General features: G+C 32.6%; 6 protein-coding genes across 6 annotated transcripts; 3 read left to right on the top strand and 3 right to left on the bottom strand.

Annotated features, from left to right (window-relative positions):
- Positions 1-19,076: 19,076 nt before the first annotated feature.
- On the top strand, positions 19,077-20,439 carry LOC105779193 (uncharacterized protein At5g19025). The gene has a single exon (XM_012602955.2). The coding sequence runs from the start codon at positions 19,408-19,410 to the stop codon at positions 20,131-20,133; it is 726 nt and encodes a 241-aa protein (XP_012458409.1). The 5' UTR covers positions 19,077-19,407; the 3' UTR covers positions 20,134-20,439.
- Positions 20,440-22,634: 2,195 nt separating this feature from the next.
- On the bottom strand, positions 22,635-23,279 carry LOC105779198 (E3 ubiquitin-protein ligase MPSR1). The gene has a single exon (XM_012602960.2). The coding sequence runs from the start codon at positions 23,052-23,054 to the stop codon at positions 22,719-22,721; it is 336 nt and encodes a 111-aa protein (XP_012458414.1). The 5' UTR covers positions 23,055-23,279; the 3' UTR covers positions 22,635-22,718.
- Positions 23,280-34,500: 11,221 nt separating this feature from the next.
- LOC105779192 (defective in cullin neddylation protein AAR3) lies at positions 34,501-38,375 on the top strand. Its single transcript, XM_012602952.2, has 9 exons — positions 34,501-34,868; positions 35,411-35,549; positions 36,055-36,106; positions 36,267-36,342; positions 36,486-36,568; positions 37,049-37,145; positions 37,231-37,276; positions 37,622-37,709; positions 37,804-38,375. The coding sequence occupies exons 1-9, from the start codon at positions 34,811-34,813 to the stop codon at positions 37,807-37,809; spliced, it is 645 nt and encodes a 214-aa protein (XP_012458406.2). The 5' UTR covers positions 34,501-34,810; the 3' UTR covers positions 37,810-38,375.
- A 5,961-nt stretch (positions 38,376-44,336) lies between these two features.
- Positions 44,337-45,306, bottom strand: LOC105778921 (probable calcium-binding protein CML46). Its single transcript, XM_052629671.1, is given in 1 exon segment — positions 44,337-45,306. A coding segment is annotated over 1 exon segment (537 nt). The 5' UTR covers positions 44,930-45,306; the 3' UTR covers positions 44,337-44,392.
- Positions 45,307-47,072: 1,766 nt separating this feature from the next.
- Positions 47,073-48,349, top strand: LOC105779194 (uncharacterized protein At5g19025). The gene has a single exon (XM_012602956.2). The coding sequence runs from the start codon at positions 47,400-47,402 to the stop codon at positions 48,123-48,125; it is 726 nt and encodes a 241-aa protein (XP_012458410.1). The 5' UTR covers positions 47,073-47,399; the 3' UTR covers positions 48,126-48,349.
- Positions 48,350-50,640: 2,291 nt separating this feature from the next.
- On the bottom strand, positions 50,641-51,613 carry LOC105779196 (uncharacterized). Its single transcript, XM_052629672.1, has 2 exons — positions 51,210-51,613; positions 50,641-51,003 (listed from the first exon to the last, which is right to left on the bottom strand). Exons 1-2 carry the CDS (start codon positions 51,485-51,487, stop codon positions 50,976-50,978), a joined length of 306 nt encoding a protein of 101 aa, XP_052485632.1. The 5' UTR covers positions 51,488-51,613; the 3' UTR covers positions 50,641-50,975.
- Between the last annotated feature and the right edge of the window lie 13,290 nt (positions 51,614-64,903).

The raw sequence follows: 64,903 nt of genomic DNA, 5'->3' as shown, positions 1-64,903 counted from the left end.
CAAGGGTTTTTTTTGATGCATTTTGAAAGTTCAAGTACTTAATTGGGTGCAAAAAGAAAAAAAAGCAGAGACCTAATTACTGTTCTTGATAAAGTTTAATGATTTTTTTCACTCTTAAGCTCTGTTTTTTTTAAGTTTAAATTGTTTATTGTATGGAAACCATATGCAGCTTTTAATTGCATGGAAACTTTTTAATTAATAAAAAAATCTTTTAAATGTTCAAAAAAAAGTTTTTAAACCATTTAATTAATGCAATTAAACTATTTAAACGTTAAAAAAAATGGATAATTTAAAAGTTAGTTACCATACAATTAAAAAATTGTATATGGTAAAAGTTGTACATGTTTTTAATATAAAAAACAATTTAAATGGTAAAAACTGTATACGGACCACAATTACTGCATGAAAACATGTAAACGAGACAGTAAGAAACTAAGGGGAAAGTATTAATAAACATCTGACTAAGGGTGGGTTTGGATGGGCGGTTGGGTGCGGTGCATTGCGTTTAGCTTACTTTTTGTCTCACGCTACAGTATCTAATCTCACTGCCACCGCTGTTTTTACACTAACCGCATGTAAACGCACCCTAAAACGAGGAATACCAACAACCCTTGCTTAGTTTTTATTGTATGCTATGAGAATGAGAAGACTATTATTTTAATGCACCATAATTTTGCGTTAATTAAAAGATTTTTCATTAATTAAACTTTATCGTAATTACTCATGCAATTTACTTGATGCACCACAAATTAATTAAAGAATTTTGTCTTTAATTTATTAGTTTCCTCTCTTTTTTTACTGGTCCCGATAATCATAACACACCGGTAAAAAAAAGTTTAAAAAATCACATCGGTGTCGACAAAAAGAATGTTGACACAAAAAAAGACATTCTTTAAAAAAAATTTGAATCAATGTTGGTAACGAGAGTGTCTATGCCTATTAAAATATTATTATTATTTTTTTAATCTCGTAGTACTCATATTTTTTAAGTGTATTTGAAAGAAAAATACATATCGATGTCGAGACAAAAAAAAGGTCATTTTTTATGGATTCGGAAATTATGAGACAATGATTACGAGATGATGGAGGGTGAATTTTGTACCTGAATATTTTTGTAAATAATCATTTGAATGGATGAGTTTTGGAAAAAAGCGGTTGGCCTACTTTTGTTTTTTTGTCTTGATGTGCTTCTATTTCTCTGCTTTGTTTCTTAGAACCTGCTGCCTTCCGTCTTGTTTAATTGCAATTTCTGAAGTTGACTTTTTGCTGTTGGGACAATGAAGTTTCTTGGATGTTCATACTTCATAGGCGGCTGTTTTATTTTTTTCCTTGAATTTGATAGTTTTTTAAATTTCATCCTTTAATTTAAATTTTATGTCAGTGTATATAACTCGTGATTGACTCAACTATTTATTTCAAACCCAGTTTAAAATCTTAAAACCTTATATATTGAGAAAATCTTGTGATAGTATATTTACAATACATCTTAACTAAACTTGTTTATAGGTCGAGTTATTTGTTTAGACCTGAAAGTCTATTTGAAATTTGAGAAGTTTATGTAAAAATATTAAGCTTAAAAAATAGATTTGGACAAAAAATTAGGCCCATTTAAGATATGGGTTGGACTCAAGCTTAAACATTCAAAGCTCGAGTTTAGCCCGACTCTTTTTTAGTTTATATTATTTTATATTATGTTATTTTTTATACATTGTATAATTTATAAAACATAATAATAAAATTTATAGTAATATATAATACTACTATAATGTAAATGTAATGGGGCCCAATTGACCCAAGTTCAAACAAATTAACAGCCCAACAAATACAGGCCCGCATAGGCCCAATAGACCAAAAACAAAAACAAAAAGAAAAGAACCCTAGTCCAGCAACTAAAACCCTAAGCAGCCTTGCATATGCGCCGCTCCCACAGCCCCCAACTGCCGCAAGTCTCGGCCTCCACGAGCACGTTTCGGCCTCCCCACGTCGCTCCACGCACGACACCTGCAACCAAAACAAACTCAAAGAGTCCAGCAACGAGAAACAAGCAAAATATTTTATTTTCTTTTCGGCCTATAAAAGGCCATTTAATCTGTAAATAGGGGGGATTAAAAAAAAGATACAGAGAAATACAAGAAGAAAAAAGATTGAAAAATACAAAGATTTCTTTTGAAGGTGAATCGAGTTTCGGACCTTTTTTTTATTTTCTGCTTTTGTTAAAGAAATATATTCAAAAAGGGCTTACCTTCGAAGCCTTGCCGATGAAACCCCTGCTCGCCGCGTCCAAATCGGAAGTCCGGCGGAGGCTTGAGGCTTGAGGCAGTCGCGTGTTGCGACGGTGGCGCGATGACGCTAGAGTACCAAACCCTAGCAGAGCAAAAAGGGGTTCTCTCCTTTTTTTTATTTTTTTCTCTTTAGTCGGTTTCAAATGGTTTTGAAAGATAAAAATTTGGTTTTAAATATCAATCAAAACGGCGCCGTTTAGGTGGCCATGACCCGCGCGGTGACCCGACCCGGAGGGGAGGATCCGCGCGTTGTGACGTCAGGGGGGATATTTGCGGGTCCGGTCCTTCCTCCTTTATTTTAATTTTAAATGCTGTATTTTGCGCGTTTATAATTTTGCCACAAAATTTCGCGCCTGTTTTAATTTGGTCTACCAGCCAGGACTGCAGATGGCGTTGAAACGGCGCCGTGGAATAAATGGGAATATTTCCTTTTTGGCCCTCCATGCTTACGCGCGCATTCGAATGGGCCTTTTTTTTAAATTTTTTATTTTAAATCTGCCCCATTTCTTTGTTTTTCAACTCAATTTAATCCATTTTTAAAACTATTGTAATTTATGGTACTGCTACTTGTTATTATTACTATTATTGTATGTTATTATTAATATTAATCATTATTTTCATGTACATATACTTGTCGTTTTTAATTTCGGATTCATTTTTTTTACTTTTACAAACGTGTAACCCTTCTTTTTTTATATTAGTATATATATATTCTTAAGCTTTAAAGATGCATGCATATGTTTTTGTACGTTTTACACACATTTTATTTTTATTTTATCTTTCTATCCTTTGTTTTTGCCTTATATTTTATATATATGTATTTTACATTTTTCTAAAACATATACACATCTGCATGTTTTATATTTTATTTTATTCCCACGATTTTACATTCATATGTATATGCATACATATTTTAGTTTTATATGCACATATTTCATATTTTTATATATTTTGCTCCCATAGTTTTTATAAATAAATATGTATATGTATATATGTGTATATGCCTGTATTTTCTAATTCATATGCATTTTTTATTTTGAATACATATTTGTTGTTTGTTTTATTGGATATATGCCACTCCTTCTGTTTGCATGTATACTGGTATATGTGTTAGATATATGTAAACACATGCTTGCAGCTTTATTGTTATATTGTATTTGTATATATATTTGTGATTATTGATGTAGATATGCTTTAAATTAAAGGACCTGAATCATATTGTTTATTAACTTTTAACATACTCCTTTGAAAATATATTTTGGTTTTTAGCTGTGCATCAAAGTTATTTTCTTGACTTAAAGGTTTTTTTTGAATAAAAGTATTATTTGAGGTTTGGGATTTTCGAGGGAAGTTGAGCCCTAACGTATTGGGTTCTGATTTTCTTTGTCAATCCTAGATGATCGGGAATATTTTTATTCAAAATGCATAAAAATCATTTTTGGGAACTTAATTTGTTGTGCCCTAACGTATTGGGTGTGGCATGTTACTTTCTCGAAATGAAGATTTTCGTATAAAATAAAAGTGATATTCAAGTTTGGGGAATTATGAGGAATTGTACCCTAACGTATTGGGACTCGATTTCTGTATATGACTTGAACAATTGGATATCCTTTTGCAAATTTCATCATTCAAACTTATTTTAAAATCTTTTTTAACTTTCGACACTAAGACATTAAATAGTCAATTTGGTACCGATTTTTGGGCGTTACGAGGGTGCTAACCCTTCCTCGTGCGTAGCTGACTCCCGAGCCTGATTTCAAAATTCGCAGACCAAAATAATTTTTTGAGGTGGGCCGGTCACACCTTAATAAAGGATCGGTGGCGACTCCAGTTTTACTTTTAAAAGTCGACAACTAAATTTTTGTTTCAAAAAGACGGTTTCGACAGTAAATATTTAAAAATGTTAAGATAATTATATATAAAATTTTAATAAATGAAAAATATAAATATTAAATTAAAATAATCTAAATACAACTTTAATTTGTTTTAAATATGAACGAGTTTAGAAAAAAATTTAGAGTCATATTTCGAGACCGGGCCAAGTTTGAACAAATATAAAGTGTGTTGATATCACACTTAGGCTCAATCTGATTTCGACCTGATCGACTCATGAACACCTCTAATCTTAACTGAGCTTAAGTTTTTTTTTTTCAACATTTCAATATCCCCAACAAGTTTTTAAAAAGAATAGTTGGATAAAGGCAAATGGAAAAGAAAAAGAACAAAAAATAAAATAACAGTCACATAAGACATGAATCCAAACATGATCTCAACTCTTTAGTTGGTACAGTTCAGTACATATGTATCAATGATCATGGCAGTGGCGAAGTTAAGGGGTTGGCAGGGTGCCCTCTTAAATAGAAAATTTTTCTATTTAGGTCTTTTTATAATTTTTAAAATTTTAAAATAGTAATGGTAAAATTATATTTTCGCTCCAAAAATGATAAATTTTGATTTAATCCTTTAATAATTATAAAGATATATACTATTAAAATGATAAAATTTTATTTTTACTATTGTAAAATATACAATTTAATTTTGACCATTTCAAAAAAAATTCTGACTTTGTCCATGGATCATGGATGCTGGAGATCATACTTAAAGGGTTTTTTACTCAAATATATTAAAAAAAATTTAAATACCTAAATAGGTTGTCAGCTAGATTAATTACTGAAATTATACGTTTTCTTTAATCGCGCCTATCTGATAGGCGCGAATCAATTTTTTATATTAAAATATTTTTTTCTCGTTTAATAAAATATTATTATTTTTTTCTCGGATCAGTATATAACCCGGGTATAGATATGAAATACAGGTTGCGGCTATTTGATAGGCGCAACTAGTTGAGCCTATCTGACAGGCGCGACTAGTTGTGCCTAACTCAGAGGCGCGAATGGTGGGGCCCATTGCTGCTTAATTTAAAACAACCTATAAAATTATATAACAACAAATTTAATCAACATTTTAATAAATCAATAAAAATTGTTAAATAAACAAAAAATCAAATAAAATTACATTATATAAAAATTACATTAAAAATCACAAAACACTAAACTAAACACTAACAATTTATATAACCTAATTATAAATTATTAACAAAATAACTATAAAATTATTTTTAAAAATACATTACTAAAAATCACAAAACACATAACTAATATAGATTGAAAAATATTTACACAATCTGTCAAGGTTGATAATGATTTTCTCCCTTAAATTACTTATGCCAACAATATGTTCATGTATAAAATAAATTCATGTACATGCATTTAACTTTGAACATTGATATTTGTGGGTGTTAAATTTTTTAATTAAAATTTTAAATAATTTTAATAAAAGCATTTGTGAATATCTTAATTCATACTTATAGTCAACCCTAAAAGTGTATTAAATGGAATTCGAAGATTCATATCCTACTTGTTATTGAAGATAAAAATATCCATATCTCATATTTTTTCACACACCATTCGCGCCTACCTGCCAGGCTCGATTAGTCGCGCCTATCTGACAGGCGCGATTAGTCACGCCTATCTGACAGGCGCGACCATTTTTTACCCGTATTTTAATCCGTTGACCGTATTTTTACTTGTATATATATTTAAATATTTTTAATAAAAATAAAAAATTAATATTTTATTTAAACAAACAAATAAAATATTTTAATATAAAAATTGATTCGCGCCTGTTAGATAAGCACGATTAAAGAAAACGTACCATTTCGATAATCAATTTAGCTGACAACCTATTTAGGTATTTAATTTTTTTAATATATTTAAGTAAAAAACTCTACTTAAAGCTATGAACTAAATTGGTCTCAACCACTAGAATCTCCTAATAACATGTCTTGTTTACATAGTAGAAAGATATTATGCATAGAATTCATCACACTAAAAGAAAACTCACAACAAAAACAGGAAGAAAGATTAAATAACACAACACTAAGCCCCAAAACCAAATAACGACATTTTCCTTTAACAAATTCGAAGCTTATGCCCATCATATTTGTTGAGACCATTTTTTTTTATAAAACATGGTCAATTTGGGTTAAAAAAAAAACGAAAATGAATATGAAAGTCGCCACTAATCCTTTTTGATGAAGTGTGATCGGGTCACCTCGAAAAGTGGTTGTTTTTAATAAACGATTTGATTTTATTAAAACAATAATTTTAATCTACGAAATTCAGAAAAACGGGTTCGGGAGTCGATTACGTACGAGAAAGGATTAGCACCCTCGTAACGCCCAAAATTGGTACCTAGTTGATTAATTAATGTCTTAATATTGAAGATTGAAAATTTTAAAGAAATTTAAAATACGATCCTTTATTGAAATGTTTAAATTTTTTTGAGAAAATGACATATTTCACGTTAATCAAGAAAGAGAATTATATCCAGTAAGTTAGGACTAGACCTGTCCATGGGCCGAGAGGCCCGGCTCAGCCCGACGGCCCGCCCGAAATATGGGAGGGTTCGGGTAAAAATATAGGCCCGAAATATGGGCTTGGGCAAAAAAACGAGGCCCGTTTAAAAAACGGGCCGGGCCTCGGGCACCACTTTTTTGGCCCGGGCCCGGCCCGGTCCGGCCCAAATATAATAAATATATATTTTTTATTTTTATTTTTTAATTTTAAAATACTTTTAAAATATTTTTATTTTTTATTTTTAAAATGATTTTTTAATGTTTATTAAAAAATGGGCCGGGCGGGGCTAAGGCTTATGATATTTTTCCCGGACCGGGCCTGGGTAAAATTTCAGGCCCATATTTTGGGCCGGGCTCGGGCCTAGGAGGCGGCCAAAAATTTTTTCTGGGCCCGGCCTAGCCCGGCCCATGGACAAATCTACCATCGTTGCTTGACGAAAATATTAAAAAATTAGCTACTTTTTATTATTTTCAAAATAATACATTTAATGGTTAGTGTACATATTAAATCATAAATTTACTCATAATCCATGTCCAATCATATCAGAAAAAAGCTAAAAAGAAAAACGAATGCTACTACTTTGGTGAGAAATATTTTATTTATTTTAAATAATAAGATTTAAGTATATTTTGAATATTCATATAAATAATATAAATTTTTAATGCAAAATAAAATAATCATTTATTTTTATTTAATATAATATAGTTTATTATTTAATTAATTAAAAATATATACATAAATAAAAACCCTAACAATTGTAGGGGGATTAATGCTGGTATAAGTTCAAAACCCGATCAAAACGAAATTAAGAATTATGTAATGGAGAATATTTAGCATATTGTCTATAAGTAAGGTTGGAGGGGTAAAATACAAAAAAATGTTGATTTTCTTTTGAAAATTTATTAGATTAGGTCGGTTTTTTAAAATTTACCGAATTAGGCCGAAAAAACAAAAATTCGTTCAATTGGACGTATTTTCAGTGGATTGGGAGGAAAACACTTCGAGCTAGAAGCGTTTTCCATAATGGCTACTTCCCCAACCCCAACGTCTCTTTTTTTTTTTTTTTCCTATTTAAATCCCTAATTCCAACGTCTCTTTTAAATTTCTCTCAATTCTCTCTTAATTCTCACACCAATTTTTATTAATCTCTCAACTCTTTTTTTTTACTAAAATTGTATTAAGGTTTTTTAAAAACAATTTTGTATTATAATTTATTTTGTATTTATTGAAATTAGTAATGGCAACATCTCTAATTTGTTTGGATGACAAGCACATTTCAATCGGTCAATTGCAAATAGTAAGAATTTTTATTATTATATTTAATTTAATTTAAATATTTTGTTGTTATACTAAAATTTAATATTTTGTATGTTTTTTTATATAGTCGGAAGATTGAATTTTGGAGACATATATTCGTAATCTACCCATTCCTCCATCGTCTTTAATTGAACCATACTTGAGAGGTGCAAGATTTTTGCACGTGACCGTATGGGTAAGGGGTGTAAATTGGACCTTACATTTATAAGCGCGTTGGTGGAAAGATAGAGACTCGAGATGTACACATTCTATCTTTAATGCAACAAGTATACTATCATACTCAAGGACATGCAGTTACAGCTTGGGTTATCGGTGGATAGGTTGGTAGTAATTGGGTCAGTTGTCACTGCCGATTGGAGAGATGTATGCAAGCAACTTTTGGGAGGGTTCTGGACACAATTTATGGAGCCTGGATAGATATGAATTGGTTGAAAAAATAATTTGGTGGGCTTGATGCGGAATCGAGTGAAGTTGAAAGAGAATAACACGTTCCGGCTTACATCCTTATGATCATTGAGGGTCTCCTACTGCCTGATAAATCACGAAATCTTGTCCACTTAAGGTGGTTGCTAAAACTCGTGAACTTTAGAAAAGCAGATAAACTCAGTTAGGGGCCAGTCGTGTTGGCGACGTTGTACCAGGAGATATATCAGGCGATGCAACCATAGAAAATTAAAATCGATGGTTAATAAAAATTTACATTGTTAAACCAAGTTTAATTCAGTCATTTTCTAAGGATAAATATGTACAGTGATCCAGTTTACACGAGAAAAATGGAACAAAGTTGTATATTATATTATTTTCTATAGTATAATTAAAATTTGTATTTACAAATTACAAAAAAATTGAGCATGAATGAAAAAAATCAACAAATAGATTTCAGTTAAAAAAATTAATAAATTGATCAATAAAGTGTTGTCCTTATTGTAACTCATTGATATGGATATAACGACATTTTATACCTTGGGTTCCTACAAAACCCACATAACCTCAGCTAGTTTGTCTTCTCCAGAATGTCAATGTTGTCGCATATCTGAGAAGATTTCGGTTGACCTTTTGGTTTATGACGTAATGAACTATTAGGTAACAACTTGAATGGAGCGCTCGATACTAGCGGCCACATACCTTGATCTAGGACCGGTGGGAATCCATATCTCCACATGTTATACATGTGTTGTAGTTTGTACACTTCGTCCACAAAGCTCATATAATCCAAACGTACATAGAAACATATTGACATTGCATTAGCGCATGGAAAATGAAGTACGTCAAATCTCCCATAGTCCCAGGTCCGTTGTTTCAGGTGTACAGATACACTCCCCTAGCAATACCTTGGTTGGGTCTGTCAAACTTCATAACCCAAAATGATAGGTCTTCGAGTGAGTGTCACATTGAATACATACATTTCGCTCGTGTTATAGCCTCCCTAATTTCTTTCATAATGTCATCGCATCAAATATGATTGCCCTTTATCTGTCTAACATATTTTTTTCGCTCGCTTTAGAAATATTTCTGCCAAATGAAAATATGTTTAATTCACAACCGAGGTTATTAGCAAATGATGTGTTCCATTCAATATAAAATTGATGCATTTCGTCAAGTTTGTCGTCATGTACCTATATCGTAGACCCCCGTCATACGATTGTGTCTACTAATTGAAAGGTATGCTAGAGAGGTAACCCACACCGGCACTGTTAATGGCCCGTAAGTTTTCTAACATTTTATGGAAACAGTGTTTGACTAGTTTGTAGCTTGTCGGGAAAAGTGAATAGTTTATCCATTCATTTCAACATTTGCTGATCGGTTAAATATCAAATAATTGAAATAGTGGCGAATACATACCCATATTAATCACTTGTGAGTGCTAAAATTAAGATTCATGATGTCTGTGGTAGTTTGTCGCAATATGTCTTAAATAATACTTGTGGTGTGTGCGATCCTAAAGGCTTCCCTGTTGTTCAATTACGGCCAATATTTTAGGTCTCTTGTCGGAGATGACACATATATCGTGTTGGGGGACAACATACCTCATCAACCTAGACAATAAGAAATCCTAATCGTCTGCCTTCTCCGACGGCGTTATTGCAAAAACAATTGGCAGGATTTTTTGATTACCATTATGTGCTATAGCCAACAACAATCAATGCATATATCTTCCATACATAAAGATGTCATCGGTTTGTACCAGTGGCTTACAGTATCGAAATACTTGTCGATATTGCTTGAAAGTCCAAAAGAAACTATGGAACACTCAGCATCCATGGATCAACTTGTCATTGTAATACGTAGACATCATTTCCAGATCAGTTACGCAACCTAGAACGTACTGCTCCAGTACTTGACACCACTACCACAAATCATTGTATGACGCATCCCATCCATTATGCATTTTCTTCAATGCCTTCTGTTTTACGATCCACGCCTTGCAGTACGATGTCATGTAATCGTACTGGCTAGGGATATTTGTAATTAAAATTGACATAGCAATTCTGAGACTCATTTTGTAACAGCCCGTTTCTGAGTCTGATCGAAACAATGGTTTTGGGACCACTTAATCGAGTCAAAATATTTATTTTACTATTTTAATAAGTCTTACAACATGGTAGAATGATAGTATAAAAATTTCGTTAAGAAATTTTACTGTTTAAATGTTTAATTTGATAAAAAAGACTTAATCACGTAAAATGCAAAAGTTGCATACTATTTGTTAAAGGGCATTAATTGCTATGAATTTAAATGTGTAAGTCCTTATGTGGTTATTTGACATATGGTTAATAGGATGGACAAAAATAGTCATCCATTAAGTGAATTTTGTGTTATAATATAAGGTTAATATAGTAATTAGTGAAATTAGGGAAATTATATTAAAACAAAACAAAATGATGGCCATTTTATCATTTTTTATGGCCGAATGAAACAAGGAAGAAAGCTAAAAATAGGGTTTTGATATTCGGCAACTTGGTAGCTTGATTAGGTAAGCAATTTTGCTCAGTTTTTGATGATTTCTATGTTTTTGTGATCGTTGCTTTGTGTACTAGCTAGCCCGTGCCTTAATTTTTGAGTTTGTTAGTGATTTTGAAAAATGCCATTGATGAAGCCATGAGTTTTATGATGTTTGATGATGAATTATGCAAGCTAGGTGTTTGATATATATGTTTTGTAAAGAGATTTTTGGCAAAAATGTCAATTAGGAATTTTAATTGAGGAATTTGTAAAATGTTGAAATATTGTGGTTGAAAGTGTGAAATAAATAGAAATATGTGGCTGCTAGTATTGTCATAAAGATTCGGCTATGCATGGGTTATGGCCTAAATGCATAAATTTGCCATTTTGTGTAATAAAGACTAATTTGCAAAGTAGTCAAAAGTATAGGGGAGAATGTGTAAATTGCCAAATATATGAATTGTGGATTAAATTGTATTGAATAGTTACTGAAAGTATCGAATTTGATAATATTTAGATCAAGATAAACAATTACCGGAACTAGATTGGGAGAAACGAAAAGTAGACGAGTAGACGACGGTTTATCAGAACAATACAAGGTAAGTTCGTATAGCTAGAATCAAATTGTTAAATATTTGTAATTGTCCAAAAATAAATGTATATAAGTTGAATGAATAATGTACTTGAAATTTAAATTACCGGTATACGATTATATTACTGTTTATAGGAATGAAAATAAAATGTTACAAATGTTATATATGTTACATGGATTTGGTATAATAATATGCAATGAATATGTAATTTGAGCATTAAATTGTATGTACGTAATTAAATTGAATATATATATGATTTGAGAAATTGAGTTATTGATTATTGAATGCTTAAATGATGAAATTGGACAATATCGAGCCCTGTTCAAGCTTTAGAAAATCGTCGGATACGAGTGACCTATCACTAGGGTTACCGTTTGGTTGAGCTCCTGTATTTGTTGCGGACTCACCACAGCTCGTATGAGCTTACCGTTTTAGCTCTTATGAGCTTACTGTTTCAGCTCTACGGAGCTTACCGTTCAGCTCGATAGAGCTTACCATTTACTGGCTCAAGAGGAGCAAACCGATCATGGCTCGAAAGAGCGTAAATGATGAGGAATTGACTGATTTCTGATAAATACACTCATAGTGTATCACCCGTGTATCCCTCGATGTTCTAATAGGTTCAACTGGCATAATTACTGTTACTGATCATATAAATAAACTATATAATTATATGGATGAAATACTGTTGATATGTATAAGTTAATGTTGATACGGATAAATTTCTGTTATTACTGATGAATTACAGGTTATACGAATAGGAAGGAATTGATATAAATGTTATATGATTTACATGGTTTATAAGTTACATGGATTATTTGTTTTATGAATATATGACTTATAGAGATGACATGAGATATTTAGCTATATGACTTGGATTGATTTTATGATATATGTTTATATGAATTGAGGAATGAATTTGGATGTTAAAAGAATGTTATATGTTTGGTTTCATCTTTATGAATGGATGAATATATGGATGTGAAATGACTAACTTGTGAATGATGATATGAATAGGCTTTGTGGACAAATGAGTTGATTTTAATTGCTTTAATGTTTAATGTTAAATTGGTAAGTTTAGTTCTATATTATACGGCTTACTAAGCTTAATGCTTACTTCGTTCATTTTCTTATGTCCTATAGATTTTGAAAGCTAGCTCGATTTTGGGGTTTGATCAAGCTATGTGATATGGCTTGAGATGGAAATGTTAGGTTTGGTATGAAAGCATTATATGTTATGCTCATTTTGCGGTGAATTTGATAAATGGTATTTTGGCATAAATGAAGTATGATTATGGATATGTTAGTATGAATGGTGATATGTGTTTACTTGTGAGTTCCGTAAGATTTTGACATGGTATAACAAGGTTTTGGTATGTTTTATAATGTATTGAAATAAGATATGTATACATGTTTGGATATGAAATTGATATATGAAATTGACATTGAATTTGGTATGTTTGAAATGGTATTCAGTAAATGTTCAATGTTTTACTGTTCTGAACTGAATTAAAGGTCTTGTAATGCCCGTTACCTATTCTGGCGACGGTTACGGGATAGGGGTGTTACACGTTTTCACCATAGGTAGTATTATGTTCGTGATCATCTTTGAATCCAATTTCGAATGATTCTGTGAAATACCTGCAGCAAAATGAGTACGTTAAAATTAGGAATTCAATACCTTAAATATAAGATAGTCTTGACGCGGTACCCATGACAACACACGCATGTAGAACCTAATATTTCTTTATGGTCCACAACCCCGTCTTTTTTTAACAGAAGCCATGATTTTCTATTCACATCTGATATCTAGCATTATGTATTTCACCTTAAATTTGTCCAATCAAGATTTAACGTGAAAGTTTACCTCTTTCTTTATGTTGTATCGCTTCAGTGTTGTGACAAAACCATCTTTAGAGGAGAACTCATTTTCCGCGTCTAAATCACCCGAATCCAATGAAGAACTCGCATGGCCCGATCTTCTGTGTGAGAGTTTTGCAAACTCCAACCCAACTTTTGCTGAGAGGTTCACATTATGCATATGGGTCGGAGGTGAGTTTTCCCTGAACTGCTGATCTTCTTCGGCATCTTCGCCTAGACCTTCACCGTCTAAACTTCCATCTTTTGGTTCAGTTGGAACTAACTCTAGTTCAGAAATAATACAATTTCTGAACCATTTGCCTTGAGCTCCTGGATTGGATTGATATCGAATTCAGTGCTCTCTTCATTCTCAATCTTACCAACATGTCTAGGGTTGGATATCCCCTAATCAATGGAGTTCGTAGGGAGTACATCATCCATTCTTATATAGTTGTCGAAACAACCAAAATCACCTACTGATTGCCTACCGTTGGAACTTAATTCCATACCCCTATAAGTGTTCCTGACGTTGAACATCGGCTAACCGAAGTTCAAATCAAAACCACTACTTAAGTGTCATGCTGGGGTCAAGTATTCTGGGTTATCGCCAAACCTTGACTACTAGACATTTTGTAACACCCCTAACCCATGTCCGTCGTGAGACTAGGGTTACGAGGCATTACCAAACAAAACACAGTTCAGATCAGACATTCTTTACAATTCATACGCACAGTAATGTAAAAATAAAATTTCCGAAGTAAATTAATAAACCAACTTCCTATTCATACAAGTCAAAATCATTTATTTGAATAACATACCTAATCACACAAATCATGCTTTATTGAACATTCTCTTAAACGGACTATATTTCAATATCTAACCATTTCAATTACATTTGCTAATTCAAAACTTTCAAGCCAAGCCCTCAAATATCAAAACCAACTTGTACATATTTGATAATTACAAAAATTCAAGCCATGTGACCATCGTTTCTAGGAAATTCGAATACTCAATTTATAATCAATCATATTTTATTTTATGTATCGAGCATATATATATATATCGAGACACCTATTTGATTACATCCATTTCATAGCAAATCAACGATCATACCATTTTATAAAACTGAATACTTTCGCATATTACATCTTTCCAACCTATACCATTAACTAAATAACACATGTAATATTTAATAAACATTATACATGCACCTATTAAAATACTTTAGTCATATCTCACAATTCAATAATCATTTACTCGTAAAATGTTAAGTAATTCTATTCATGACCAACTATATTTTAACATCATCAAACCATACAAATAACACCTTAAAACCAAAAACCATTTCTATATTCAATTACCATATCATTTCATTTTAAACATTATATCCAGATATACATTTTACCAAATTAATTTTTAACCATTTTACAATATAAATGCCAAATCATAAATATCTAATTTGCAAGCTAATTAACATATCTAATATGTTATATTCAAATGCAAACATGATTCCCATATCTAATTCGCATGTGAATTATCATACCTCTAATTCATATATATACAACTAATTAACACTTTCAAATATCAATCATCCAAATTAACTTCTATGTCATTTAGATCATATCATTCTTTGTCATTCAAAATCGAGCCTAACTAGTCAAATACCCTAGCCGAATACTAGCTAAATATATGCACTACTCATATTTAACCTTTAATCAAAACACACCATTTACCTATTTAACTCATTGCTAGACACATTATATATATGCCAAAACCTAATCAACCAATCATAACCATAGACAATCATCAAGCAAAAGCATAAATTTCAAGATTTACAAAATGAACAAGCCATTTTCGCATGGCTTATTATATACATGTCCAAAATTAGACCAAATACATGCCATAAATTCGAAATAAAACTTTTAAAGTACCGAAAGTAGACGACAGTGTGAATGGCTTCGTTAACGATCCCCGAGCATGTAATGACCCCCAAAATCTATAAATCAATGACAAATAAAAATACAAAGTAAGCTAACTTAGCTTAGTAAGCCTTTAGCAAATATATATAAATCATATAATTTCATAAGCAATTTATCAAAGTCGAATATACACATATATAAACATTACTAATACATTCATTAATCTCAAGTCATTTTTGTCATAACCATTTGTTTATACACAAGCTTCCAATCATATACCAATAATTAACATATGGTCGAATATACCTATTATATAAACACATATACCTATTATGATAGCAATGTGTATCATTTTTGTTATATAACCAACCAAATTACTTACCTAATTATCAAATAGGTAATTAAACTTCACATACCTGATCATTATAACTTATTAATCCCATTCGATACCACATCGGCATAAAGCCTACTAATCACAAATCCAGATATGATACACCAGCACGAAGCCTGCTAGGCATAAAGCCTGATCTGATACACCAGCATAAAGCCTGCTAGGCACAGAGCCTGAATATCACTGATATAAAGTCGATCTTACACATAATTCATATATAGGAGATCCTGCTTATTCTTTAAGATTCATTCTAAGCTTTTCAAACATTGTATCTTAGTAAAATCGAACTCGTACCCAAAACTTACAAGCATCCATACATTCGACTATTAGTAGGAAAAATTCATACAATTAAATTCAGCATATAAAATTCATATACATTCTAATTTAACAACATTTATTTGCTGATAGACTTACCTCGGACAATGAAAAATCGGAATAGGACGGTTAATCGACGACTTTGGTTTTTCCTCGATCCAACTCCGATTTCTTTGGTTCTTGATCTAAATGTATTAAAAATAAAATAATTTAAATATAATTCCATTCAACTTAGTCCAAAAACACATAAATGGGAAATTACCATTTCCCCCTAATATTTTACACTTTTTGCAATTTAGTCTTTATTGCATAACACACAAAATACACAAAATCTCACAACAACATAGTTAGGTCGAATCTTCCTTGTATTCATACAATTCCATGCATTTCATTTATTTCGCATTTTAGTCCTTCAAAAAATTATTTTCTTAATTTAGCCCTAATTACTCAAATTTACCAAAAATTCAAAGACAAAACATGTTAATCTAACACATATATTTCATATTTCATCAACTAACATCATAAAACTCAAACATTTATCAATGAAACATTTCAAAATCATCATCAATTCACAAAATTAAGCATGAGTTTTGAAGTATTCGAAGCAACGATCTCAAAAATATAAAAATTATCAAAAACCAAGCTAGAACTCACCTTGAATCAAACTAATCAATGGCCAAATACCTAGCTTTGTTTTTTTTGTTTTCTTTAGTTTAGTTTCGGTCAAGAAAGATGGAGAAAATGGAGTTTAATTTGATATAATGTAACATTTATTATCATAATTATTAGTTTACTTATTTAACCTTTGTTTCTAAATATTTAAACCTTATATACAAGGTTGTTCTTGACCAATACCACCCACTAACTATATTTTGGCTTTATTTCATCATAAATCTCCTATTTTATAAAGACAACAACAATTAGGTACTTTTAGATTTAACCCCTAAATTTTTATTTTACGCGATTAAGCCATTTTCTTTAATCGGTCACTCAAACGACAAAAATTAAAACACGAAAATTTCACACAATCAAATTCACACATAATAAACTCATAAAATAATATTAAAATATTTTTTGGACTCGGATTTGTGGTCCCGAAACTACTATTCCGATTAGGGTCAAAATCGGGCTGTTACACGTTCTACATGTCGCGGTTGAAATCTAGGGCTGGGATCGATTAGTGTCTTTCCATTGATGATTCTAGGATATCATAATGGGAACTTTCTAACAAAGCAATGAACCCACCACACAATTGTGTCGTTGGAATCTCAAGTTGCTCTTCCATTCTAGCCTCTCGAATTGAACATATGTCGACCTCTGACCACCTTTATCTGTGTTTGCAAACTCCGCATGTAACTCTAGTATTGGTGATCCACTAACAATATGTGTATGCACCACCCCATCCCCTTTTCACTTTTGATACCGAAAGCGTCATATTTGACTGGGTTGACCGAAATACAAAATTGATATTTCAATAACGATATTCTCATCTAGGTGGATCCAACAATTTTTTGCCTAATTTTAGCACACAGCTCAAACAATTGTATGTTCGAGTTCAAAGTCAATTGCGTTGTGTTCTCCGATGAAAAAACAACTCCATTGTCAATGTCACGGACTTCACCGTCGTAATAAGCAACAACATTAATTCGTCCACTCATTTCAACGAAATAACCTGTTTCACATGTTGGAAACAAAAACATTATGCAGAAAAATAGAATTGTAATTATATATGAACAACAAAAGTCAAACCTTACTTGATGCAATTACGTGTTTGCTCCAAATTATGCCTTATGAAATGGCTTGCAAACTTCCTCTTCTTGTGATTCTTCATGTGATTTAGCTTGCTCGAAATTGCCTTATGGCACTCAATGCTGAAAGCCATCCTTTTATAGAGCAAGGGTGAGTGACAACTGGTTTAGAAAATATTCCCGAGATATCTCACAGGTGAGTGGCAAGTTTGCATGTGTAGAATTTGGTAGAGGAAAAACGCTCTACGTAGGGTGCAATTTTAGTGACATGTCAAAAAATGTCACTGAAAACGCGCCCAGTCGGATGCGTTTTCAGTGCAATGTCAGAAAAATACACTGAAAGCACATCTAGCTAAACACGTTTTCAGCTGATATGGCACAAAAATGCGTCCAGTTGGCGCGCTTTCACTTTTCTGACATTGCACTGAAAACGCACCTTACGTAGAACGTTTTCCCACTACCAAATTCAACTCCTACAAACTTCCCACTCACCCAACAAATATCTTGATATTCCTGGGATAATATTTTCTGAAAAATTCTGATAAACCTCAAGTTGCCGTAAACTATGGGTGATCAAAACTCAGTTCCATTCGAAAAAATACAAACTAAAAGTTAATCGAATTGAGTAATTCAAATTTTAATTTCGAATCAAATTAAATTTTACAATTCAAATAATTCAAATATATGATTGGTGTAAATACGATTGTTGTAAATACAATTTTGCTACTTGTCATTTTTGAAAATTATACCAAATTGGACTCTAAATAATGTCAAAATTTTGAAAAGTATAAAAAACCCTAATCTATTATTTTATAAACCCTAAAACCCTTAATCTTATAAAACCCTAACATTAAGCCTTTAACAAAAAGTTAAACCCTAACCCTAAAATAATAAAATAACCCTAGTTCGTGGAGAGAGAATAAAAACGCTTACAGTTGAAAGCGTTTTCTTGCCAATCCGTTGAAAACGCATTCAACTGAACGCATTTTCATTTTTTCAGCCTAATTCGATAAATTTTGAAAAAACCGACTTAATCCAATAATTTTTCAAAAAAATCGACATTTTTTTTGTATTTTAGCTAGATTGGAGTGATGGGAAATGTTTTCTAAAATAAAATATTTAAAAGAAAAGGAAGACGGACCCATAAAATCATCAACACTGAAAACACAATTTTTTCAAATTAAAAAAAAAAAAAAAAGCAAAGTTGAAGCCCATTCTAATAATCAAAAGCCCAGAAAACAATATCCATTTTTAATTTTTTTTATTTAAACGTGTAAAACAACTATAGTTTTTGTTCCCTTTCTCTCTCTTCCCGTAGCCGGCCTGTCTTAATTTAATTCATTTCCACTTCTTCTTTTGCTCTTTAACAATTCAATCTCAAATCTAAATTTAGGATTGAAAATTTCCCAACTTTTTGGTGTTTTTTTTTCTTTTAAAGGGATATAATCATTTGGATACTAATTGAAGCACCTGATCTTGTTGAGGTGGAAATAATAAAGTTATTTCCCTTTGTTTTTTGAGCTTTTATGAGGTGGGTTTGGTCTGGATTTGGAGTTTAGGGTTGAAGGAAAAATTTATTTATTGGGTTCTTTTGGAGTTAAGTTTCAGGGTTTGATTTGAAATGGTATATTTCCATAGATCAATCTCCGTCTGCAATTCGGTTGACCAGGCTTCTCCAATGGCAAATTCTGGGAATTCAAGTGATCTCATGATGAACCCCAAATCAGCGTCATCAAAGGGCAATTTTTGTAAGAAACAAAAGGTATTCAATCCGCCACAAAAGGTATTCAATCCACCAAGTTGTTTAAAAATCCCCTCTTGTGAAAGATCAAGATCTGCCGCCGTTGATGTTGTAATCTTAATTGCTGTGATTGCTGCTTTTGGAATCTTATTGTTTCCAACTATAAAATGCATATCTTTGAAAGTGATTGAATTCATCGAAGCTGCATATGATTTGGTTAGAGATGAAATGATGATATCTCCAATGATATACGGATCCATAGGACTTGGTTTTTCTTGTTCTGCAATAGCTGCTTGGATTTTGCTTCTTTGTACAACTAGGAAATGTGGGAACCCTCACTGTAAAGGGCTCAATAAGGCCACCGAATTCGATATTCAGTTGGAAACCGAGGAGTGTGTTAAGAACTTGAGCCCTACGGTTAAAGATGGTGTTTCCAAAGGACTTCTCCAATTGCTGCACAATCATCACAAGGAATTGGAAGCCGAGCTAAAGAGGCTGGCACCGGTTAATGGAAGAGCAGTGCTTGTGTTTCGAGCTAAATGTGGATGTTCCGTTGGCAGATTGGAGGTTCCGGGACTGAAGAAGCAAAGAAAGATCAAGAAATAGGGTTTAAGGATACGATTAGATAGATGAATTTTAAAGCAAATACAGAAACTAGCTCGTAATGCTGAGAGGAGTTTGAGTGCCTTCTCAAGCTATGTTGTCTTTAAATAAGCTTCTCATAGCAATAAGTTGTAAGGATTATATACAGTCGGGTTATTAGCGGAGAAAATAATAACCCTTTAGTTTATTTTATAGCTATTTTAGGGAAATTTATGTTGTAAAGCTTATGTGTTTGCGTTCTTAGTTTTGCAATTTATTTTTGTGTAGCTATAAATCATTGAAATTTGAAACCTTTAAGGCATTAGATAATCATGCTTTTGTTGAGCTGTTTGATTGTTGGTGTGTTACGAGAATTATTTGATCGTGATGCGCCTTGTACAAGGAGTCCGATAAGGAGTTCTAAGCTTCCTCAGATCTTATCCTCGATGGATGGGACTTCCACTCCTGCAAGCCATATAGGTGTTACTCCCACCTCTTACTCTGATTTGATGTTTTAACACTTGGGCCGGCAATGAGCATTATCTAATTCCTTACTCTGAGGTTGATCTATGGGTCAATTTCGCAAAGACAGGTTCATGGAACAAGAGCAAGGTCCGAGATAAGCTCTCTCACTCGGGCATACTTTAGGGCTTAGCTACAAGGTCTTTTGAATCTTTGATCTGTTTTACAAGTAATATTTCCTACATTTTCAGCTTCATAGTAGTGTACTGCTGATTACATGAACTTGGTGTAGTGAGAATTATTGCTCATACAGTTCCTGAACCAGATGATTTTGAGAAGGTTATATGTCTTGCAAGTATTCTCTGCTGAATCTTCTACGCTCTATTGTTGTGTACATTTGATAGTAGTATATCTTATCATATTCGATATTAACAAAGCCGGTGGTTATATTTGCTTATGTTTTCTGTCGCCGAAGCGTTACCAGTTGGTACTAAAAGTGCGTTTTTCCTTGTTTCAAGCATATTCCGTTAAAGGAAGAAAAGGCGAGATGAACAGCATGCAGATATATCGCAGAGGTAATTTAGTTCCTTTCCTTTTTATGATTTTAAGCTGTTAGCAGTAAAGAATAAACCGATTTTGCTTTGCATGTCGGTTTAACATTGGTTCAACCTCTTATCTGTGTCTATGTTATGTTGCTCCAACTCTTATATCTTTCATAAAGCATTTATGTAGGGACATGGCATGGGGATATGATGTACATTAAAATCTTTAAAGATGATTTGAACAAACCGGTGTAAAAGGAAGAAAGGATAGAGCATATTTTTGAAGATGTGGTTGGGAAGGGATAAGCACTACTACTTGCATGAATCGGCCATTATTGTTGATATATACAAATCACAGGGTTCTTTTTTAGATAAAAAGATTGTAAAATCCATGACATTGAATCTCGATTAAGTTTGTTTATCAATTTTTATAGTCAAGCTCAAACCCGAGCTCTAGTTCAACTCAATAATTAAGCTTAGGGTTAATAATATATATCAAGGGCTATAATGTAATTTAATAATATGAAAATAATTTTACTCTTTTTCGTATTTTCTTATACAATTAATATTTTAACAATCTAAGTGTCATATTCAGTCGTTAAATAAATATATATCAATACAGATAATATCTATGCATAAAATTTTATATTAACAACGTTATTATGAAAAGCTCGATATGAATCGCAAGCCGTTTGAGTTAAGTACTATTAATATTGGAGTTAGTTCGATCAATATCTCAAACTTGGTTCGATAATTACTTGCTTGAATAGCTTATGAACACGAGTGTCTCATTTTTACCCTTGTAATCTGAGATTTCGATCAAAATTTAAATTTTGGACAAATTTACTCTGTTTTTCTATTATTTTTAATCAAATTTATCTTTTTCTTAAATAAAATTGAAATCTAATTAAAAACAAGGAATAATTACATTACAATAAAGAAAGATTTTACAAATATTAGGATCAAACATTGGATCTCATGCTAATGAGCTTGAAACTCACATTCATTGAGTTTACCATCTTAAACATTAAAGAGTAGATATAATAAATATAATTTATAAATTATGAACTATTATAATTATTGTATATAAATTTGTTTTAAAATTACACTAAAATCATACCTTCCACTCAAACTATATACTTCCCATTTACCATGCTAAAATACTTTTAACTTTTGATTTTTAGCAAAAGGTATTTTTAATGAAATTGCATTTTATCTTTTAGTATATTTTCTACTTTAAAACATATATCATGTTTTATTCTTTCAAAAACATTTTTAACAACAATAATAATTTCATTAAAATTTTCAAAATACTTGTTAAAACAATAATAAAAACTATCAAAATTTTAAATTTACTTGTCAACCTAAAAAAAAAATCATATATTCAATAAATCAAAACACCCCTAAAATCAGAAATCAATATTGACTTCTACCAGTATGGAAGATCATTGTCCTACTCAATACTAGTCCTGTAGAAGGGTATGCTTCAGCATCATCATCATAATTATCTACTCTACTCTCTAAATAAAAATGCAAGAATTTTGATTAGTTTGGTTCACAAAAACTCTTGAAAGTATAGCTTCAGCTAAACACTCCTCACCATCATCATTGTTCCGACCTCAGACCTGAAGCCGTCATTGCTAATGCTATCAAATTAGCCAAGCTAGATACTCTTACAACCGACTGTACAATCTCCTGATTTCCCGATCCCAATATTCCCAAATTACCATTGCCGCCGCCGCTGCTTTCACCCTCCTCATCCGGCATCACAAACCGACAAACCGGGCAGGACCGATTGATGCGCAGCCACTTTTCAACACAATCGGAATGAAACACATGCTTGCATGGCATCTCACTTCCTTCTTCTTCCTCTTTAAACTTTTCCAAACAAATCGAACAATCGTACCCTTCTTCCACTTTTTTCCTCGCAATTGCTTCCATGGCAGCCTTCAAAGCGAGGACACGCCCGCCCCGGTTTATTAAATAAACAAAATCAAAATTCAAAGATTAAAGATTAAAGAAAACAATATTACAGAAAGAAGAAATTTTTAATTATGAATAACCAAAAAAAAAAAAATCAAGGATTATATATAGGATACGGTGGAGGCGTTCCCCCAAAGTTGAAGCAGTTTAGGGCTAGAGTTATGGTATTAAGATTTAGGCTAATGTTCGGAAGTCCTCAAACTATTACATTATGTTCAAACAAGCCCTTTTACTTCTTTGTATTCAAATGAACTTCTAATTTATAATTTTCTTTGCCATTAAAGCACTTAATTACTTTTTTTAAAAATTTTGAAGTGCTTGATTTTAATTAAATGGTTTTTAAATCTTTTTTCTTTTATTTTTACACGTCATACTTTTATTAATTACAAATCCTTAATCTCAATCTTTTATTAAGCCGATTGAATCTTTAACTCGATTGATATGAATATTGTTGTCAACATAATAAGACGTGAGTTTGAGTGTGCTGAAGCGTATTATCCTACTATTTATGAGTTGGGGAGAGATTATGTGTAGTTCTAAATATTGTATAAAAAATTAAATATGATTCGAATCTATGATGAGATTGTTACGATATTTGTCTTTTCTTTCTGCTGTTATTTGGTTGGTTATAGCCGCCATTGCTATTCTATTAGAATATTGTATTGCTTCTGTTATTTTGTTTGTTCTTTTGACTGATGTAATTAGCTGGATATTATATATATATATATATATATATATTATATTAGTCATGCTTTTGACTTTTGAGTAGGCAATTTTCCCTATTTTTTCTCTTCTCAATGTTCTCTTAAATTTTCTATTCCTCGTCTATAGAATCTTTCTTCTCTATTATTTTCTTTTCTTTGTGAAACTTCACCCCTCATCAGTGGTATCAAAGCCTTGACTCTGGCATCATGCTGACAGACGATATTACCACCAGACTCCAGAATCAAGTTTCCCAACAGCAGCAAGATCTGTTGAAAACTTAAGCAAAAATTCAAGCATTAGATAAGAAGAGGGATGAGCGGTTCAATGAACTCTGGTTAGATCTTAAAGTCTTTTTTCGAGTTTATAACAGAGAAAGATACCCCAGACAAATCTGCGGTGTTATTTGGTTCTGCTAGCTCTGCAAAAGGAAAGGAGCCATGGTGGCTCAGCAACCAATTTTCAGGCAACCACAATATATTGAGTTAGGGCTTCAACGAACCTTTAAGCGGGAATGCCCAAAGTTTAACAGTGGCGACTTTAAAGGATGGCTCATGAAGTTAGAACAATAATTCATCGTAGCATCGGTGGTAGCTGAACAGAAAGTCTAGAGGGAAAAGCTTTACAGTGGCACCAATATTACACTCAATACGAAGGAGGGTCTGATAAGTTGGAATGGGGTACTTACAAGGAAGACATGAAGGCCAGATTTGACCTACAAGAGTTTGATGATCCAATGGCTGACTTTGTAAGTCTCGAGTACAATAGTAGCGTAGACTAATATTACGAGGAGTTTTTGGGATGACTAAATTTGTAATGATTTAGTTTTTAGTGGTGTGGAAAAATATGGTTTCAAAATTTTATTTTTGTAAATTGAATCCGTAAATATAAAATAAAAATATTTATGAAGTTAATATAAAATTATATTGAAGTTTGGTTAAGTAATTTAGCCGAGAAAATGATTAATTAAAACTTAAGGACTAAATTCTAATAGTCCAATCACTATTGAGTTTTAATTAAGAAAAGACTTGAAGACCTAAGTAACAATTATTCAAAGGATTAAAATGGATAATAAACCGATTTTAAATAGACGAGGAGTGTGACGATGATTTGCACTTAGAAACGATTTAATTAAAAAATTGATTATGATTAATTAAGATTAATTAGCATATATATTAAAGTTAGTGGAGATGAAACATCTTCTTCATTTAGCTTAGCCGAGCCGTCCCACCCTAGAAAGAAAAAAAGAAAAATCCTCCATTTGTTTCAACATTCGACCATCAAAATCCATAAGGTACTTAATCTATTTTCTTATAATTTTTATAGATTTATAATCATGGGGACTTGATTTAGTTAGCCCATGTATCAAATTGTTCAATTGATGAATTTTTAGTAAGTCATTATTGTTGAGAAATTGATGAATTAGACTTAAATTTAATAGATATTAACATTAGATCATGACAAGGACTAAATTGTAAAACCAATTAATCTTGTTAATTAACTTTATAACATTAGGGACCAAATTGAATAAATTGAAAATCTTTCATGAAATTATTCCATGAATAGGAAGTATGGGGTCCCTAATGAAAGAATGTGGAATTAAATTTTAATCTGAATCTAGATATCGAAAAATATGTTTATCTCGAGTATAGGGACTAAATTGAATAACATGAAAAATATGGTTGGCTTTGTATTTGAATGTGAATTAGATGAAATTTGATACTGTTTATTTATTGAACTATTGTTCGTAACTAAAGATGATGCTGGGCGTCGAGAGGGAAAGGAAAAATGAGAGTCGTCAACAAGTGACAAGAATTCAGTTTGTACTTTTATGATTCGAGATCAATATATTTGTTTCCATATTCATGTTAATTGCATGACTGAGTATCATGATAAGTATATAATGGTTGTATAAATTGATTCATCGTCTCAAATCCTTCAAAATGCATTGCAATCATGAATTTTCTTCGTTATAGTTGGTAAGATTGGGTAATTGTAGAAATTGAAACTCTTAAAATAATCTTTCGATTAATTTAAAAGAATTTTGTAAAAAAAATAATTTTATAAGAGATTCAGTATTATTCCGTTTTAAAATAATTGAATAAGCTAATCAATCGACCATCACTAACCAACTAATGAACTCTTTGAATCACCTCATTCCAAACTCTCGACAGAAAACGCCAAACATATTAACAACATTGTATTTGTTTCTCATAACTTGAACCCAAAATACTCCAACATCACATAAAATTTAAAAATCAAGTTTGAACAAAAAAAAACTTTATTAAGCTTATTCAAATTGTGAAGACCCAAACCATCATTAGCAAGCCACCTACAACAATGATCTCAATTAACAAGGGTCGATTTACAAGAGTCAACAGTTGAGCCTTAAATAAATGCTTGAGTCAACTTCTCAATTTTATTGCAAAAAAAAAAAGGGAATCAACGTTGAGTTCACGAAGTAATTAGGGATAGCTAAAAGCACCGATTTAGCAAGAGTAATTCTTCTCAACATAGAGAGCCTCCTAGCATCCCATCCATTTTGTTTAGCACAAACTTTATTCATCTTTCAACTTAATAGTAGTCATTTTCCAAGTCCATAAGTTGAATTGTTGATTTCGATTTTCAGAGTGTGTAGAATTAAACCATACCCTCCTTCCCATTGGTTTGATAATCATAGTAAGGCTCATAGTTTTCTCAATCAATGAATGCACTCTTTTTAATAAGCAACTAAATAGGATACCATCTATAATTTTCATTATTACATCGCCATCATGTAGCTCCATATCATCATCTTCATGAACCTCTTTCCTAATATTATCTTCTTCTAAGAGCACATCTTTAAACGAGACTCATGACCTCCATTAGATGCACTCATCGAATCACCCGTGTCAATCGTATCATCCCTTTTTCGTCACACCTTCTTGGTCACCCTACTGATCCCCTCATCAACCATCTTCTTCTTGAGGAAAATGACTTTGCTTATGTTATAGTATTAAATATTATTACAGATTTAAATTTTAATAGATATAAATAAAATAATGTAAAATAAAATATCACATGACTTGAAAACAGATTGGACAGAACTCAAGTCGTAAGCTTTGGAGTCCAAATTCAACTTATATTTTAAATAGACCTATTTTTTTGTCGAAACTTATTTTCGAACCTTATATATTTATTCAAACCTCTCCGATATAAATGAAGTTTTAGATATGCATTAATAACTAGACTCTTAAACAATGCAAAACAAATATAAATTTAAGATAAATAAATATAGAAAACAATTATATTTACATTTTATGAATGTAAAGTAGTTGTGGTAGGTTTACAATTATCACAAGTTTTAAAGAGATAACCCCTTGTTGCTTTCAAAATTTAGGTGAGTTAGATTATATAAAATAAATAAGAAATTAATATAATTCAGAATAATTATTAGTTCATAATCAATGATTTTATATTATTAAAACCCCAATATTATTTCTTTTATTTTAAAAAATCAATTTTGTTGGAGCACATCTTAGTTCTTAAAATTTATATAAAACTATTCAATATCAACTATAATAAAAATTTATAATGAGAATAATGAAAACTATATTATTCTCAACATTTGGATACAAATGAATATTTCTAAGCATTAATTTTGTCATATTATTCTTTAAAATTAAAAAAAACAGTTTATTACCATACTTGGAGTAAATAACACTTTTTTTTTTAAAAATTTGAAATTTTATATTTTCCATTTGAAAATTATTTAAAATGGACTATTTAATTTATTTTATTTTAAATTTTTAAGAGTTTTTTTTCAAAAATTTTATATTTTTATTGAAAATAAAAAGACCTTTTAATTTTAAAATATTTTTGTAATTGTTTATGTAGTGTAAAAATAAAGACTAAATTGACAAAAATGTAAACATTAAGGGTTAAAAAGTTATTTTTATCTTTTTTATAACAATCACATTAACAATTCTAAAAATAAAATTGATGGAGGAACCAAAATTTTGAATAAAAATATAAAAATTAAATGTCTCAAAATTAAAATATATAACTAAAATTTAAATTTTACACAATTACAAAAACTTTTAGCATATTTAAAATGAAATTACAAAACTCTACTATTATATTTATTGAGTGTTTAGCATTCTTTGTCAAAAAAGTACTTTTGAGAAATAAAATGTCCATTTTAGACATGTTATTATCAAGTAACAAATATGCATTTAAATAATATTTAAATTAGTTAATATTATTATATTTTAGTAAGAATATAAAAAATTATTATAATTTGTTGTTAATATTTTAATATATGAAATATAAATTTTAAATATTTTAAGCAATAAATATTAATTATTTATAAAATTTAATTAGAATATATAAACTATATTTTAAATATTTAAATATAAACATTAAATATTTGTAATTAGTATTTTAAAATTTTTTATTTTTAATTAATGATTTTAACATATTCATAATTAAGCACCAAGAAAAAAAAGTACAACGTTATTGGAGGGATAAAAAGTAATTAAGACCAAAAGTACTTTTGAGAGAAAAACTAAAATTTTAACTTCTCCTTATTCTGCACAATTTTATTTTAAAAGTATTTTTAGAGTCAAAATATTTTTTTAAACAATGAAAAATTAGCTTACCCTATTTTCTATATCCAAAGTCCATTCATTTTTGTCTTGTAATTTTATTTTTTTAATAATATTAAATGATATTTATGATGCTTAACAGATTCTAAGAGGCACACTTTTTTGTACCGTACGTGGTAGATTAGGTGCATAGCCATGGGCTGTCAGAGTTTAGCCCGAGAAAAATTTTCTATTTAGGTTGTTTTAAAATTTAATAAAAATTTAAATAGTAAAAGTAAAATTATACTTTAATTGTCTTAAAAATCATAAAAAATTAATTTAATATTTTAAAATTATAAATATACATATTAAAACAATAAAATTACATTTTTATTATCATAAAAATATACAATTTAATTTTGACCCTTAAATATATTTTTTGACTTCACCGGCAAACAATAATAAAGGAGCAAGCATACAAAACAAGAGCCACTTTTTCATTCCATGAATCTCTAGTTTTTCCCTTTCTTGAAGGCTCAATATACATATTCAATATATGTTAGATATTCCTTTGTACTTTGTATAAATTGTGGATAGTCCCTATATTTTAATTTGGTTAAATATTTTTGAATTGGTCAATTTTAGTATTTATATTTTTATGTTTTAAAATTTTAGTATTGATCAAATGGTAACATCAAATTTGTTGAACTTTGCTATTAGTTTTGTACAATGCCTAATGTTGTTGATTTAATTCATGTTCTCTAATTAGATAATTTATTAGCCTTTATATTTTTGAAATTTGAAATTTTAATATTAACGCACTTTAAATTCATAATTATTTTTTGTGAGTAATATATGAAAATAATAAGTTATCATGACATTATATATATATGGTAATATATTTATCACAATGATTTAAAAAAAACTTTAATTAAATGAATTTAACGATTATTATTTGTTCAAGACTGAAATTTTAAAATTCATAAATTATGAGATTAAAAATATCTAAATTAAATATTAAAATTTACAATTTACGCATAATTTTAACTTCATAGATAAGTTTTACGAATGCCAAACATTTTGATCATTTCATGATTCACAAAATTCGACAAATTTTCAAATAATCGACATATTCAATATATGAAATGAGAGTAGATGAACACTCAAAGATTGTTGCACACACTAAACACAACATCCAAACATTTTTTTACAGGAAATTAAATATGAAAGTAGAGTTGTATAATTCTTTTTATATTTTTATTTAAAAGGTAAACTTGAAAAAAAAATAGGCGTTAGGTGAATTAGAATAAATAATAAATCTAAGAATTTAGAAACAATCATTTTAAGGGTAAATCTGAAGAAAATGTTGTTTTTAAAAAATAATTAGGGATATAGGTTGATTTTTCCGATATTTAAAGAAATAGATCGATTTTAGAGAGAAATAGAAAACACGTCCTTTAAGAAGGGTTTTCTTTTGATGTGTCTAAAACTGTATTCTACAAAACAAATTTTTTCAATAACTTCATACAACATTTCCTTTGATTAGATAGTTACGTGTTAAAGGTTTTATCTTTAAATCTTGGGTTCAATTCCTCTCATAAATATATTTATAATTTTATTTCATGTTGTTTTAAATTTTTTAATTTTTAATTAATAATTAATAAATATATTTTATATATATCATTATGTTAAAAATATTTTAATTAATAACTCCTTTATTTATAAATACAATAACAAATAATTTTGATTTTATAATATTAGAATTTACCATGCCTTTAATGTAGATAAAAACAATGATATTTGAAATATTATTCATATAAAAATAATAATATTTGAAATAATTATTTGATACCCACAATACAAATGAAGAAAATAAATATTTAATATAAAGAAAATCATATATAAAGAAAAATATATATCAAACAAATTTGTTAAAAATAAAATGCATCTAACACAATGATAAATATAAAATATTATGAATATCTTATTAAGTGGATGTCTATCAAAATCAAGATAAGTTTTGATGTACTTTAAATTCTAATAGTGATTAGAAGTAGATCTCTACTTCATGTATACTTCTTATACCTATAAATATAGACTTTTGAAAAGCATTGTAAATATTTCAATTGATGAATAAAATATGTTGTCTCTTTGCTCTCTCATTCTCTTTTTTCTTTATTCTCTATCTTTTATTTTATAACACATTATGAGCACAATTGTCTTTTATTTTATAATACGGTTACTCCAAATTTGCTGCTCAAGTTATTGTCGATTGCCTTCTAGAGCTATTGCAATTTCAGTATTCAATTGAGGCCTTCGCACTATGGCTAATCATTAGAGCTTTTAACCACTTAGATCTTTAGGTATATTTTACTATGATTTATTTATTATATCATGTTTGTTATAATTGGAGACTAATCATGACAACATGGATAGATAGATTTTGATTTGAAATCCACGCATGTTGGCAATGGTGTTTATGAAATAAAGAATCTATTGGGACGATTATAATTTTGTCTTAGTAAATTTATTGCATTCCCTAAAATGAGCCCAATCATAAAAGAAAATAAAAGCGATATTATTCCAATATTTGGTAGTACAAAATTAGTTGAAAGTTCCGGAAGAGCTAATATATCAATATCTAAAAAGCACAAAATTTGTGATGGTTAATGCATTAGTTTTAAAAGATATTCATTATAATGGATATCATATTGAGATTATGAATGATAAAATATTATATTTCATATGAATTACTATTGCTATAAATATCTATTTTGAAAGGATGAAAAAAAGGAGGATTAAGTTATTGATTTGATTTAAATATTTTGGCATATTCCCTGAATCGAATATTGCATATAATTGTTTGAAAATTATATTTATTTTGTTGATTTAGTGACATTATAGACTTTACGTTGATTTAGACATTTCTAATAGTAAGTGTCACAATAGTATTTATATGTGGATACAAAGTAAAAGGAATGTCAAGAAGATTATTAATTTGTCATAATTTATATTGACATTACTAGTAAATACATGTTAAAGTAAACCAAAAGTTTACTAATGCAAATACATTTACTACTTGGCGTGACTAGTTAAACCATTTTGGATCATATGTGATGTGAAAATTAATTGAGATTTCATATGAACATTCATTAAAAAACTAGAAGATTCTTTAATTTAAAGAATTCTCATTTGTTACTTGTTCTCAATGAAAATTGCCTATTAGAAATTCACTAGCTAAAGCTCATTCATTCACCATGTGGATGGTTTTGATATTTTATGATTTTGGTAGATGCATCTACAAAATAATCACGTATGTTTTATCAACTTGCAACCTATCGTTTGCAAGATTGTTTGTTTAAATAATTAATTTCAGATCATGCAATTAACACAATTCATCTTACTAATACTGATGAGTTTATATCTCAGTCTTTTATTGATTGAGTTTGAAAACCTTTTGTAAAAGTTTATTATTTATGCGCATAATGATTTAGAGAAATTATTGATTGAACGCCTCCGATTAATATCAAAATCATTACTTAAGAGAACTAAACTTCCTATCTCAACATGAGATTATGTTGATTTACATGTTATATGCATCAAATCAATAAGTTATAAATACTCTCCATTACAATTGGTTTTAGTTAAGAGCTAAATATTTCTCATCTTTGAATTTTTGTATGTGCGTTTATGTTCCAATTGTTCCACAATGCACAAAGATGAGTGAATCCTCAAAGAAAGTTGAGAATATATATTAATTACAAGTCTCCTTGTATTATTAGATGTTTTGAATGTATTGGAGACTCAATTATGACATGATTTGTGATTACTATTTTGATTTGATAATTTTCCGATATTAGGGGAGAGAAATAATAGTTGAATGAAATCACCGCTTGTAATGAGTTATCATTATCTGGATCCTTATAGATAGTAATTTGAACCGAAGTTTAAAATTGGATAACTCACTTTATTACAATTTAACTATCAAATGTATTCACAAACTTAAAGAGAATAACCAAGTGTTATATACCATCTAATATTTTGAATCAAAGTCCCAGTAAGACAATCAGTTAGAATAAATAATAGATTGATCGGTTCCAAAGATGAAAATTCTTCTAAATAGTTATATAGTGGAGGCGAGTGCTCCAGAAGAGACATAAGACATAAGTAATAAGTAAAACTCTAGAAGAGATTCAGGTACTTGAAATTGAAGATTAAAATAAAGAAAATAAGAGATTTCAATAAGTTATGTTAATTCAAGAAAATGTTGAACTGATAATAAAAGTGATCGACAATGGTTTTGCTTGCAATATTATTGTTGAAATAATGAAATGAAAGGGGAATCTTGAATAAGTCTATTGAGAAATATAGATATTGAATAGATTGTTCAAAATAGAAAGACGTAACTCAAATACAGTTAAATTCGTGAAGTTTTTGGACCAGTAGTCCAAATACCTAAAAGTATAAAATCAGTGAGGGTACAAATAAAGTAGTTTTGCAAAAGTAGAATAAAAATATAAAATTTTTCGCTAAGCCTTGACATTGGTTATGAAAAGATAAAATATTCTTTTGTGGTAGATGCAATAACCTTTAGATATATTATTAAATTGGTAGTTCATAAAAGATTTAACTTGCTTATAATGGTTATTGCAACCTTTTATGAATCACTATATAGTAAAGTTTATGTTAAAATCCTTAAAGGATTTAGAAAGCCGAAACATATCGAAATTATCGGAAATTGTTCATTTATATGAATTGAAATAATTAGAACATATGTGGTAAATTTGACATAGTGAATAAAAGTTGAAGGAGGATTGACATAGTGAATAAAAATTGAAGGAGGATTATGAAATGATCCAAATACTTATTTGTGTTTTTGTAGAAGAATTATAATTAAAGTTTGCTATGATTATTGGTAAAACTCCTTAAGAGATCAAAATATATTTCTCCCAAACTTTCACTCACTCATGACTTTCAAAAGAATTATGATATAAATGCTTAGCAAATACATTCAAATAGTAATTTGAAAAACTAGTATTCAAGATTGAATACGTAGAATATGAGAAAATGTGTGATGTTTTCATGAGAGGAGTAAATACACGCTGTACTTTTTTCCCTTAACTGAGGTTTTGTTCCATTAGGTTTTCTTGATAAGGTTTTTAACGAGGCAACATATCATGTGTATTATAGATATGTGTACTCTTTTTCCTTCACCAAGAAATGTTTTCCCCACGGGGTTTTTATTTTAGTAAGGTTTTAACGAGACACATTATCTACCAATGGACATCCAAAGGAAGTGTTATGAATATCTTATTAAGTAGATGTCCATCAAGATCAAGATAAGTTTTGATGTACATTAAACTTTAATAGTGATTATAAGTAGATCTCTACTTCATTTATACTTATTATACCTATAAATAGAGACTTTGGATAAGCATTGTAAATATTTGAATGATCAATAAAATACATTCTCTCTTTGCTCCCTTATTCTATTTGTTTGTTATTCTTTGTCTTTTATTTTACAACAAAAATATATAATTTCATTACATAATTAAATATTTAGTAATTTATTTATATAAATAAAAGAGTTATTAATTAAAGATATGAATTAAAAACTTGAAAATAATATATTTATTAATTAAAATTAAAAAAAAAAGTTTAAAGTTGATATATTTTTTTGGTGAAGGAGAGCAAAACTTTAACAATAACATGACTAGTGTGACTTGAACCTAAGCCACACATAAGGAAATAAACACCCTAACCATCAGGTCAACCTACAAAGTTCAAAAAAGATGATATTTTAAGTTATTAAAGAAAACACATTTTGCATAATATGTTTTTAGGCACGTCAACCTTCAAAATCAGCTTGTTTTCCTAAATATCGAAAAAATCGACCTATTTATATTATCTTCCAAAATCAACATATATTACTAATTTACCTATCATTTTAACCCAAGAGCAAATAATATTTTAATTATCATTATTTCAAGTCCAAAAAAATTATCATTATTTCGTTATAAAAGTTATTAGTTATTTATTTTATTTAAAAAAAGATTTTTTTTTTGCTTTTTTGGACATTACATATGATGAAAGAAATCTGGACGGACGAAATCAAAGAGAGTAAGATACAGCATATTCGCTGCGTCACATAGTACTCTAATACCCTGGTTTACCTGAACCGGAAGTAAGATCCGGTTCAATCCTCACCGTAAAACCAAAACTTTTGTTTTCCTCAGTATTCTTTCTCTAAAATCAAAATCCAAATGGAAAAGAAAGGCTTGACAATATTTTGATTTCTGTAAAACGCATAGAAGAGAGAGGACTTTATCTTTAAAACCATACCGGTAAAGAGAAAGTTTCGATTTTTTTTTCATTTCTTTCAAGCTCAACCAAAATATATAATAGGAAGCCTAACTTGCCGGAGCTCCGGAAACAGTTAAGAATCCGATGGACTCCTTGGGTCCGAATCGGTTTGATATCTTCGAGATTTATCGGCGATTCTGTGGTATTTTTTTATTTTTCACTTTTCTTTTTTGTTCTTGAGATTTTACTTCTTTATTCTTTGCTGTTCTTTAATTATAAATTTTAAATATTTTGGGTTGGTGTACAAAAGAAAAGTGGTGAACTTTCGGGTAAAAAGATTGGAAATTAGATCAGGGGGGTTTCAGTTTAGTATTGTTGGGTAATAATTGTGCGGGAAGAGAGTTGAAAATGTTTTTTCTTTTTAATAGAAAAATTCAAATTTTGATTTAATTATGGAAAAAGATTGTGTAATTTGGTACCCTAAAAAAGTCAATAGAAAAGTAGGCCAAAATATAAGTAATGCAAAATTTTCATCAATATAATGTGTGTTTATTTATATATATATAATGCAATTTGGTTTGTTTAAAGAATTGGTTAAAATGTTTAAAGTTCTGATATTTTCTTTTATGATTTGCATTCATTTTCAGAATTTTCAACTGTTCAGAAAATTGTCCTGAGAATGGAATGTTGTTCTGTTCGAAAGGGCTGATGCAGTAATTTATTAACTTTTGAACTGTCTTGCAGAACTTAGAACAGGATATGAGCATGTTTGTGATGGAGAAGGCTACCGACAAGGCGAGGAATCACAAAGAGCTAAGTTCACTAGGGACGCATTGAACCAACTCTTAAAGATGGTGGAATCAAGGATGCGTGAGAGGCATATGTATGTATTTACGCATGATTGTATGTGTGTATGCATATATGTGTATATATATATATATAATCTGTATTTAGAAGTTTACTGAGTTTGGCTTGCCATTAGGATGACCCGAGAATCAGTTGATGAATCTTGAGACATTTGGCATGAAAGAATTGATTTGATATTTTACGGATTTCATGTGAACTTAGTGTTGTTCTTGGCAGTTCTTGTTGAAGATATATTTAGTTCAGCTTCAACCATTGGAATCTTTCAATCCCATCTTGACTTAAGGTTGAATTTTGAAGACTGCAACTTGATCTTGGGTTGCAGTCAGCCTCCTATACATTCATGTTAATGCCTAAACTAGTGAAAACTTTAATCTAATCTTTTAGTGAATAAGATTTTATAGCCCAAGGCATAAGTGTATTTTCAATATCCAGTCTTGTTTATTGGTTATTTGGTTATAATTCAATTGCACACTAATTATTCTATTATTTTTTTCAACATTTTATTATGTTTCCTTTGACAGGAATGCAATCTTTGATGAACTTCTCAAGCTCATGTTACAGCTCAACTTGATGGTGATATTCCTATTCCTTTGAAGTTCTTTAGAGAACTTATTTAAGTAGACTTTAAGCCTCTATTATGATGTATATTTGTAGTTTTTTGTTGTTACATTGACTATATGCTCTAATTTCGTGTTATCCATACTGAAATTTGGCTTTCTGATGTTTCTTGTAGGTAGACTTTTCTGTATTCTCGCGCTTCTATGATTTTGTTTTCTTCGTATGCCGAGAAAATGGTCAAAAGAATATTAGTAAGTTACTGTGTACTACTTAGTTAAATGCAAATGATTTTATTGATTTATCTTTGGAGTAAATAGTGAGGATATATAAGCTAAATTACAATGAATTTCTTTGGTCTTGGATTTGACTATATTTTTTTTTGCATGATTGATAGCTGTAAGCAGGGCAGTTGCTGCTTGGAGATTAGTCTTAGCAGGCAGGTTCCGTTTGCTTAACCAATGGTGTGACTTTGTTGAGGTATGAGTATCGCTGATACTAAGCTGCTAACCCTTTTTGTTTGTCTTGGAAGCATCTTGTGAAACTATTGGTTATTGTTTCGATGTCTGAGCTGAGTTTACCTTTTGCAGTAAATTTCATTAGAATTGTGATATTGGTTGTTATTGTGTACTCAAATTAAATGAAATAAACCATGTAATTTTGTCGTAGACTTCACTGTATTGTATAGGGAGTAACTTCTCTGCTGCTTTAGTTTCAATTGTTATTATTTAAGAAGCGTTCTTAAAATTTGACTTTCATTGCCTTAATCAAGCCTTTGAAAATCCTTGTACATGGTTTCAACCTTTTGCATGTTATGTATGGCAATATGGATGGTAGTCATCCTTTGGGCCGGACATGTGTTCTGTTACTGCACTATTAGTTCAAGTTGAAAGTATATGTGCTAATGAATTACTGTAAGCTTTCGATTAAGGTAAAGTACTGTTTTTCATTTCATTTCAGAAAAATCAGCGGCACAATATTTCTGAGGATACATGGCAGCAAGTTTTAGCTTTTAGTCGGTGTGTGCATGAAACCCTAGAAGGGTATGATCCTGAAGGTATAAAATTTTTCAAAATATGGCTTACGGGCTCCCTCTCATGTATTTATGCCTCGTGGATCTTACTTGTTTGGTTATTTTGCAGGTGCTTGGCCCGTTTTAATCGATGACTTTGTTGAGCATATGTACAGGTTTGCTTTTATATCCTCAGCACTTAATATGATCGTAAAAGTTCTAATAGCTGTTTCATTATCACTTTGTCTATTTTAGGTGACAATTTAAGATTCTTATTGTAATCTTTTTCATCTATTGCCATTCGTTGTTCTACTTATTTTGTTTTCAGTTTGTATATTACTGAATAAGAGCAGTATGATCACTTGGTCATATTTGTTTTTGTATTGACTTGTAATCATACCTTTGTGTTATTTGTTGGTTTAAGCATGATCCCGTGTTTTCTGAATGCTTCAAGTTGAATAGTGTTACATTTTATGCACACAATGTCTAGATGTCTTAAGACTCCCCTCTTCCAATTGCAGAATTTCGGGGTCGAATAAAGATACAAATGGTTTCTGTAGCTATGGTGATTCAGGTCCCAGTTGTGTGCATATGATGACTCTTTGCCCGGTACATCAAAATATTATCTCTGGCTTTAGATAAGTTGCTAGTTTTATGGACTAGAATAGACAATTAATGTTATGATAACAATATCAAATGGCAGGATTAAAACTAGTTCCGGGGTTGAAGAGGAAGTTGCGTGAATGTAACAATGATAAAATGGAGTCCTTGGAACCATTATTCTCGAGCTCTCCGAACCCGAATTGCACATCAAATTCCAAGAGAAGGTTTATTTTGTGCAGATCTGATGAGAGGGAAGATAATCTTCCCCAGAATTCATGCGATGAAAGCATGGAAATTGTTAAACAAAGTAGTCCGGTGGGTTCTTCCAAGTCTCCATGTGCAGTTGAAGGTTGCATGTCAAAGGGTTTAGCAGGGCTGTTATCGTGTTGCTCGTATTTTGCAGTTTGATTGGGAAAGAAGAGTTTTGCTATAGGTAGAAGCTCCCTATGGAGGGGAAAAGAATGGATACATGCTTTACTACAAGTCTATGAATTAGATAAATTCGTATGTTAGCTTGTGGGGGGAGGGTTATAAACAGAGTGCCAACATTTTCGGATGACTGTGGGAGGTTGATTTCCTTTGTTTCAATGTTTGAGGGGTGCTAATATCATTGGTTTGTGGATGTTTCGATCCTGAAATTAATAATTAAAATTTTTGAAAATTTTAGTTAAATCGACATCTCCCACTAACCCTAAGCATTTGTTTAGATGGTTTGATAATGAGATTACAAAATTATTGAAAATATACACATAAACATGGAACCACCATGCATAACAAAAGAATCAACGAAATAGAAGATACATTCCTACAATGCCTGTCCCAAAGTATACCTTAAATTGGAATGAAAATCCTCATCCGGTTGAGGAGAAAGTATTATAGAAACAATGGACATCCTCACTCATTTGAGTGAAATACTTGTGTCATTTATGATGTTTTTAACAGCAATCCATTTGCGAGGAATAATAATAATTTTCATTAACTAAAGGTTAAATTATACAACACATTGAATATCATATGTCTAAAAATAAATTAAGGCTAAACTCAACATATAAGAGCAACAAAATTAATTAAATCCAGTCATGATAGACTAAATCAAATATACCAAAACTCAAATTCAAGGATTAAATCAGTAATAATCTAGGGACCTAACTATAAATAACTCATGATTAATTTAAATTAAATTCAAGTTATTAATGCCAAATCTATTCTTTTCACTTTATGATTTTTTTATATAATTGAAATTCAAAAGTCTAAAGAAGTACAAGGACTAGAAGCAGAATCAAAAGGCTTTTTGGGTGTTATCTTTGCCGCTTAGCATGAATTCTCCACAACCATCGACGACATGGTTGCCCATGCTGGCAGTGTGGTTCTTCAAACATTCTCTATATCTGATAAAAGGAGTTGAGTTTATAGTCATTGATGTTGGACTAACAATTGTTGGAATCAGAGCTAAAATTGGATCTAGGTCATGGTCTGGATCGTTTCTGGGATTGTCTAAGTTGACGTTAGGGTGAGTTTGATTCATTGTATTGATCTAGGGTTCTTGGTTGGTTTATAGGTGCAAAAGAATATGAGACCTTTAAGGAAGAATCAACTCGGTTGAGTTTATTTTTATAACTAAAAGAGCTCGACATCCCATTTTCACATCTTGTCCTTTCAATTCCACTAAAACTCTAATTTCTAAGGTTAAAATTTTTTTTGATCTAAGTAGAGGTGCTCATGAGCTGAGTCGGGTCAAACAGGAAATGGGACTATATAATAAGGGGTCCTTACTGATTTGAATAAAAATCAAAGAAGAAGATGACTTTTGGGTTTTTTGAATTATTGAATTATTTTTTTCTTTTATTTTGGTTAATAATTAGTATTGGACAAATTTTATTTTAGTCTTTTAAAGTGGTATGCAACACGTTGTGCCATGTGGCTTTTAATGATTGGTCCATGTGTCAAAAAATTGCCTTATCAGATTTTTGTTATTAAAGGGAGGGACTAAAATGAGCGAACTATATAACGTGAATACTTAAATTGCAAACTTTTTTATTTTGACACAAACTTTAAAATATTTTTATAACATTAGTTTTTGTTTAAAATTATTAATGAATTTCCTAAAACCCATTAATAAATTGAAAAGTAATGTAGTCACAATATTTTTAAAAAAATTCAACTAATATTCTTTAATCTTAAAAATATTTAATATTAAAAAATATAAAATTTATGATGGTTTGAATTTTAATATGAATTTATTATAATTTAAATAATAATATTAATAATTTTGTAGGTTATTTATTTTATATATATTCTTAAATTAATTTGTTTTAATATTAATGTTAGGATAAACCTGATTAAGCAATGAACAAGTAAAAAATAGCGGAAGAAATTGAGAAATTGAACAAACAAATTTAACGTGGAAAATCCCCTCCAAAGAGGATAAAAAACTACGGATAAAGATGATTTTACTATAATGGGAAAAGAATGAAAAGTACAAAAGATGAAAATAAAAACTAAACCCCGAAACTCGAAAACAAAGAACCCTCAAAACATAAATACAAAATTTTCCAAAAGTGTTATGAGTTCTAATTTTTAATGAGTGTATTTTATAAGGTTGTAAAAGAGACTATTTATAAGCTAAATTTGCAGGTCAAATAATAATAAAATAATGTAGACTAAACAGAGTTTGATTGAAACAAATAAAGATTATCTTTCAAATTTGATTGAAATATGAGACATACTTAACAAATCTCCACCTTGACTTGTATTTCCATAACGCCATCTTTGCTAAAGCTCGCCATGGGCCTATCTTGAACTATGTAGGGAATTAACTGAGCTGAATCTGTACTTAGAAGTTGGAAGACTTTCAGCCTTCAACTTGTGCACTGTTAAATAAAAACTAACTCGGGTCTGATTTTCATGAAAGCACTGCCCTAATTTTCAAAACCTGCATCCAAAAGAGAATCTCTCTTCAATGAAACGATCATACATTTTCCCTCTTATAACCAAGTTGCCTCCACTTCAAATGAGTTGACTTAGACTCCGTAACAAATGAGGGACATCCAGTTTCATCAGTCACTATAGAACCTTCCAAAATATAAAGACTGTAGGTCCTTTTACCTTTTAACAAAATGAGAGCCCTACGAGACACCTAAATACCGCTTGACTCGATGTTGATTTTGGAACCTTTCGAGTCTAAAATACTCAAGGAGATGAGATTCTTTCGTAAATCAGGTACATACCTGACATCTGATAGTGTCCTAATTGTCCCATCGTGCATCCTAATTTTAACAGTACCAATACCGATTACCTTACTAGATGAATCGTTTCCCATGCGCACAACTCCACCTTCAACTAAACTGTATATGGAGAACCATTCTTTGTTGGGACACATGTGGAAAGAATATCCCGAATCTAGGATCCACTCATACATAAGCTTAGAGCTATCACTTGTTGACACTAACAAGAAATCATCATCACTTTCATCGGCCAAATTAGTATCAGCTATAACAATCTGCTTTGATGTGACCTAACTTCTTACAATAGCAACAACTTTTGTCTCGCTTCTTTGATGCTACCAAAATAGAAGCTTGCTTATCTGCCTTACTATCCGAACCAAACTCATTGTTGAGTTTCTCTTTCTCAACAAATGACCCTTCACATCCTTGAACGAGAGTTTGTCTCTGCCATAAATCAATGTCTCCCTAAAAGACTTGTATGAAGAGGGTAAAGAGCAAAATAATAGTATAGCCTGATCTTCATCGTCAATCTTAACCGCAACCTTCTTTAAATCATTCAAGAGAGTAATAAATTGACTAATGTGATATATAAGAAGCTCACATTCGTTCATGCAAAACGTAAATAAACGTTGTTTTAACACTAAACAGTTAGTTAGAGACTTAGTGGCATAAAGAGTTTCTAACCTTTTCCATAAGGCAGTTGATGTTTTCTTCATTAATACCTTCTGCAAAACCCTATTCGCAAGGCATAACTGGATTGCAGATAGGGCCTTTTCATCAAGCTCTTCCCATTTTGTCTGATTTAGATTCTCAGGCTTTTCCCCGGTAACAACCTTTTTCAAGTCAGTCTAAGCTAGAATTGCCATCATTCGAATTTGTCACAGATTGAAATTTGTGACACCATCAAACTTCTCAATGTCAAATCTTGTTACTACCATATTTGAACGGACTAATTTATGAAAATTGAACTAGCTCTTATACCACTTGTTGGGGATCGACCCAATTAAGCAATGAACAAGTAAAAAATAGTGAAAGAAATTGAGAAATTGAACACACAAATTTAACATGGAAAAACCCCTCCAAAGAGGATAAAAAACTACGGGTAAATATAATTTTACTATAATGGTAAAATAACAAAGAGTACAAAAGATGAAGATAAAAACTAAGTCCTGAAACCCGAAAATAAAGAATCCACGTAAACACAAAATTCTCCAAAAGTGTTATGAGTTCTAATTTTAATGGGTTTATTTCTTAAGGTTATAAAAGAGTCTATTTATAGGCCAAATAATAATAAAATAATTTAAATTAATCGAGTTCGAATTGAAACAAATAAATAGAGTTTAATCGAAAGATTATCTCTCAAATTTGATTGAATTATGAGGCATACTTAACAGTTAAAATTATTAATATTCGATTTTATTTATAATTTTATATTTATCTTTTCTTTACTTTACTCAATAAATATAATTAATTATTATTATATTTGAAAATATAAATTTAATTTGATAAATGTTATTAATATGTGTTTTTTAGAACTATATTTTAAGCTTAATAACTTAAAATTTAGTATTTTAATATTATAACATAAAAGGTTAATTCCATGAAGTAAATTTTGAAACAAAAGATAATTTATTTGAAATCAACTTTATATTCAACATATAAGAAATAAATTTAAATAAAATGCATGAAATAACTTAAAAATTGAAAAGGAAGGAGTAAAAATAGTAATTTACCCATACTATAAATAAGTGCTTCAATTCGAGAGTATCATACTCTTTTTGACGAGAACTTTGTAATAAAAAAGAAGAGGAAGCTGCACAACAAGATATGAAAGGCAAACCAAATAAATTAATGAAGTCAAACAAGAAGAAGATTATTTTAAAATAAAATGAAGAAAAAACTCAGGCTAACAATATTACTAAAAGAAACATAATGACCTTGTTTGGTGGTGGTTGAGGAGGCAGTCTTACGCTGCAGAAAGAAATGGTAGCACTAAATTATATGTAACTTTCTAATTACTCTCTTCTTGCTCTATATAGAAGTTTGGACTTGTAATTTTAGCTATTATTTAAGGTTTCAAATCTATTGGTCACCAACATTCATAGATCCTGCTTGTATATTAACCTTGTAGTTAGATGCATTGAAATAGATGTGAGTTCTGTGTTTCCCAAATTTAAACGGTATTAAAAGAGAATATTGTTGATGCAAGTGTATGTCAGGTATAGGATGACATGGGGGAGATGTCCTACAACCCGATCATTACAATGTTATTTTACAGTTTCACCTGTCTCCATCCCCTCAGTAAATCTCTTACATCACAATTGAAATCCCTGATCTACAACAATAATTCTCATACATGTTGATGGATTTGCAGTTCAAATCTTCCTTCCGGGAAGAAACTGGTGAGCATAGACCACCTTTTGCTTTGGAGCATCTCTTTGTTGAAAACAATGGAGATGGGCAACCAACAGTTGGAATTCTGGATAATGTGAAGAAAATTATGGTACATCACTTCTTTGGCTATGAAAGTGAGACTGAATTTAACAAGCATCTGTTGCAGAAGGCAGATGTTCTTGAGACTCTATCCTTAACCTACCATAGGCTTGAACTCAACCCTGAATCCTTTGGTCGTAGATATACTATTGCTGTTGAAAAGTGGTTAGCATGCAGCATTGAAGACCACCATGCAGAAGCAGCAGTTTGCACGAAAAAGCAAGGATGTTTAGCTTCATTTGAATTTTTTGTTTATGTAATGTAATCTAGTTCATTTTGAACCATGATAAGATGATATTTGATGTAATCTTGATGGTGATTGAGCTGTTTACCAGCTTTATTCATTTGCACAAGTTATTATTCCAATTTACTAGGAAACTTAGTGGTAGTAGGTATGGTTTTGGTTAACCTACTGTCTTGACAAGCTAGAAGCTTGATTTATGTATTGGCATCAAGCCATTTTTTTAATGAATGAATTGAATCAAGTTTTCATTCAAAAACTCTCTCCATTCTTCTTGCTTTACTTTTTAAAAATTCTGTTTAGCTTTCTGCTTGTTTCTACTGCAAGTCACGACACTTGCTGCTCAAGCAATACACTGAAACTTCTTGTTAGTTGCTCCCAGCTCCAACAATTGCCCTCCTAAAGAGTTGGTTCAAGAAGAGATTTTTAGCTTGTCTACAGCTTCCTCTAATGTTCATATATCGTTTCATCATACTTATCACAAGTTAGGATTCTAGAAGCATCAATTGAATAAATAATTTCCATTGATTTGATTGTAAATTGTTGATGTCTGCAACTGCAAGCTATTTTTTTATTAGAAAGTATCAGCTAAACTTCTTCCCAGTTTTCAGGTTTATTAGTTTCTCAGTTTCTAATCACATTTACACCCAAAAAAAGAAAGCAAAATCAACTATATATAAAATAATATGTAATATTAAATGATTTAAAAAAAATAGAACAAAGAAACTGATTCAGCAAAAACTGTTCTCCATGAATTTTACAAATTCCTGAAAATCTATTCTGCCATCACCATCTTCATCAAAGGTATTGATCATGTTGTTGCAGTTTTCCAGCTTTAAACCTTGTTTCAACCCCAAAACACACAGAATTCTCTGCAATTCCTCTGCATCAATAAACCCATCTTTATTCACATCAAAAACATCAAAAGCTTGCTTCACTTCTTCCAAGCTTGGCTCTTGTTCAAACAACCTTGAAATCTCCTCACAACTGTATGATTCGTTCAACTGTTCTTCACTTTCTTGGCTGCAAAAAATCCCCAGGTTCCCCATCAAAATCTCCACTTCTTTTCTGCATAATCTCTCACCACCAGATAAAACTTCCTTGCTTCAAAACCCAGGTTTCTGGTTCTTCAGGTCCCAATCTGAAGTCTGGGATTGTGGGGAAAACGACCAATATCTTGAGACATAACTTTTAACGGTGTTATAACATGAAAAACCATTGAACAACAGTATCATATTGGAGTTTGAGTTTGCAGATGATGTTTCCATTGAAACAAGTAGATTGGCTGTGTAATTGGTAAAAGAATATGGGTTTATATTTCTACGTTGAAAGAATGATATTGAAGAGAAAAGAAATGAAATGAAATTGATTGAATTGTGAGGTCTTGGGTGGGGTATTTTAAAGGCATGGAAAACCCTGCTAAGTTTTCAGAGGCGGCTTGGTTTGAAAAGGGAAATTGCCTGTACGGTTCAGCCCCATGACGGTTGCCCATCACCATGAGACAAATTAAGAAAAGAATGGGTCTTTTTTCTTTTCAGATGCCAAGAATAATTCAAGCATGAAAGTGTAAATCAATGGGGGTGGTAAAAGAGAGGAAATATCGAATAACCTGCATAATGGGAGTAGCTAGAAATATTTGGTCAACTTGGACCTTCGCTTGGTTGGCCTACCTTTGTTTTGTCTTTATGTGCTTCCAGTTCCCTGCTCTGTTTCTTAGAACCTGCTGGCTTCTGTCTCCTTTAACTGCAATTTCTGAATTTGACTTTTTGTTGTTGGGACAATGAAGTTTCTTGGATGTTCATAGGCGGCTCCTTGAAGTTTCTTGGATCCTTGTTTTTCTCTACATGACTTTTTAAAAATGACAAATTTCTTAATTCGATCCTTTAAATTTGGATTCTATGTCGTGCACATAATTTGTGATTGGCTCAACTATTTACTTCAAAAACTGAAATAAAAAATTTGTCAATTTTTTCTCCTTTACGTTTTCCATGGTTAATTCTGTGGAGACAATTAAGTTAAGGGTCAATGTCGTGGTGATTTTTGAACGTAGAAGAAGGTGTTGAGTAAGAAATACATCTTAACTGTGCTTAAGGTTTGTTTTCAACCTTTCGTTCATAAAAAGTAATAAGGTCCAATAAAAAGAGATTTCAAAATCCCATCCATGTCTTAAAAAGGTATAATCAAAATAAGACCAATGAAAAAGAAAAACACACATACACTACAATAAAACATAAAAATAACAAAATTTATATAAAGCATGAATTCAGACATGATCTCAACCTTTTTAGTTGGTAGGCTGAATGATCATAGACGTTAGAGATTATATTTAAAGCTATGACTTGAACCGATCACAACCACCACAACTTCTTTATGCATTGGTAATGATATGCCTTTGTAAAGATATTACACAACAAAATCTGAAAGAAAGACTAAACAACACAATAATAAGTACCAAAACCAAATAACAATATTTTCCTTTAACAAGATAAAATTAGATCACTATGAAAAATAACTCCAAATCATATTTATTTTAAATAATATATTATAAAATAAAATATTTATGAAGTACTAAAATTTTATTTTAATAAAAATAATAAGAAGCCAAGAAAAAGTTTTCATTTTAAATTTTAATAAAAATATATTTTTATCAAAATATAGTTATAAAAAACTATATCTTAATAAAAATAAATAAAGGAAAAAGAGATGTAACAAAGCCCAAATAATGACCCACAAAATCATCAACACATGATTGAAAACACATGATTAGCTACTTTACTTTTTACAATTTTTTGACTTGTTAAATTCGGATATTTTGGCAGATTCAGATCTTTAGTCTGTTTGTTAATGCATATTCAGACCGAGTCACATAGATGTAGTTAGTTTTGCCTAAGTTTTTGAGGGACTTGATTCATATGTTCCCTTGCTCAATTTACAGCTGAAGATGCATATGTATTTCTGGTTAACTGGTTTGAAAGGTTTCCACAATACAAGTATAGAGATTTCTATATGTGGATAATGGAAATTGAGTATTATTATAAATAAATCATTGTAATATATGTAAAAATAATTTCAAATATAAAAATTTATTAATATATATTAATATAGGTAAAAACAACTTTTTCGAAAAATATTTTCTGGAAATCTGCCAAACAGCAGAAAATATTTTACACAGATTCATCTAAATACCAGAAAATATTTTTCAGTAAATTATTTTACAGAAAAGTAAAACATTTTTCAGAAATCATTTTACGAAAAATATTTTACTGGCAAACAAACGGACCCTAAAAAGAAGAAGAAGAAGCAGCAAAATTGAAGCCCATGCTAATAATCACAAGCCCAGAAAAAAGTTTCCATTTTTAATTTTTTTCTTTAAACGTGTAAAAAACGAAGAAATTTTTGTGATAAAGACACTTCCTTTGTCCCCTTTCTCTTCCCGTAGCCGGCGTCTCTTAATTTAATTCAGTTCCACTTCTTCTCTTGCTCTTTAATAATTCAATCTCAAATCTAAATTTAGGATTGAAAATTTCCCAACTTTTTGGTGTTTTTTTAAAAGGGATTTAATCATTTGGATACTAATTGAAGCACCTGATCTTGTTGAGCTGGAAATAATAAAGTTATTTCCCTTTGTTTTTTGAGTTTTAATGAGGTGGGTTTGGTCTGGATTTGGAGTTTAGGGCTGAAGGAAAAAATTGATTTATTGGGTTCTCTTTGAAGTTAAATTTCAGGGTTTGATTTGAAATGGTATATTTCCATAGATCAATCTCCGCCTGCAACTCGGCTGACCAGGCTTCTCCAATGGCAAATTCTGGGAATTCAAGTGATCTCATGATGAACCCCAAATCAGCGTCATCAAAGGGCAATTTTTGTAAGAAACAAAAGGTATTCAATCCGCCACAAAAGGTATTCAATCCCCCAAGTTGTTTAAAAATCCCCTCTTGTGAAAGATCAAGATCTGCTGCCGTTGATGTTGTAATCTTAATTGCTGTGATTGCTGCTTTTGGAATCTTATTGTTTCCAACTATAAAATGCATATCTTTGAAAGTGATTGAATTCATCGAAGCCGCCTATGATTTGGTTAGAGATGAAATGATGATATCTCCAATGATATATGGATCCATAGGACTTGGTTTTTCTTGTTCTGCAATAGCTGCTTGGATTTTGCTTCTTTGTACAACTAGGAAATGTGGGAACCCTCACTGTAAAGGGCTCAATAAGGCCACCGAATTCGATATTCAGTTGGAAACCGAGGAGTGTGTTAAGAACTTGTGCCCTACGGTTAAAGATGGTGTTTCCAAAGGACTTCTCCAATTGCTGCACAATCGTCACAAGGAATTGGAAGCTGAGTTAAAGAGGCTGGCACCGGTTAATGGAAGAGCAGTGCTTGTGTTTCGAGCTAAATGTGGATGTTCCGTTGGCAGATTGGAGGTTCCGGGACTGAAGAAGCAAAGAAAGATCAAGAAATAGGGTTTAAGGATACAATTAGATAGATGAATTTTAAAGCTAATACAGAAACTAGCTCATAATGCTGAGAGGAGTTTGAGTGCCTTTTCAAGTTATGTTGTCTTTAAATAAGCTTCTCATAGCAATAAGTTGTAAGGATTATATACAGTCGGGCTATTAGCGGAGAATATAATAACCCTTTCGTTTATTTCATTGCTAGTTTATGGAAATTTATGTTTTAAAGCTTATGTGTTTGTGTTCTTAGTTTTGCAATTGATTTTTGTGTAGCTATAAATCATTGAAATTTGAGACCTTTTAGGCATTAGATATTCATGCTTTTGTTGAGCTGTTTGATTCATGGTGTGTTATGAGAACTATTTGATCGTGATGCGGCTTGTACAAGGAGTCAGATAAGGAGTTCTAAGTCAAGCTTGGTCAGATCTTATCCTCGATGGATGGGACTCTCTCTCCTACTTATTTAGCGAGCCCTATAGGTGTTACCGGCACCTCTTACTCTGATTTGATCTTTAACCCTTGGGCAGGCAATAAGCATTATCTAAGTCCCTAGTCTGAGTTTGATCTATGGGTCATCTCACAAAGACAGGTTCGTGGAACAAGAGCAAGGTCTGGGATTAGCTCTCTCACTCGGGCATACTTTAGGGCTTAACTACAAGGTCTTTTGAATCTTTAATCTGTTTTACAAGTAATATTTCCTACATTTTCAGCTTCATAGTAGTGTACTGCAGATTACATCAACTTGGTGTAGTGAGAATTATTGCTCGTACAGTTCCTGAACCAGATGATTTCGAGAAGGTTATATGTCTCGCATGATAGCGTTTCTAGTATTCTCTGCTAAATTTTCTATGTTCTATTGTTGTGTACATTTGATAGTGGTATATCTTATCATATTCGATATTAACAAAGTCGATTGTTATATTTACTTATGTTTTCTGTTCTTTTTTCTGTCACTGAAGCGTTACCAGTTAGTACTAAAAGTGCCTTTTTCCTTGTTTCAAGCATATTCAGTTAAAGGAAGAAAAGGTAAGATGAACAGCATGCAGATATAGCGCAAACGTAATCTAGTTTCTTCCCTTTTTATGATTCATCACAATTATTACTCTACCTAGTTCTCATGAATTTAAGCTGTTAGCACTTAAGGATAAACCGATTTTGCTTTGCATGTCAGTTTAACATTGGTTCAGTCTCTTATTTGTGTCTATGTTATGTTGCTCCAACTCTTATATCTTTCATAAAGCATTTATGTCCGACAAATATACGGACATGGCATGGGGATATGATCTACATTAAAATCTTTAAAGACAATTTGAACATACCGGTGTGTTGGAGTAATTTACTAGTATTCTTTGAATGCGAAGTTAAATATGTGTAAGTAGCAAAAGAAAGAAAGGAGTGGATTGAAAGATAGAGCATATTTTTGAAGATGTGATTGGGAAGGGATAAGCACTACTACTTGCATGAATTGGCCATTATTGTTGTAATATACAAATCATAGGATTCCTTTTTAGAGAAAAAGCTTGTAAACCTTAATTGTATGTCTTTATCCATGACATTTCACCACAATTTTTGTTTAAACAAGGGATAATATATAATTTGGCCCCCTAAATTTTTCCATTTGTACTTGGTTTTTAAATTTATTTTTGGACCTAGTAAGTTCTTGAACTTGTATTTCATCAATCAAGTTGATACATTCACACAAACACTGTTAGTTTGTGTTGATGTGACATTACTAGCCAATTCAATGGTGCCATGCGACGGTCACTCAAAATGCCACATGGCAAGCATAAGTATAATTTTTTAATCGGGATAATATATAATTTGGCCCCTAAACTTGTTCATTTGTACCTAGTTGATCCTTGAACTTGTATTCCTTCAGTAGGTTTGTTTCCCCGCATTAATACTGTTAGTTAGTGTTGATGTAACATTGCTAATCAATCCTATGTTACCACATGGCAGCCTCTCACATGGCAAACAAATTTAAGGATCAATTAGAGGTATAAATGAACAAGTTTAGGGTCAAATTATATATTATCCCTTTAAACAAAAAGCTCAGCTCAAATAAATTCTTAACTCTCTTGTTAAAGTAGATTTGTGGTGGGACTGTATCTCCTTTGAGTTAATATCTTTTTTGAAAATAAAGAGAGAAGAATAGTGACCCTTGGTCATAAAGTTACAGTTCAAGCAACACTACTCCCTTATGCAAGGGTGTGGACTTTCTTTTTTCCTTTGAGGACTAGTAATGATCAACATAGATGTTATTCCTCGTAATCATGTTTGATTTTATTTTTTTTAAGGAATCAAAACGCCCCTAAAATCAGAATTCAATATTGACTAATATGGAAGATCATTGTGCTACTCAATACTAGTCCTGTAGAAGGGTATGTTTCAACAAAATCATCATCATAAACAAATTAAAATTATCTACTCTACTCTCTACACTTAAGTCCCCTAAAATAAAGAAGCAAGAATTCTGATTAGTTTGGTTCAGAAAAAAACTCCGAAAGCATAGCAATGTAAAGTGTAGCAATGTAAGTCATATCAATCCACTGATAATATTCATAAGTTTGTTTTACAACCAGGAGAAAAAGAAAATTGAAATGGGGATAATAAAAAATAGATAAAAATCAATGACAACATTAGCAGCAGTACCAACTTCCAATCCTCTCTAACTCTACTCCCTTTTTTGTTTAAACTATGTGCCAAACTCTTTACTCCTTAGGGTGAGTTAATAGATCATTGCGCAAAGCTATCTCACTCTCTCTAATATGTTAGATAACTTGAATTTCTGTGCGTAACTTGATAATGACTCGATTATGAGATTCAATGGAAGAGGACAGGTGATCAATCATTATCCTGTTACATCCAACAGGGTTCCTCAAAGTGCCTGCGAAAGTAGGCATTTCAACTGCCACTTTAGATACCTCATCATGCTGGTTTGTTGGATCAGTTCAGATGTGTTTTCCCTCAAGCCACTATGGAGAGAATTTGAACTAAGGAAAAACTCGCTCATGTTGTTTAGTGGCTCTTACAAGTCTGGGATTTTGAGAAATAAAAACTTGAAATATAAGAGAAGGAAAGGGGAGAATATACCTTGCATGTACTTTCTTTGCGTGCCTGACCACTTCATCAAAGACCAACTGGCTTAGGTCAAACTCCACCATCTTAACAACCTTTCTAATCAACACTGCAACTTTCTTACTTACTGCATCCCTTTGGCTATTGGGCAACCAATTCCTTGTAGTAATGACAAACAAGGCAGCATAGACAGTGGTCAGGGATGAGGCTCGAATCTTATCAAGCCAAGTGAGATGGACATTGCTGGTAATGATGGAGGCTATTATGTCCAATGATTCCTCCAACTCCACCATGTTCTGGCAGTAGCAGTTGAGCACTTTCCTGATCAGAGTAGGATTGAAATTGTACCATCTCCCTCGAACAAACACTTTTTTGTAGAATTCACTCTGGTCATCAGTGACGCTCCTCAACAAATTGGCATAGAACTCGAGCACCACTTTCCTTATATAAAGCTTCACAAAGCTGACAAATCTAGTAAGGCTATTGCTGTTGAGGAGAGTGTCTAAGTCATGCTCTAGGTACCTTTTAAAGCAAGCTTAGGTGAGGAAGGTTTGATCTTGCTTTTGCCAAAAACCTTGCCTAAACAAAAACACTCAAATGTACATTTTTAACATTATTAGCTTCGACTAGATTAAAACACTCAAATAGCATCAATATATATATAAAATATAAAATAGAGGTGAAATTCAATAATGATTTATAATTTTTTTATCAATGTTGCATTTTGATCCATGAACGCATTAATTACCTTTGATTTTTATAACATTTTCATCCATTACCTTTATTAATATTAATATAAATACTTTATAAATATATATCATATTTTTGAACAAAATTCATCTTTAAGCTGAAAAATAAAACAAATAAGCATCTTTAAAAGAATTTAAAGAAAATTGATTGAAAATATTGGTTTTGAAAAAAAAAATAGGAGTCAAGTCTCAATTAAAATTTGAAGAAATTAATCAAGTAAATTTAAATATATTAAATATAAAGTATATGAATATGATATTTTTTTCCAAAAAAAATTAAAATTTGATGTGTGCGAAGCTCATTAAAAATTAGAGGGATTTACCAAAAAAAGCCAATTTTTTTATAAAATTACCGAAATAGGCCGGTTTTTTAATTATTTACCGGACTGGGCCATTTCCCCCAAAATCGCGCCACGTCGGAGCGATGTCAGGGGACGGGGCAGAAGGTCGCGCTGACGTGGACGCGACCTCCTGTCACTTAGCGCGGTATCGGGAACGCGATTTTGACCCTGATTTTTACGCCTGGGTTTTATGGCTTTTAGGGTTTAGGGTGCAGGCTTTTTAGGAGTTAGGGGTCCAGGAAAATTTTTTTCGAGTTGACGTTTCTGGTTAAATAGTGGGAAATCGCTTCTACTAGGATGCTATTTAAGAAGAAATTGTGAAATAGTGGCCTCGTGGACGCGATTTCGCTACAGTGGTCATGTGAGAAATAATTTTTTTTGACGTTTTCTGAGGAAATAGTATAAAATCGCTGATACCAGGATGCTATATGAGAAGAAATTGTGAAATCGCGCCCTCGTGGACGCGATTTCGCTACAGTTGGTCATGTAGGAAATAATTTTTTGACGTTTCGAGTAATAGTGTCAAATCGCTACTCGTGGACGCGATTTACTCTGATAACAAGTTTAATGAGGCTATAAATTAGACAGAATTTTCTTAGAATGCATAACTCAGAGTAGAAACATTTTAGGTTAGGGTTAGGGAATTTAGAGTTTCAAAATGAGTGAACGTATTAGTGCTATTATTTACTACGATGGTGAGGTTTGCCACACCGAGAATGGTGTTGTTTTTTTGTCGGAGAATACGGTGCGACTGTCATTTAGCCAAAACATAGATTTGACAGAACTCCATAAAAGAATTAGGCGTAAAATCTTCGGAACCACGCCAATGAAAGTTCAGTCAATGACGTATCGATTTTGTTCTTCTGTTGATCCGGTGACATATGACTCGTTCGACATAAAAGATGCTCGTAGCTTGGAGGCAATGGTGCAGACTCATCTTGCTAGCGGAGCAACTTATATTGACTTATATGTACAATTTATGTCACCAAATGATGTACTTCTATCCGGTGTTCGAGATGTATACACGACCCCTGGCCGACACTCGGTTAGCGTGTTACAAAATACGGAACAGCCCATGTTTGGTAGCGGTGTCGAATGCACATCCCCCCAAGACACTCTGTCGGTGGATGGGACATGTACATCGGTGGCTCGACGGTTGATGCTGGAAATACGAGCTGGAGAACCGCATCAAGTTCTACTGGATGGCAATCTACATCCAATTGGGGGCGTTATCAAATGCCCAGAAGAAGGGATGACGTACTACCTACGACATCAACCGGTGAGGGGACGTCGTACGCTGCAGATGATTGTGGGTTAGAAGGTGAGTCCAATGTGGATCCACCTCGAGTGCCCGGGCCGGATGGTGCAGAGGTGGGATTATTTTCTGAACCGGAGCCTATTCCAATAGAAGGTGAAGATGGTGATATGAGTGCAGATGATGAAGAAAATCCACGATTCAGAGCATATTCACCTCCAGCCCACATGCATAATGTCGATCTATCAGCAGATGATGCGTTAGAGTTTCCAGATCTACCACACTGGGTGCGTGATCGTACAAGTTCGGGAGTAGATGTTGGTGAACTTGAAGTTGGTAATCAGTTTACCAATAAGGATAGTTTTATTGGTGCTTTGAAACAGCATAGCATCAAAAACGGCGTTAATTACCACGTCGTTAAATCAAAATCTGATAAGTTTGAGGCGAAGTGTGCGGTGCAAGACGGCACATGTTCATGGAAAATCGTCGCCTCGTTAAGGAAGAGGACATGGTTGTGGGAGATCAAAAAGTACAAAGGTCCACATACATGTGCTGCAGGTACAGTATTGAATGTGTATGAATAATTTTTTTATTTTCCAATGTTGCATTACTTAATGTACTCCCTCCCTATGCAGGTGTTACGCGCTGGATTCCTCCTTTCTCTAGCTTCCAACGACGGTTGTTGTTCCTCCGGTGGGGATTCTAGTTCTTCCGGTTCGGCATCTGGTTGTCAGACTTGGGACGATGATCCACCTTCAAAGAATAGTGTATGTGGAGGTGTTTGCATCATGAACGGCGACAGAGTTTGAAAGCCATGCGTTGCTGGCGATTGGTAAAAAGGAGAGCTCCCCGACGGCCCTCCTTGCGACCCCTCCTGCGCCGATGACCTAGTTATCGGTGGTCCGCTTCAACATTCAGAAATGGAGCTGATCCGGGCATTTGGCTCCAACCTGCCATAGGATTCGGAAAAGGATACATGTACGGGTTAGGGTACATATAAGGGCTAGGAAACATACCTGGCATCATAGGGAAAGGTGAATGCGTGGGTATCATCTGTTGAATTGCTGCGCCAGGTGACTGCGTTGGTGCTCTCGTTGGGGACGGTGATTGCATGGTCGCTGATGATGAACCGGGTGAATGTCTGGGCCTCGTTGAGGGGCTGCCCTCGTAGTTTTGTCCCCTTAGATTTTGAGGCCCGCGCCTTTCCCTTCCGACACGTATTTGCCGCCGCCTCTCCTCCGGCGTAAGTAAATACGGCTTCCCATGGGCCCTAAACCATGGCATGTATTCTGGAACGCACGCTAACTCGGGAACGATGGTTGGTTCCTGAGTAGGTAGATATTCATTCCGATTTTCCCACATTTCTGTGTACACCGACCAATTACACGGCCAATCCGTACCTAATAGCCGAAGGTCGATTTTGTGGTGCTCGTCAAACTCCTCAGGGTCCGCAAGGATCGGTTGTCTACATCCAAACTGTCGTAGGACTCTGTTTGTCTGGTGGGGCTCCACGGTTGCATAGTTGATCAACACCACTTTCACGTGCCAGCGTTCGATTTTGTAAAACTCTTCGGGATTCTTGCCGGATTGCGGATCCTCGTATGGTGTCCATTGAAACTACATGAACATGATAGAAATATTACATATATACATAATACTAAATACTAAATATCAATCCACTAGCGAATGTATGGAAATATCTATTTACAATAATACTTACTTCCTTAGGCGTTGCTCAATAGAAGCCGTATATCTTCAAGTTCATCGGTATTCCACGATAACTTGCGGATGGTTCCACCTAATTAAATAAATTTTTAGCATTCTTTTATTCTTACAAAATCTACATATCAATTTCAAAATGTAATATAAAATTTACCTCGTTACGAGTGGGAATGTATATGGGTGGTTCACTCGAGGACGTAGAAATGGAAAGTGAAACCGTGCCCATGATTGCAGTAGTGACAGACAACCTCCGATTTTTGCTCTCCTCGGTTTGGTCGCCCCGCACATCTCCCTATATAATGTTGCCAAGACGGCAGACCCCCAACTAAATTCACCGGCTGCTCTAAAATCAACGAGTTTTAGCAGCCACCTTAGATGTACACGGCTCCGTGATGTGTCGACCATGAGATAGCCTCCAATTATTTGAAGAATGTATGATCGAGCATATCAGATTCTTTCAATCTCGGTTGAATTTTCATTCAGACCGGGGAAGGTGGCACGTAACCAGCCCATCTCCACTTTACCTCCATCCATTTTATCCGGAACGGCGCCTAAAAGCTCGTAGCACACCGCCTCCCAATTGCTAGATTGGGCAGACCCGGTCACTAGGTGCCCATCCACCGGCAATCCCAAATGCAGATGGACATCTTCTAGAGTGATAGTGCACTCTCCACATGGAAGATGAAATGTGTGCGTCTCAGGTCTCCACCTCTCGATCAACGACCGATCGGTTTGGCTCCAACTTGCATCCCGACCTACTGTCGCCACGTGCCAAAATCCCGCTTCCCGCAGGTAGTTCTCTACTAACGGTGATGGAGCATGCATATTCCGAATATTGCATTCCAATACCCGATCTTCAGCCTTTTATAACAAAAAATATATTAATAAATATCTAAAAATACATAAATAAAAATATCTTAAAAAATTTAAAATTTAAATTTAATACTTACCATGTTCATTTGCTCCACCGATATGTGATTCCTATCAAGACGAATCAATGATCCGGCCATTGTTGAAAATATTAAAAATTCTAAATTATTTAAAAAAAATAAAAAAATTTAAAATTTTCTTAAAAAAATGAAATTTAATGGAAAAAGAAATTTAATATGGATTTGGAGATTTTTTGAAGGAAATTGAGAGGATTTTGGAAGGAATTTGAGAGTTTGAGAGAATTTTGGAAGGAAATTGATAGAAATTTTGAAGGGAATTGAGAGAAATTTTGAAAGGAATTGAGAGAATTTTGAAAGAAATTGATATTGAATTTGTTTGTGAAAATAAAAGGGTGGGGATTTATATAGTAAAAAAATTTGACCGTTGGGCCTTTGTTCACTGTGGCGTCCACATCGCGTCACGTCGGTAGCGACCTGGCGACGTGGAAGGAAATCGCGCCTCAAGGGAGCGATTTCCTTCACGTCGGCAGTCGCTACCGATGTGGACGCCGACCTTCGCTCTCGATCCCGACATCGCTCCGACGTGGCGCGATTTTAGGGGAAATGGCCCAGTCCGGTAAATAATTAAAAAACCGGCCTATTTCGGTAATTTTATAAAAAAATTGGCTTTTTTTGATAAATCCCTCTAAAAATTAAATGTGAATTATGTCACGTGGTTAAATGGATATTTTGTCTTTTATGTTGATTAGGAAAATGGATGATTGATAAAAATAAATAAAGATAATGAATGATATCACTTTTAAAGGTTTCCACTAACATTTAATACAATAGGAAAATTTGAATATATTTGTTTAAACACGGATAAAGTTTTAGATGTGCAAATTAATCCTATTGTTATATTTTATCTGTTAAATAGTGACGTGTAATGTTAAATTCATGTTAAAATTATTTTTATAGGTAAACTATAAAATGGTCATCCAATTATGCTTTTCGATCTATTTTGATTACCCAATCATTACTTTTTGATTTAATTACTAAACTTTTCAAATAAAACATTTTAGTTACTTTGTGGGTTCTTTTATTGGTCTAGTAACAAAATTAGCCCTTTAATGCTTATACATTCTATCGGTTTGATCATAAATACAAAATTTCAACAAATGTAGCCCTTAATATTTACAAAATTTGTCATTTTAGTTCTAATTTTAAAAATTCAATAAATTTAACCCTCAATATTTACAAAATCATCAATTTAATCTTAACTCAAAAATTTAAAAATATTTAGATTTTTTTATTTTTAGTCCCTTATAACCTATCGCCTAACTTATATGAGATATTAAAATAAGAAAAATAATAAACTGTTTCAAATCACACTCTAAAATGAAGATAAAACACACAAAAAAAAAGTAAGATGTAAGTAAAAGTAAAGGCATTATTTTTCTTTTTATATCAAGGGGTTTCCAGTCTAGTGTTGTTGGATAATAATTGTGGAGGAAGAGAGTTGAAAATGTTTTTTCTTTTTTGATTTAATCATGGATTTTTTTGGGTGTAATTTGGTATCCTAAAAAGTCAATAGAAAAGTAGGCCAAGATATAGGCAATGCAATTTGGTTTGGTTAAAATGTTTAAAGTTTTGATATTTTCTTTTATGGTTTGCAATCATTTCAGAATTTTTCAACATTTTAGAAAATTGTGCTGAGATTGGAATGTTACTCTGTTCGAAAGGGCTGATGCTGTAATTTATTAACTTTTGAACTGTCTTACAGAACAGAGAACAGGATATGGACATGTTTGTGGTGGAGAAGGCTACCGAAAAGACGAGGAATCACAAAGAGCTAAGTTCACTAGGGACGCATTGAACCATCTCTTAAAGATGGTGGAGTCAAGGATGCGCGCAAGGCATACGGGAACTTAATGTTGTTCTTGTTGAAGATGTATTTATTTTAGCTTCAACCAGTGGAATCTTTCAATCCCATCTTGACTTAAGGTTGAATTTTGAAGACTGCAACTTGATCTTGGGTTGCAGTCAGCCTCCTATATATGTTAATGTTTAAACTAGTGAAAACTTTCATCTAATTTTTTAGTGAAAAAGATATTATTGACCCAAGGCATAAGTGTATTTTCAGTATCCACTCTTGTTTAATTCAATTGCACACTAATTATTCTTTCATTTATTTCAACATTTTATTGTGTTTCCCTTGACAGGAATGCAATCTTTGATGAACTTCTCAAGCTCATGTTACAGCTCGACTTCAAGGTGATATTCCTATTTATTGAAGTTCTTTAAAGGACTTATTTAAGTAGACTTTAAGCCTCTATTATGAATCTGATGTGCATCTTTATTTTTATTGTTGTTACATTGATTGTATGCTCTGATTTTGTTTTATCCATACTGAAATTTGACTTTTTGATGTTGCTTGTAGGTAGACTTTTCTGAATTCTCGCGCTTCTATGATTTTGTTTTCTTCGTATGCCGAGAAAATGGTTAAAAGAATATTAGTAAGCTATCATGTACTACTTAGTTAAATGCAAATAATTTTATTGATTTATCTTTGGAATAAATATTAAGGATATATAAGCTAAACTACAATGAATTTCTTTGGTCTTGGATTTGAATCTCTCTCTCTCTCTCTCTCTCTCTCTCTCTCTCTCTTATGCCTGATTGGTAGCGGTAAGCAGGGCTGTTGCTACTCGGAGATTAGTCTTAGCCGGTAGGTTCCGTTTGCTTAACCAATGCTGTGACTTCGTTGAGGTATGAGTACGGCTAATACTAAGCTGTTTGGAAGCATCTCGTGAAACTCTTGGTTATTGTTTCGATATCTAAGTTGACTTTACCTTTTACATTAAATTTCATTAGAATTGTGATCTTGGTTGTTATCGTGTACTCAAATCAAATGACATAAACCATGTATGTCTTTTTTTCGGCAGCACTTCAATGTATTGTCTAGGGAGTAACTTGTTGTTGAAGTTTGGTCAGCATGTAACAAAACAATCAGGAAGCAGACCATGAAGATCGAGCCATGTAGGAGCTGCTGAAGCAAGTGCAGCTGTTCATTTTTTGTTTACTTTGTAAACTTAGGTTGTAGTTCATTTTGAACTATGTTAAGTTGTTGATTGATGTAATTTGATGGTAAATGAGCTGTTAACTCAGCTTTGTTTATGTGTACAAGCTTAGTTTTTCAAGTTTCAATGTATTAGTGGTAGTAGGTGTTGATTAGGTGACCAATTACTGTTTTTTGACAAGCTTAGTGCTTGGTTTATGTATTGGCATTATGCCATTGTTCAAAGTTGAATGAAATCAGTTTGTTTTCTTCCACATACTCTCCATTTTCTTTTGTTTTTCTTCTTTTTTTTGGTTCAAATTCGGTTGTTTCCTTGGCAAGTATCGAGACTTGTTGCTCAAGCCATAAGCAGCACTTGCTTGTATTCAGTTATTAACACCAACAACTGGCATCTAGAGCTTTAATCTTAAGGGACCTGTTATTCAGAACAATGGCCTCATTAAGCTTCTCACCAGCTGCACCACCAGTCTTCAATGGAGAAGGCTATCACATATGGGTGGTCAAAATGAAAACCTACTTGCAGGCACGTGATCTGTGGGAGGTGGTCAACTCAGATGTTGAACCAGAGCCACTCAGAGCCAATCCAACAGTGGCTCAGATCAAGCAACATGCTAATGAAAGGACCAAGAGGCAAAAGGCCATGTCTTGCATCCAAAACTCAGTACCAGATGTGATCTTTACAAGGATCATGGCTTGTGAGACACCAAAACAGGCCTGGGAAAAATAAAAGAGGAGATTCAAGGGACAGAGAGAACAAGGCAACAACAGTTGTTGAACCTGAGAAGGGACTTCGAGAATTTGAAAATGAAGGAAGAAGAAACTATCAAACAGTACCCAGACAGAATTATGGCCGTGGTAAACATCATAAGGCTCCTTAGTGAGCTGTTCAGTGAAGCAAGGATAGTGGAGAAGGTGATTTCAACCTTGCCTAAGAGGTATGAGGTAAAAATTTCATCCCTCGAAGACTTAAGGGACTTGACCAGCATCACATTGACAGAGTTGATCAGTGCTCTTTATGCATAGTAGCAGAGAAGAGCTAGCAGACTGGAGAGCACCAAGAAGGTGCCTTCCAAGCAAAGACCAAACTTGCCTCGAGCACCTCTGCCTATAAAGGCAAAAACACTTGGAGAGATAAGCCTAAGTCAGATGCTGCAAGAAGAAGGGACCAACCCTACAAGCATTGCAAAAGACCTGGTCATCCAGAGGCAAATTGCTGGTTTAGACCAGATGTGCAATGCCAATATTACAAAAAGATGGACCATGTTGAAAAGGTTTGCAAAAGCAAAGGTAGGCCAAGGCAGCATCAACCACAACAGCCAAAGGCTGAAGCTCGAGTAGTAGAAGAGAGCAGTGACCATGATGAGCAAGTTTTTACAGTTTCATGCTCAGCTGCTAAGGAAAAGGTTACAAAAGGATGGCTTATAGACAGTGGTTGTACAAATCACATGACACCAGATCCTTCAATCTTCAAGTCAGTTGATAGGAGCTTCAAAACAAAAGTGAAGGTAGGAAATGACCACTTCATTAAGGCAGAAGACAAGGGAGATGTGTTGATAAGAACTCCCACAGGTAACAAGCTGGTCTCAAATGTCCTATTGGTCTCTGAGATTGATAGAAACCTGCTCAGTATAGCTCAGCTACTAGAGAAAGGCTATTCTATAGTGTTTAAAGGCAGAGAGTGCCATTTCAGTGATCCAAATGGATCCAAGCTCATGTTAGTCACTATGACTGATAAAAGTTTTGTTGTTGACTGGAAAAATGGCTCAGACTCAGCTTATATAGCCTCATCTGATGAATCCAAACTTTGGCATCAAAGGTTTGGCCATGTCAACTATAGATCGATGGAGCAGTTGGCTGAAAACTTCATTGGTTCAGTTGAAAAGCAGGAAGTTTGTGAAGTATGCCAGCTAGGAAAGCAAGCCAGGCTCCCATTTCCCTCGAATCAGGCCTGGAGAGCCTCAGAAAGGATGCAGCTCATGCATACTGATGTGTGTGGCCCTATGAAGGCTTAGTCACTGAATGGAAGCAGGTACTTCATTCTGTTTATTGATGATTTCTCAAGGTTTTACTGGATTTATTTCTTGAAACAGAAATAATAGGTGGCCTCTGTGTTTTGGAAGTTCAAGGCTGCTGTTGAGACTGAAACAGGCTGCAAGTTAAAGACCCCAAAGTCTAATAATGGGATTGAGTACACCTCAGCTCAGTTCCAAGCCTTTTATGATGAAGCAGGCATCAAACATCAACTTTCTAACACTTACACACCTCAACAAAATGGTGTAAGTGAAAGAAAGAATAGGAGTTTGATGGGTATGGCCATATGCCTACTGTTTGAGAAGAATCTGCCCAAAATCATGTAGGTTGAGGCAGTTAACACTGCTGTGTACATCCAAAATAGGCTTCCAACCAAGGCCTTGGCTCACAAAACTCTTTTTGAGGCTTGGTTCGGGTTCAAGCCTTCACTAGCTCACCTGAAGGTCTTTGGCAGCATATGCTATGCTCATGTTCCAGCAGTGAAAATGGACAAATTGGCCAAGAAAGCTCAACTTGGTGTTCTGGTAGGCTATAGCATAGTTAAGAAAGTTATAGGATCTTGGATCCTTCAACAAACAAAGTGTTTGTAAGTAGAGATGTGGTGTTCGATGAAAGAGCATGTTGGAATTGGAAAAAGAATGAGCTACAGGTAGTTTCTGAAGACCTTGTAGCAGATCAGACTGAGCCAGATCAAAATGGTCCTGAAATAAACATTGATGATGAACCAGTCAGGAGCACTAGACTGTTGGCTGAGATTTATGAAAGGGATCATGTAGCTATAGCAGAACCAAGCTGCTTTGAAGAAGCTGAAGCACACCTAGGTTGGAAGCAAGCAATGGTTGATGAAATCAACATGATTGAGAAGAATCAGACTTGAGAGCTGGTTGAAAGACCAACAAACATGAAGGTTATTGGGGTGAAATGAGTCTATCGAACCAAGTAAAATGCTGATGGGAGCTTAAACAAACTCAAAGCAAGGTTAGTTGTTAAGGGGTTTAGCCAGAAGTATGGTCTGAATTACTTGGAGACCTTTGCACCAGTGGCCAGACTCGACACCATCAGGTTGCTGATTACTTTAGCAGCACAAATGCAGTGGAAAATTCACTAGCTCGATGTGAAGTCTGCCTTTTTTAATGGATTTCTTGAAGAAGAGATTTATGTTAAACAATCTCTAGGCTTTGAAGTGGCTGGTAAAGAATACACGGTTTACAAACTGAAGAAAGCCTTGTATGGCTTAAAACAGGCTCCAAGGGCCTGGTATAGCAGGATCGATAACTACCTGGTCGGCTTGGGATTTGAGAGAAACAAGAGCAAACCAACACTGTATGTCAAAAGGGAAGAGACACAGACTCAGCTCATTGTATCCCTGTATGTTGATGACTTGTTGGTGACATGAGGAGACTAAGCAATGCTGATCGATTTTGAAACCAAAATGCTACAGATGTTTGAGATGTCTGATTTAGGAAAGATGATCTATTTTCTTGGTATAGAAGTGACACAAACACACAATGACATATTCCTAAGTTAGAGAGTTTTTGCCTCCAAGATTCTGACCAAATTTTTGATGCAAAACAACAAAGCAACTAATACTCCAGTTGCTGTTAGAGAAAAGCTATCAAGCCATGGTGATTTTGAGAAGGTTTGTGAAACAACCTATAGAATCTTAGTTAGTTGTTTGTTGTATTTGACAGTCACTAGGCCAGACATTATGTTTGCTGTAAGTTTGCTCTCAAAGTTCTTGTATTGCAGCAATGAGAAGCACTTTCAAGTTGCAAAAAGAGTGCTCAGGTATGACAAGGGTACATTGAGCCATGGAATGATGTATAGCCATGTAAAAAGCCTCAAGTTGGTTAGGTATACTGATAGTGATTAGGTTGGTTCGATGGATGACATGAAAAGCACCTCAGGGTATGCTTTTAATCTTGGTTCAACTATGTTTTGTTGGAGCTCAAAGAAACAAAAAATAGTTGCTCAATCTACTGCAGAAGCTGAATATGTTGCAGCTGCAAGTGCTGTCAACCAAGCCATTTGGCTTAGAAAAATAATGGCTGACTTGAATGTGCATCAAAGGGAAGCAACAGAGATCTTTTGTGACAACCAGTCTGCTGTTGCAATTGCAAAGAATCCAGTGTTTCATGGAAGAACAAAGCATTTTAGCATCAAACTCCATGTTGTTGGAGAAATGGAACGAGCATAGGAAGTGAAACTAGTTCATTGCAATTTAGAGGATCAACTTGTTGATATTTTAACCAAGCCCCTTTGTGTAACTAAGTTTGAGCATTTGAGAAAAAGGCTAGGAGTTTGTAACATGCTAACCAAGGAGGAGTGTTGAAGTTTGGTCAGCATGTAACAAAACAGTTAGGAAGCAGGCCATGAAGATTGAGCCATGCAGGAGCTGCTAAAGCAAGTGCAACTGTTTATTTATTTATTTTTTTGTAAACTTAGGTTGATGTAGTTCATTTTGAACTATGTTAGGTTGTTGATTGATGTAATTTGATGGTAAATGAGCTGTTAACTCAGCTTTGTTTATGTGTACAAGCTTAGTTTTTCAAGTTTCAATGTATTAGTGGTAGTAGGTGTTGATTAGGTGATCAATTACTGTTTTTTGACAAGCTTAGTGCTTGGTTTATGTATTGGCATTATGCCATTGTTCAAAGTTGAATGAAATCAGTTTGTTTTCTTCCACATACTCTCCATTTTCTTTTGTTTTTCTTCTTTCTTTTGGTTCAAATTCGGTTGTTTCCTTGGCAAGTATTGAGACTTGTTGCTCAAGCCATAAGCAGCACTTGCTTGCATTCAGTTCTTAACACCAACACTTGTCTGCTGCTTTAGTTTCAATTGTTATTATTTAAGAAGCGTTCTTGAATTTTGACTTTCATTGCCTTAATCAAGCCTTTGAAAATTCCTGTACATGGTTTCAACCCTTTGCATGTCAAGTATAGAAATATGGATGATAGTCATCCCTTGGGCAAGACATGTGTTCTGTTACTGCACTATTAGTTCAAGTTGAAAGTATACTTGCTAATGAATTATTGTAATCTTTCAATTAAGGCAAAGTACTGTTTTTCATTTCCTTTCAGAAAAATCAGCGGCACAATATTTCCGGGGATACATGGCAACAAGTTTTAGCTTTTACTCGGTTTGTGCATGAAACCCTAGAAGGGTATTATCCTGAAGGTATTAAGTTTCTTGAAATATGTCTTATGGGCTCCCTCTCATGTATTTATGCCTCGTGGATCTTACTTGTTTGGTTATTTTGCAGATGAGCATATGTACAGGTTTGCTTTTAAATCCCCAGCGCTCTATATGATCATAAAAGTTCTAATAGCTGTTTCATTCTCCCTCCGTCTATTTTAGGTGACCATTTAAGATTCTTATTGTAATCTTTTTAATCTTTTTCCAGCCATTGTTCTACTTATTTTGGTTTCAGTTTGTATTTTACTGGATAAGACCTGTATGATCCCGAAATTCCTGAATGCTTTAAGTAGGATAATGTTCTTTTTTATGCACATGATGTCTTGCAGAATTTCGGGGTCGAATAAAGATACAAATGTTTTCTGTAGCTATGGTGATTCAGGGTTCCAGTCATATGCATATGATGACTCTTTGCCCGGTACGTCAAAAGATTAGCTGTTGCTTTAGATAAGTTGCTAGTTTTATGGA

The sequence above is a fragment of the Gossypium raimondii genome, chromosome 4 (genome assembly GCF_025698545.1).
Source record: "Gossypium raimondii isolate GPD5lz chromosome 4, ASM2569854v1, whole genome shotgun sequence".
Lineage (NCBI taxonomy): Eukaryota > Viridiplantae > Streptophyta > Magnoliopsida > Malvales > Malvaceae > Gossypium > Gossypium raimondii.
Note: the sequence above shows the minus strand (reverse complement) of the source record. Positions and strands in the feature narration are given on the sequence as shown.

Coding starts and splice junctions, on each gene's coding strand:
- LOC105779198 (XM_012602960.2), bottom strand. CDS start 23,054: ATGGAAGCAATTGCGAGGAAAAAAGTGGAAGAAGGGTACGATTGTTCG.
- LOC105779196 (XM_052629672.1), bottom strand. CDS start 51,487: ATGGTGGAGTTGGAGGAATCATTGGACATAATAGCCTCCATCATTACC. Junction 51,004..51,209: donor GCAAAGAAAGTACATGCAAG/GTATATTCTCCC, acceptor CTACTTTCGCAG/GCACTTTGAGGAACCCTGTT.
- LOC105779194 (XM_012602956.2), top strand. CDS start 47,400: ATGGTATATTTCCATAGATCAATCTCCGCCTGCAACTCGGCTGACCAG.
- LOC105779193 (XM_012602955.2), top strand. CDS start 19,408: ATGGTATATTTCCATAGATCAATCTCCGTCTGCAATTCGGTTGACCAG.
- LOC105779192 (XM_012602952.2), top strand. CDS start 34,811: ATGGACTCCTTGGGTCCGAATCGGTTTGATATCTTCGAGATTTATCGG. Junction 34,869..35,410: donor GATTTATCGGCGATTCTGTG/GTATTTTTTTAT, acceptor ACTGTCTTGCAG/AACTTAGAACAGGATATGAG. Junction 37,146..37,230: donor AGAAGGGTATGATCCTGAAG/GTATAAAATTTT, acceptor GTTATTTTGCAG/GTGCTTGGCCCGTTTTAATC.